We start from the raw sequence: 60,948 nt of genomic DNA on the forward strand, positions 1-60,948 counted from the left end.
TGTGCGTTGCCAGAGCAGACTTTCATGACCTGGGTCTGGTATTTGGTAGGAATGGATCATCTAGAACTTGAAAACGTCCACAGCCTCGTGGTGATGGAGAGAATGACATTGTGTGGTCCCTTAGGTTTGCCCCCTCTCAGCAGTGAGTGCAGTGGGCCAGGGCACAGGTATCACAGCAGAAGTTCTGTGGTTTTCCCATGAAGATGCCTGATCTCATCTGTCCTTTGAACTCCTTCACAAAGAAACGGAGGGGTCCTGGGGAGCTATACCAAACGGATCCAGGTTAACCTCTGACCTGTGGTCAGAAAAATCTCACGTATGTCCAAGAGAGCCAAGCACACGTTTCAGGAAATAGAACCTAAGTCTCTGCATGTTCTAGAAAGCTTTACCTTCCAGCAGAAGCCATTTGCTGAGTGCAGGATATAGTTATGAGGACACCAAGGGACCACAAGATGAAAAGGCACAGCATCCGATAAACAGTGTTAGTGAGACAGTGAAGACTTAACAATAATTATTTTTTCAAAGAGACAGGCATTTCTGAGTTTTAAGGTGGGATGCTAATGCATTGTAAGTGTTATTTATCATTCAAATGTAGACCCAAGCCCTTTAGAAATTATGACACCCCACATACCCATCAGCTAGCTTCCACAACAACTAATCATGGTTATACATTAATTGTTTAATAATGACAACAGCAATTATTAGCAACGTAAAGGCTCTGCTGGAGAAAATTACAAGTAGCAGACAGGGCATTGAGGAAAAAGGAAAAATTAGCTGGGGTATTGCTTGACAAGCTCCAATTCCTAAAACAATAGCCTATTGCCTATGGACAGAGAGGACCACTGCAGACGCACAGCGAGCCCAGGCAGCCAGCAGAGTCTTCCCAGGCGGAGGCTCTCACCCCCTTTCGCAGTGCTGACTTGGGCAGCGTCCCAGAGGCTGCTCTGTAAGAGTTAAGACTTGACATTTTGCCTAGCAAACCCTCCCACTGCAGCCGCTGGAAGGTCCAACGCTCTCAAACTTTTCAATTCGTGAAATCTTTTTAATGAGGCCAAGCCTTCCAGCCATGTGCCCTAGCTGTTTGCCCTGACCACGAGGGAGAGAGAGCTTGCCTCTGTTCCTGCTCTCTGTCCAGTGTTTCGTTGGATGACAAGTTTCCAGCAACCCAACTGCTCAGAAGAAAAGACCACGTCTTTCCTCTTCGTGCTGGTTGGGGAATATAAATGTGTTTCTCATTATTTGGCTTGTTTTACAGTGTGAGTTCCTGCTGGGGTTCATTGCTTTGGGGATCACTAGGTATTTCACCTCATACCAGACAGGCCCTTTCCTAACGTTTAACAATGGCAGTCTGTCCAAAGACAGGAAACCCGGACGTGCTTTGCTAAAGTGAAAGGCTCAACCAAATTAAGCTTCGGGAGATCTTTCCTGTTTTAAAAAATTCGTAATTCCCTTATGGCCTGTGTGTATATGTATGAGGGCGGGGGGGCGGGGGGTACCTGGAATAGGGTGGTGGATGAGAGGACAGACCCCAAGGTAATTCCCAGGTTCAAAGCCATCATGGTGCAATGGAAAGAGAACAGGCGTTGGAGCCAGAAGGTCTGGTTTGAATCTTGCATCTTTTTTACTGCTGTTGGAACAGCATGTGACTTCAAGAAAGTTAATTTATCTTGCTGTGCCTTCCTTTCATCATCTGCAAGGAGATGCTATAGCCTGCTCCTTGGGGTTGCTGTGAAGATTAAATGAGATGCTAAAGAAATCACCTGGCACATTCTGGGTGTTCAATAATTGGTGCCTCTTCTTGCTCTTCTTGCTATCTTCCTGTGTCATGGCCAGGAGTGTCAGCATTGCAAACACAAGGTCTGTGTTATCAAGGGATACCCATATCCATGGGTCGAGGTTTACAGGAAGGCTTTGCTGTATGTTTGAGGGTCATTGATAGGGGGCAGGGGAAAAACATTGATTAACCCAACTCTGAATACTCTGGGCAAGTCACTTAACCTTAGTGACCTCATTAGAGAAACATCTATTGAGCCCCTGCCTCCAGCTCCAGGGCACTGGGTCATCCATGATATGGAAATCATAATAATCCCCACTTTCATCTTACGGTTGCCCTGGGGATCAAGTGAGATAATGTCTACGAAAGTACTTGGCAAACTTCAAGCACTATCTAAATGTGCTGTGGACGTGAGGCAGAGAGTACATTTACTCTGTCCCATTCATGAGGTTCAAATACAAACCTTTCATTCCTGGGTATTCAGCAGAGAGCAAACACGTTCTATTTGACTTTAGCATTGAACGAAAAGCAAACAGTACCTTTTCAGATGCTTTGCTTCCTCTCTTCTCCCTTCAAAACAAAGCCAGCCCCTTTAAGTGCTTCCTGCTGAGTTTAGAAAGAGGTGCCTGGTTATAGCCCCCCTTCCTTCAAAGGGCCTAAGACGCTGGGGGGAAAGCAAGGCATTGGAACAGGGGTGTCTAAAGATGCCTACATTGGGTTCTTAATGAAGAGATTGACCTTTTTGCAAGCCCCAAACTAGGACCAAGCACCCCAAGGCAATTGCCTTCCTCTTCCATGGGGGCACTCCCAGGAGGAATACATATGAAAGCACTTGGACAATATCAATATCGCTGCTGGATAGTGTCAAGTGTTACTCTGAAAATGAAGGGGGGGGGAGACCCCCTTTTTTCTCTCTTTCTATTTATATTCTTACCGCCTTTGGACACTGTGCTTTACCTCCCATAAAGCCTCTATGGCCGTTAAATCCCACTGTTCCTTCTCTCTCCTCTGCCCTCTAGTATAGTATACATTTTCCATTCTACTCTTTGGCCTTAATGATTTTATATTTCTTATTTATTCATTAACAATTTGCCTTTATAGCAGGCACTCTGATGGGCATTGGGGATCCAATAGTGAACCAAACAAACATGGTCTCTCCCCAGAAGGAATTTGCCATTTAGTAAGAGGGGAGATTTCCAAAAAAGAAAGGAAGAGAAAGAAAATACAGGGAACATAATACATCATAAAGAGTGTAGCTTTGCCCGACTGGCGTGGCTTAGTGTTTGATCATCAACCTATGAATCAGGAGGTCACGGTTCGATTCTTGGTCAGGGCACATGCCCTGGTTGCGGACTCAATTCCCAGTGTGGGGTGTGTAGGAGGCAGCCAATCAATGATTCTCTCTCATCATTGATGTTTCTATCTCCCTCTCCCTCTCCCTTCCTCTCTGAAATCAATAAAAATTTTTTTAAAAAGTATAGTTTTTATTCTGAAAGCAATGAAAGCCATTGTAAAGAGTTTTTAAACAGCTTTATTCAGATATAAGTGACGCACAATAAGCTGCACATACATATTTAAAACACACAGTTGGATAAGTTTGACATGCGTGTAGACCCATAAGACCATCACCAAAATGTAGTGAGCATATTCATCACCCCCAACGTTTTCTTGTGACTTCCCCTTTGGTCTGCCTCAAGCAATAACTGATCGACAACACTACTGATTAGTTTGAATTTCCTAGAATTTTATATAAATAATCATACAGTATATGGTCTTTTTTTTGTATGGCTTCTTTCACTCAGCGTATTTATTTTGAGATTCATCCAAGTTGTAGTGTGTATCAAGAGTACATGCTTTCTGCTGTAGAATAGTATTCTGTTGTATGATATGCCAGCTTGTTTATCCACTGACCTGTTGATGGACCTTTGGGTTGTTTTCAATTTTTGGTTATTATAAATAATATTGCTATGACCCTTTGCATATTTATGTGGGCTATATGCTTTCTTTTTTTTGGCAGTAGATGACTTGGAGTGGGATTTCTTAATTATATGGTAAATTTATGTTTAATTTTCTAAGAAACGTCCAGTTCTATTTGACCTCCAGGTCATCATTCTGTTCATGTCAGCTCGCTGTAGAATTAGGGAGACGTAGACAATGATGGTGAAGAAGGAACATAATAGCCAACAATTATTATACATTTCTCACGTGCCAGGCATTTGTGCTAAGAATTTTAAGTGCATTAGTTCCTAATACTTCCAATAAACCCTCTGAGGTGAGCATTATGATTATTCTCATTTACAGATGAGGCCACTGAAAAGTTTTGGAAATTAAATAACTTGTCCAAGGTCTCTTGTTTGATAGTAAAGAAGTGAGAAGTTGTCAGGTCTTTCTGACCCCCAAATTTGTATTCTTAGCCACAGTGTGAGGGGGACTGAGCCAGTGGATGCTACTGATAAAGTCAAGACTCTTATCTTGTGCTTTGCTTTCTTCTCAGACCCAGGAAAAAGGGGAAACACAGCATTCTGTGCCCATGGGATGGGTTCTGTTTAGTTGAGATGTCGGTTTCATTGTGCTTTAACTGTTGGTCTAAGAATCTAAGCAAAATATAATGTGCAAATACATTTAGAAGTCAATTTATAGATTTCTCTAGAACTTGATAGAAATCATTTAAAGTTGTCTAATCCAAATGATGACTATATTTAAATATATATATATATATATATTTTTGCTAGGTTTAGATCATAGTTCTTTAGAGGACCTCATCTAGGAAAACACAATAAAAAGGAATTGATGGTGTGAGGAATCCCAAGACCCTCTAATATTTGGAGGCAGAATGATAGAGCAGGAAGAACAGGAGTTTGGGAGGAAAAGAGACTTGGATTAAATACTTGGTCTGATATTTTGCTAATAGTGAAAACGCTATTTAAATTGCATTTTCCTCACCTGTGGAATGTAGATGAGGATTAAAGAAGATTACAAGTCAAAGCCTTGGGTTCTTGGTGCATGTCAGTTCCTGGTTCCTTTTTCCACTTCACTTTTTTCTTAGAAGAACTCACTTTTTCATCCTGGCTTAAAATCTAGAGCCCTTTCTGCTAGAGAGTGGTGATCCTTCCCAGACTGTAGTCTCACTTTTGTATGTTTTGTACATCAGCATTTTATAGGAAGATGTCCCTGGCTTCCATTAAATTTCAAATAAATCCATGATTCAAAAACAATTCAGAACTACTGTGAGACTTTTAATTAATTAATTAATTCATTCATTCATTCAACAGTATGTGTTGACTACCCACTAAGGGTCAAGTATTTTGTAAAGATAAACTTTGTCCCTCGCTGTTCTTAAGGACCTTACAGCTTGGAGCAGTGAATAAAAAACTGCAGTGTTTTGCAAATCTGTGTGTTACCACACGAATTACACCCATTAGATCGAGAAAGCTTGGTATGTGAAGCAAAAAATGGAAGAGTTCTAGTGGGGAGAATGATAGCATGTAAGCAGGTTGAAAGGCTCAGGAATCAAGAGCGTAAACCTTACTGACTTGCACAGGTGACTTTCAGCCAGCTGCTCCATTGCTCTCTGGAAGACTGTGCAGGTTCCACCCTGGACAGAAGCGTCAGCCATGGGGTGCAGGGTGAGGTATGGGGTGAAGAAATGCAGTTGAGCTCCCCTCACCCCACTGAAGGCCCTCAGAACTCTGCCCCCAGAGGGAACAAGGGGAAAAGCCCCTCCGCAGTGGCCCATTTCTGTTGACCTTGACCTTGCCTCAGCAACCAGCTCCACCTACCCCATCGTATCTCCAGCCAGAGCCTGTGCATATTTATTCTTTGGAGTCTGCACTTTGCTCTTTTATTTTTACTGGCCCTGCACTCGTGTTTGTTCTTGGTGCTCTCTTCGTGCATGTTGCAGGTGGCCTGGTGTTTAACTTGAGCTCAGGACTAAATATAACCACCACTATCGCCAGAGGCATCCATGCATGTCAGCCCCTTTTCGGTGTTTGTAAGCTCCACCCCAGGTCACAGGCACCAAATCTGCTTTCCCGGGAGCTCACTTCTAAATGGAAACTATCCCTGAGACAGGGATGGCCGGTTCAGGAAGAAACCAGTTCTTATCGCAGGCTGCACTCACGCTTTATCTCTGTGTGCACAAAGCCTTGGTCTCCACATTGTAGGTGGGAGAGCCACGAGGGAGCACACTTGGGGCCCCTCTTGTCCATTTACCGGCAATGCAGGCCCCCCCCTCCTCCACCCCCGTGACCTCATTCTCATCCCAGGCCCTTTGAAGGGAAAAGAAGAGTGTCTGCAGCATTTTCACATCCTTCCCTCCATCGGGACCTTCTAAAGTGTCCCTGGAAGGGTCCTGCTGGTGGCTTTATATAGTGCCACAGACCTGAGACCCAGGCTTCTCCGGAAATTGCCACCACCCTCCCATTGCACAAAGACAAGCTTGACACCCCATTCCTCCAGGAAGGTCTCCCTAACAGTCCTTTCAACCAGGTTCCTTCCTGTCCATAGGAATTATTGTGCTGGTTAAAATGGCCTATGGGGCTCACAAATTACGTTGTGGTTTAATCTTACCAAACCAAGAGGGAAAGCTCATCAGAATCTGAGTCTGTCTTCTATTTACCTTTTCCCATTCACTCTACTCCAGGCTGAAAAAACATGAGCTATTTCCTTGCCAATGACTCACTTTTTGGAGGACATGGGAGAACATTCAAGCTAATATTTCACTTCTTCTCTGAATATGGTAGAATCTGCTGACCTGCATTACAGGCTGGTGAATTGCAGATAAAAAGAGGTGGCCTCGAGTGAGAGCAGGACCTCTTATACAAATATACTTAGTGAGAGGGGCAAGAGGGCACTCGCTCAGCCAGCTGACTCACCCCGGGAGCAATGAGGTCACAGAACTTGATTTCACATCGTCAAAGTGGGTCTGAAATCAGATCTTTTATAATTTCTCCAAGGTCCCTAAGGTCAGAGATTCACTCCTTTGAAAGAATACGATATGCATTGACATCATTTCCCTCTCACTGCCTCCCTTCCTTCTCGCAGTCATTGAACACTACGATGAACAAAGCTCTGGGTTAGCAAGGAAGACCAGCATGTGCTTTTACCCTCATGCAGCTGCCTCGAGAAAACACTTAGCCGCAGCTACCTCAAAGGGACTAAGAAAGGACCATTAGAGAAGGCGGTGCTGCTACTGGGGTCGATTCAGGGGAGCAGTGCTGATGTTTAGAAGTGGAGGTCATTTTCCCAGGGGTTGAGGGAGAGTAAGAAAGCAGAGAAAGAAGGTGGTGAAGAGAAGACTGAGAGGATTGTGTGTTTGTGTGATTTTGAGCTTGTGTCAATTCCAGGAAGGAAACAAGTGGAGAAACTGCTGGAGAAGGCACGCAAGGGGCATCAAATGTGATCCGTCCAAGATGGGAGGGAGAAAGAGAGAGGGAGTGGGGGCCATGCCTTGTGCGCTTCTCAATGGGGACATTTCTCATTGTCATATCCTTCCATAGGTGTATAGGGAATTTTCTGTGTGGCTGGACGGCTACTAAGCCTGCCCTCCAAAAGGTCTTTTCCATTTCTGTGTTGGCGGTAAGTGAGGAAGGGAAAGAATTCTTGCTCTTTGCCCTGAGGTCTGTGTTTACAGGGTTACCCTCATGCTAGCAGGACTTTGAATGAGGACACAGTGTCCAACACCATTCCTTAGAAAACCTGTTCTGGTCATTGTGCATCTAAAACTGGCCACAGGGTTGTTGTTGGGGGAGGGGTGAGAACTGGAGAGTCTCTCTGGCTCTAACAGTGGGCCCGAGGGGCCTCAGGAGGGTGCAGCTGAGAACATAGAGGGTGGGGAAGCCTTGTGACAAGGAGGTGGCGCTGGCTTCCAGTCAAGATGGGGCCTTCTCATTTTTAATGATTCATTGTTAGAACCGGAATTTCAGGGTTCCTGTGGTGTGGGGTCCATGTGGAAACTGGAATTACTAGATCACTAAGTGATGCCGAGTGTGGATATGTCCAGAGTGTGAAAGCGTTACCCAAGCACACAGAGCAGGATCTTATTCCCAATGACCAGTTGGATGTAGGACATGACACTGGATGGAAGATCACATCCTACATCTTCCTTAAAAACAGGCAGTGATGGGTATAAACACGGAATGCTCAGCTTGGATTCTACACCAGCTTGAAAGACCAGCTGATTTTGCTCACTAGCATGTGGTTTGTGTTATTCCATAGCCCATGTAAAATGAGATAGCGTGTGTCGTGTGCAGCCCAGGACCTGGTAGATGGTCATAAGTACTGGGTACGTCCCACCACATCCCACCTGTTCCCCTGGGAAGAAAGTCTAAACTCCACACCTTTGAAATCTCTCTGCACAACCGTGTTCCCTTTTTTTGTGTTCAATAATACGTGAGCACCCGTGTGTGCCAGGCCAGAGGAGACAATAGATCAAGTCCCTGCCCTCGGGGAATTTAGATTCTAGCAGGAAAGAGTCAAGAAACAAATAAAACAAAGTGTATAATGTCAGATAGAGAATGTCAGCAGAGGAAGGGGAGAGGGATCTGCCTCTATGTCTTTATTTCCCTCTTAGCCACCAAAGGAACCATCTGCTATGGCCAGGTACACCCCACTCTACTGTCTCAGCACAGAGTCCCTAGAAGGAGAATGTGGGTGCATTTCAACAATGTCTTTCACCAGAAATGCCCTGCAGGTCCTCTATCCTTTTCTTGCCCACCTATTGTTATGTTGTTATTGATTCTTCCATTTGGGTTCAATTTCCTTCTTCAAGCACACTCTTCCATGAGGCTGTCTGAGTAATATATTCCCACAGTCTTTGACTATATCTTTATTTCATCTCCACTTTTGTTTGATAGTTTGGCCCTGTAGAGATTCTAGATTAAGATGCTTTTCCCTCAGCACTCAGAAATATTACTCCAGTGTCTGTTGTAGCTGTTGAAAGTCTTTTGTCAGGCTGTTTTCCTTTGTATAATTTGTTTTTTTTCCCCTCTCTCCTCCCCTTGCCTTCCTTCCCCTTTTCTTTTGCTTAAAAATTTATTAGAGCCCTAACCAGTTTGGCTCAGTGGATAGAGCATCAGTCTGCAGACTGAAGGGTCCCAGGTTTGATTCCGGTCAAGGGCATGTACCTAGGTTGCGGGCACATCCCCAGTAGGAGGTGTGCAGGAGGCAGCTGAATCGATGTTCTCTCATCGATGTTTCTAACTCTCTATCCTTCTCCCTTCCTCTCTGTAAAAAATCAATAAAATATATTTTAAAAAATTTATTAGAAAGACAGATGTGAAAACAGACAATTTCAATATCGTGTGGTTGAGGTTAACACACTGTGTCGTGGAAACAGAGGCCAAGTACCCAGCCACCTCTAGGGGAGTCAGGGAATTCTTTCTGGGAGATACGACATTTCAGATGAGACACGCAAGACAAGTAGAAGGTTACTAGACAATGTGGGGAATGGTAAGATACTGTTTCAGATCATTATTTTCTTTGCCTTCCCTCTCCTTTACTTTTCTTCCCTGCCCCCTTCTCTGTTTTTCCTTTTTCTTATGGCTGTTTTTAAGGTGTGTGTGTGTGTGTGTGTGTGTGTGTGTGTGTGTGTGTTCTGTAGCTTCACCAAGGGTGTGGCAGTATAGATTTATTTAGTTCTGTCTGGGACTAATGCCTCCATATCTTCAAGTATAAATTCACACTCATTCTCCCCAAACTTTCAAACTCCAATTAAATGTTGGTCCTTTTCTATCTTCTGTTTTTCTTAACACCCTTTCATATTTTCTATCTCTTTATCTCTCTGGTTTCATAATGGGCAAACTGTGCATATCTATTTCACCATTACAAATCACAGTAACCTATTTGACAGTTCACATATTCTCTCTTCAGTTTAGCTAATTTGGTTAGAAATGCAGACGTTCAGTCCCGCCCAGACCTACAGAATTCCAATTTTTCTCTTAACGAGACCCCAGGTGATTCATGGGCATAGAAAGGTTTGAGCGGCTCTGCCCTAAATCACCATGTCATGTAATTCTCACTCTTCCACCCTCTCCCCTGGAGAAGGTACAACGTCAGCACATGGGTTTTCAGGAGGAAGGGGGGAGGGTTGTTGTGTTCTTTTAAACTTTCCTCTTCATTTTTGGGACCTGAGAATTTCACTTTCTTTCTTGGGAGCTCATCTATGCATTTAAAAACATTTCTGTTGAAACCGCATCGTGCACCAAGTCACCAGGCCTGAGAAGCCAAGCCTCCTCATCCTTCAAAGTCCAGCTCTAAGTATTTAGCAGCTTCCTATGCCGGCCCCTAGCTTAGTGTTTTGTGTCTGCAGACACTCAATAGCTACTTGTAGCTTCTGGATTCCACTGATAGATTAGAAATGCTTTTTTCAAAGTTGCACAGTTAAGTGTGGAGTTTATACTTAGTTCTTCTCTGGCACGATGGCTTCTTTCTTTCTCCCTTCTCTCCTCTTCCTTCCTTCCTTTTTTCATATACTAATGCTTTGACCCCTAACATCCTCTGGTCCTGCTATAGACTTTTTACAAAGCTGGGTCTGGCTCAAGCTGGGCTCCTCCCTCGCACCATGGAATTTCTGCAGCGAGATAGGAGAAATCAGTTGTGCTCTCAGAGTTACAGACGCTGAACAACGCAGCAGGGGCCAGTTTATCAGCGGACACCTCTTTCAGAGCCCCTGTTGATCAGCGGGTTATCGCAGCCCGTGCCCAGTGAGCCTACTCGTGGAGGCCTGGGCAGTAAAGACTGCAGTATCCTGAAAGGGATGAGGAAGTACCCCTGACTTGTGGGGCTTATAACCCAGTGGTAGAGACACCCTCTCTGAAAGCATTAGGGAAAAAAAAAAATCCCAAGTTGTTAGATAAGCAAGTGCCTCCTAGAGACTGGTAGAGACTGTGTAAAAATGTGGAAGGACCATCAAATAAAGAGCAGGATCCCCATAGGATGGGGCAGGGTGACATCATTCTTTCATTTCCTTAAATTGCCACTGAATCCTTATCCCCTGCCTGCTTCTTCTTGGGGGCAAACCATTCTCCTTGGTTTCATATGGAAGGAAAGAGCCCCGCTGCCCTCCCCTGTCTGGGAAATCCATCATGCCAACCACAGAAAGCTTGCCTTTTTGTATCATTTGGGAGCTCTGTTCGGCACAAAAAAACATAACTTCCCTGCATGAGGTGAGGGGGGAATTTCTGTTTTCTTCTTCCCACCTCCTGTAGGATACATCTGGCCCACAGAGTCTGATCATTGTTTGCTTAGCTTTAATCCAAATGTGTAGGTTGTTTTTTGAATGGTGAAAGACTGAGCCAACAATAACCTTGGGTCATGCTCTGCCCTGCTCGTCTGGTGGGCGGGGTTATTACATGAAGCTCCCTTCCAGCCAGTATGCTTGCTAAATATCTTCTTTGTTTCCTGGGAAGACAAGATCATTGCCTTTGAACTTTTCTCACAAGACACCCATCCCTGGAATCCCTTACCCCATTCCTTTCTGAATCCCACTCATTCTTCAATGACCTCTTTAGAATTTTTTTTTTCTTTTGGGGTGGTGGGGGGGGTGTCTTTCTGACTTATCTCCCAAATCTATTTTCAGCTCTTTGAAGTGAGAGAAATAGATCCAGGCTGAGGATCCCTATAACAGCTCTGCTAAAGTTTCTGTAAGACCCATGGAAACCACATCTCAGGACGCTGGCCTCCAGTGCACGTAAGAGGGTCCTCTTGGATATGGGCAGCCTTCAAGGCGACTTTGCATGCAGCTGATTGGCCGCGGCCAACTAACACACAGAAGCCAAAGTAATAATGGCAGCTCATACAGTCTTTGCAAGGCACAGTGCTAAATGTTCCACGCACAGGATCTCATTTAGCCCTCCCCAAACCCTTAAATTAGGTATAGTTATTACCCTCATGATGCAAATGAATTAGTGAGATAAAGTGATTTGTCTGCAGTCACACAGCTGAGTATGTGTGGAAGAAGGACTAAAGTCTGGATCTGTCGGACTTGAAGGCTCTTTTCTATCTATCATGGGCTAGATAGGGTTTTACTTCTCCTTCTCTGCAGACAAAACATGGCAGCATAGTTCATGGTCACGTAAATGCATACCCTGAATATTTACCTTCCTGATACCCTTGTCTGCTTCCTAGATAGGGAGAGTATCTGTTTGGGACCCAATGGCCCTTGCAAGTGCCAAGGAAGGAAATCGCTGCAGCTGAAGAAAACTTGCTTTCATCTAAGAGTCCAGGGATCTGACTGCGGACCTCATTGTTGCCAACTCCTGGGGTGATGTTGGGCAGGTCCCTGTGCCTTATTTTACTTCTCCTTGCTCATCAGGAAGTCTAGATGAACTCTGAGATCTTTTCCAAAACCACTGAACAGCCTAATTCTAAGGTTCATCTTTGGTGTCCAGGAACGAAAAAGAAGTCTCAGCACAATTTTGATCGTGGGCCATGAATTTAACGGTATCCATGGTAAGCGTTATTGATTATCATCAATCTCCAGATCGCTTCCAGTACGTAAACTCAAATAATAAAACCAGGATCTTTCCTTCTTAACATGGTGCTCTTCAATCTTTGATGCCATCTGGGTCCACTGTGTTCGAGTCAGTGTGGTTGACCTGTCAGTCCTTGGAGTGCCTTGGTTCTGGTTGGGGCACTTTTTGCCTCTAGGGCTCTAGTTCCTACAAAGGGAGCAGACTTAAGAGTATAATAGTCATCTCTCTTGGGCTGGCTGATTAACCTTTTTCACCTACAGAAAGAATCTACCCGTTTAACCTGTTCAGGGGTGGAGGAAGATGTGTTTACATTCCAAATTCTCTTTTGGAACTCAGTCTCCATGGCTGCACCTTAGTCACTATGCTCAATCCCAGACTCATAGCACAGTGGGTTGGATGAGGGACCTGTTCTCTGGGAATTCATCAATCCACAAGTTTTCATTAAGTAAATTAAAGAACGAAAGTTCTAAAATGCCTTCCTGGCACCAGAATCTTATTAGTTCTTGGAATCTTTAAGTCCACCTATCCCCTCCCCTACGACCCTTTGCCTTTTATTTATTTTTTAATATTATTAATCATGCTGAAAAAATTATCCTGTTTGAAAAAGAAAAAAAGTGGAGTAGAAGGAGGTATGGTGCAGACTCACTGTGCTAGGGCAATCTTTTGGAGCACAACAACTTGGGCCACAGCTGGCAGAGGCCTATACTGATCATTCCAGAAATGGCTTCCAGGTGATTAGCATACACTGTACTTTCCTTTTGACTCACTGTGTAACTGTGGGAAATGAATTGAACCTTCCAGTGATTCATGTGTGAATGATAGATGCCAAGATGTTGACTCTCATAATTTTGTGATGATGAAGACCCTTGAAATATTAGAAGAGTCTTGGAAACATCAAGTGACCTTGCAGGGTGACATTTCTGGTCACTGCTAACACTGTAACAGTATTTATATGGAGCTTTCTGGTTTGTCATATAATTATGTCCTCAATATACTCTGAGATTGAACTTCCCAGTTTTTTTTCCCCAGGGGATATCTCTATCAGATATTGACATTTATGTGCCAAAGATGGCAAGGGCCAGGTTTTCACTCCTGGGGGCCGGATGTCATCACTTTTGCTTAGGACTTCTGTTTGCCCCTCCCTCTTCATGCTTCGGCTGCTTCAAGAACAGATGCTTATTTACTAACCTAGACCTGCTGGGGGTTAGAGTCACCAAACAAGAAGAGAATCTTAATCTTATCTTGGCTCAAGGGAGGAAATATTCATGCCTTAGAATGAAGGTTTAGATTTTCCCAGGACTGCTGAAGTCATGACTGATGGATAATTAAATGCTGTCAAATTTTCACTGTAAGACTTTCTCAGAAGGGCAGTGGGTAACTGATACCATTTAACTTCTCTGTGCCTTAGTTTACTCATCTGTAAAATAAAGCAATAGGAGTCACAGGTAGTCCAAGGTTTTCTTGTGTCAAAAGTATGAGTGTATATTTTTATTATTATTGTGCTCCATCATCATTATCAAAACTAGCCAAAAATTATTCATTTTATTATTTCTTTCCCTAAACAAAATAATCTCCAAGTTCTCCCCTCCCCTTCTCTTACTTTATAAAGTACTAAGATTAGTAAAAGTCCATGACCTCTATCATGTCCTAGTTCAGAAAAGACAGGAGGATTTTATCCTCCTATAGAAGCATGTCAGGTCTCATCATTGACTTGTTTTCTTCAGTATATGTAGTATCTTGGGAGAATTTTTATACCTACCTAACACTATCTCCTCTATGCTGGTGACCCACCCAAATATTCTAGCCTTAACTTCTCAACAAAGTTCCCTTCTTAAATTACTAGCTACCCATGAGGAACTTTCATTTGGGAAGAACATCACCATGAGTCAATTAACAGGTATTTTTGAACAGCTATTATGTATTCAACGTTATGAGTAATCTAGAGGAAGCATTAGACATCATCCCTGCTTGTAAGGACTTTACATGGAAACTGGGCAGAAAACAGTAAAGTACATTCAGTCAGGAAACACTTGTTGAGGGTCTGTTTGTGTGGACACCATAAAGCCTGATGGGCAGTGTGGTGATATATCCCAAATTTCCAGGAATTGCCCTATTTATACATGTTGCATTGGGGTAATTATGTATATTAATCCTTCTGACCTTCAAACGTATTCTAGTTTGGATGAAGAATTATAAGGTTATCTTAATGATGAGGAATGACAGGGCCTTGAAATCCCCATTCATGATAATCAGGTCAACGGAGAAAATTACCATAGCTACCAAGAACCTTGATAAATACTGCTTTGTTAACCTGGGAATAGACATTGTCACACCTTGGGTATTTTTTAGTTTGGATGAGAAAATTCCTCTTATTACCTGAGGTATTTGTAGAGGTTATATCGTATTATTGGTTAATCTAATGCAAAGGTTATCTTCTCTAGGTTAAAATTCTGACCACCTTCTATGTCTCTGGTATGGTTTTACCACATCAGATCTTTCATTTATCGGAAACAAGCCAAGCAGCAGCCTTAAAGAACAACCAGCAAGTAAACTTTACAGCTTGTGTGGCCAACCAAAAAGGGGCCCGAGGTCTGAGTGGCTCAGTTCAACAACCATGCCTGAGTGTTTCCTCCAAGCCAAGCACTGGGCCTTTAGTCAACAGAGCAGAAGGAATTTTAGAACAAAGCCTGGAGATGGGAAATAGCGTGGAGTATGAGGGGACCACCAGGCAAATTGGCATTGGTGGAAGGTAGTCAGCGGGTGGCAGGAAATGTGGCTTTGGAGGTAGGCAGAGGCCACATTAAGAAGCATATTGATTTCCAAGTTTAGAAATGAAAAGGTATCTCAGATATAGCTCCATCCCCAGGGTTCTGAACTGCCCTGGAAGCCACCACATTGTGGCAACGTGATCTATTTTTCAGGGTTCCTGCTGATCTCTGAAAACCTTCTCTTTTTCCTCCAGGACTCTGCTCACGTGTATGCTGCTCACACATTCGAGCTTAACCGTGTTGATGAGAGTTTCTGGAGATCTGGGACAAACAGCACCTGTTCGAAGGGAGCAACCAGCCCTGGGCAGACATCCCCGTGTTTTGTGTCACCTGCAGGTGCTACCGAACTGGTGCAGCAAGGACAATCGATTCCCTGGGTCAAGGTAGTGGTGTTTATGTTCTTCCTGAACGTGCAGCAATTGCTGACAATGCTGGGCTGGCACCAAAGATACTGCTGGTTCTTTGTTCCTCCCACTGGTGGACTTGGATGGCCCAAGAGGCCACGTGACCCAGCTTGGTGTACAACTTCCAAGGTACGGGATCCTGAAGTTCCTGCCATTCTGAAAAACAATGTGCCAACCAGGTGATCTTATTTACCCTGGCAACGCATGTTCTTGGCAACAGAAGCAGAGCAGTATGGGTTGATGCATAAACACAGGAAGTTTAAAAAGAAAAAAGGTTTTCCTTGCCAGTTTGGCTCAGTTGGTTGGAGCATCCTCCCATGTACTGAAAGGCTTCAGGTTCGATTCTAGGTCAGGGCACATGCCTAGGTTGCAGGTTTGATTCCTGGGTTGGGGCACATATGGAAGGCAACCAATCGATGTTTTCTCTCACGTTGATGTTTTCTCTCTCTCCTCTTTTCTCTGTCTCTCTCTCTCTCTCCCTCTCTCTCTCTCTCCCTCCCCCCCTCTCTCTCCTCCCTTCTAAAATCAATAAGCATATCCCCAGGATAAAAAAAAACAAACCAACACACCACAAAAATGCTTATACCAGTTTAGAATTAGCAAATAGAATTTACCAAAAGGGCAAAATGTAAAACCAGCAGGAAGAACTGTCTCCAATCATGTGAGAAGAGCATGCCAACAAAGATTTTGTTCATATAAGAGAATTATTAATAGATGGCCAAGAACTTTTAAAATCAAGTACAGATGTTTGTTTTACAGTTTGCTAGACACAAGCACTAAGCATGGTATCTATAAGAAACATCTTTTTTAGGTACTAGGGAGGTCTTAAAGCTGCATGAAACTTTTTCTCTTCACTAATTTGTTTAGACATGTTTCTTTAATTAGTTTTGTTTTCCCATTGCAAGAGTCACTTGGTGAAGAATTAATGATAGACTAAGGGAGTGTGAAGGTATGTTCCCCTCCTTTGAGGACTGTAGAGATGTCAAGAGAAGGAAACATCTTGAACAGAAAAGTCCATGAGATTATTGGGCCTACCCTTGTAGTTTATGCTGGGTCATATCCGTGCTGATCGCTTTCATCCAAAACGCATCGAGGACTATGTTTTGAACTAGACGTTTGAGATCATATGATTATGACTATTTTCAACTGTGACTCTCACAGGAGAGTACTGTGATTTAACAACCTCCTTTATGAAGTTTCAATCCAGGTTCCATTGTCATTTACACCGGTGCTATTCTGAGCGTCCATCTCTGATAACACGGGAGGCTTGATCCAGAAAGGAATCAATGTACTACATCCTTCATGGGGAAAGCTGGGCCTTAAATAACCCCTCAGCTGCAGCGCGGTGTGCTTTGGGAGGCGGCTGGCACACAGTATGGCACATGCGCCTTCTCCTGAGGCAGGGGAAAGTTGCAGACCAACATCTGTCTGCCGACTGCACTGTGAGAAGCATTGGCATGCACATTACTGTCATTTATGTCATCTTTCCAATCTGTAGTTATTAATCTCTCTTAATTCTGAAAAAAATAAATTTTAAAACAATTTCAAAGTTACAGGAAAGTTGCGAGAATATGGGTGAAAGAACTGTATAGCTTTCACCCATACGCTTTTCAGGTGTTACCCATGGTGTACTGGCTAGCAAAGACGTCACTTCTCAATCACATGACCCAGTCTCTCCAGAATGAGTTTTATGCCCTTGACCTTTATGAAGATTTTGTAGAATGGCTCTCACCTTGGGTTTGTCCTGTGCTTCCTCGTGAGGAGCCTCAGGTTATGCACTTTGAGGGGCGAATGGCACAAAAGTGATTTTGTGTTCTCCCTGCAGCCTATCAAGCGGCCCCTGATGACACTTTGTCCTCATAACTTTGTGTCCCCATGGTAACTTTGATCACTTGATTAAGATAGTGTCTGCCCCATTTCTCTACTGCAAAGTTTTTTCATTTGAAATTAATAAGTATCATGGACATCCCATTGCTCATTCCACTTTCACCACTTATCTTAGCACCCATCGATGTGTCTTGCCTGAACGTATTATTACTATGATATTTGTCAAATGGTCATTTTCTAATTGGATCATTCTTTACACACTTGCTCGTTGGCATTCTACAGTAAAGAGAAAATTTATCACCTCCCATTTTTAGATTAATTTGTTTATAAACAAATGAGTTATTACTCATTATAATCTATTATTCAGTGTCTTATAGTCCATTATTATCATTAATTATTTTGATGTTCAAATTGACCCAGATTCTGACAGCAGGATCCCTGTGGAACTGGCTTCGGTGTCCTTTTGATTTGTGCCCATCATTCCTGAGCATTTCCTCCTCAGCAAGCTGTTCAGAAGGTTACAGCTTCCAGTCCTATCAAAAATGTGAGCCATGGGGGTGACTAGGACACTACAGAAAACAAGCTTATCTTGTACAGCTCTGCATCAGCCTGTTCTCTAGGGAGCCTTGTCTCCTTGTCGTGGAGAGTAATATTTTGACGTCAACATCCGGGTGCCAAGTGTGCCCTTTGCTACTGGAATGTTGCTTCTCCCAGGCCTTCTCAGTGGACAGAACTAGGAAATACATGCATTTCTTATACACGCATGTTCACATACACACTTATGTGTGTACACACGGATACTTTGACATCTATCGTCTGTCTCTATTTCTCTGGGTCCCATTATCCTTAGTGTGTTTACTTGCTCAGTCCCCTGTATGTAGCCATCCTCCCAACTACGCGAGGCTGCCTCTTTGCTCTGCTCTGACATTATCCTTGCAAAGGTCATCACCAGCTGCCCCTGCAACTGTGCTCCAATGTCATCCTTATTCGGGCCCTGTTACCCCCTGCTTGTGCCTTCCCAGTGACTGGTGGACTCAATTAGGGAGGTGAGAAAGGAAGTCAAATGTTTGTTTGTTAATTAGAAGAAAAGATAAGCAAAGGCTGAATTGGCATTATCTTTGTGCACCGGTACACCTTAGGATTTAAACTATAAGGCAGCCCATCTACCAGTGTGGTGTGCATGTTGACGTAAGAGGGTCTTAGGCATCCCTAAGTCTACATCAGGACTGGAATTAAGGCCAGGAGGGTGGAAGGACGGAGGTGCCTGTGCATTCTGTAGCGCACTTGGGCCTGGTTACTGCAGCAGGGATGGGGCTGTCAGCACAGACTTTACCATTGTTAAATCAGCAGAATACTCTTCAACTGGTCTAGATACCCATCATGCCTAACTAAAGAGGAAGAAAAGAACAATTAATTTTTCAGTGGTTCTCACCAAGAGATTATATTCTTCACCCTCTGTTACCTAATGATGAGCTCACATTTCCCGTCACTTGGGCAACAAGTATTTGCCAGCTCTTCTAAGTTGATGATAACTCCTTGAGGGCAAGGGGCAGGATGGGAGACTTACATAATCACCCACAGTGACTGGCTGATTAGTGACGATTAGTAGTTGATTCCTCCTTCCTGAGCATTAACCAAAGCACAAGGTCAGTGTCTCTTTTTCTGTATGTTCTCGTTACCTCCATTGTTCACATTGTGATAGGACTGGAAGCTGTAACCTGCTGAACTGGTTGAGAGGGGCAGAAGCAGAAGTAAAGCTGTTTTCCATTTCACCTTCTCTCCCCCCTTCCTCTTTGCCTTCTGCCTGCCTCTGATTTAAAGGCTGGCAGAAGTTGATGCAAGAATGACCTTGATCTAGGTTGGCCAATGGCCTTGCTGCTGAACTGTGCTACTTCAAGGTCAGGGCTGAGTGGCAGGACATCCAGCTCCAACTGTAGTCAGGGCCCTCGTTGTAGGTGCTTCTGGCATGAGTTCTCTGTTAAACTTTCTGCAAGTCTCCCAACCTCTCTGGGCCTCGTTGTCTGCATTTGTAAAAAGAAGCTTGGATCTCATGATTTCATATAGTTTTTGGCTCTACCGTTTTTTTTCCTCGGGTTTTATGAAATACTGTGATTCATGGCCACATGCCACAGGGATGATAAAGTGTCAGGGAAAACTGAGAGTGAAAGTGTAGCCTCTGATAACACTAGAAAGACCATCCTCTGGATGCTCATATCCAGATCTCTCTCTCTCTCTCTCTCTCTCTCTCTCTCTCTCTCTCTCTCTCTGTGTGTGTGTGTGTGTTTGCTTGCAATTACAGAAAGTGCAACAGAAAGCCACTTATAGTTACTAGTGAAGATTATTTAAAAATGTATATGAAAAGACAATCCCTGGGATAGCTGAAGTAATTGTGGAAAAGAAGAATGAAGTGGGAAGAATCACTCTACTTGCTATTAGATCTTACTATATGACTACAGTAATTAAGACTGTGTGATAGTGGCAGAGGTATAGACACATACATCCCTGGAACAGAACAGGGAACCCAGAAATACCCACACAAATATGCCCAACTGTTTGACAAGGATGCAAAAGCAGTTCAATGGAGGCAGGTCAGACTTGTCAGCCGAAACAGTGGATATACACAGGGAAAAAGGAATGAAACTTGGCCTAAGTATCTCACTTTCTACAAAAATTAACTCAAAATGAATCATGTATTTAAATTTAAAATATAAAACTTTTAGAGGAAAACACAGAAAAAAATCTCTGAGATCTAAGTCTGGGCAAAGAATTCTTAGATTTGACACCAAAAGCATAATCCCATAAAGGGAAAAGTTAATAAACTGATAAAAAGTAAAAACTTTTGTTCTGGGAAAGTCCATGTGAAGATGAAAAAAAGGCAAGCTATAGATTAAAAGAAAATATTTTCAAACTATGCATCTGACAAAGGACTAGTATCTAGAATACATAAAGAACTTGCATAACTCAACAGGTTAAAAAGTCCCCAAACAATTCAACTAATAAAATAGCAAAAGACATGAACAGATATTTCTCCATAGAATATACACAGCAGGCAAATTAGTATGTGAAAAGGTACTGATTAGCTGTTAGGGCAATGCAAATTAATACTACAATGAGATGTCACTGTATACCTCTCAGAATTGCTAAAATAAAAAATAGTGAAACTGCCAAAAGCTAACAAGGATGTGGAGAAATTGTATTCATCATCAGCGGTATAAAATGGTACAGCCACACTTAAAAACAGTTTGCAGTTTCTTATAAAACTCAATATGGTCCCCTGGCCGGCGTGGCTCAGGGGTTGAGCGTCGAACTATGAACCAGGAGGTCCCTGTTTGATTCCCAGTCAGAGCACATGCCAGGGTTGCAGGCTCGGTCCCCAGTAGGGGGCATGCAGGAGGCAGCCAATCAATGATTCTCTCTCATCATTGATGTTTCTATCTCTCTCTCCCTCTCCCTTTCTCTCTGAAATAAATAAGAATAGTATATATTTTTTAAAAACACCTCAACATGGGATGGGATTAGCATATGACCCAGCAATTACACTCTTGGGCATTTATCCCAGGTAAATGGAAACCTATTTTCACATAAAAGTCTATACACAAATATTTATGACAGTTTTATTTGTAGTAGCCCCAAACTAGAAACAACTCAAGTGCTCTTAAACATTACAGTAATTGTTAAACTGCAGAACATCTATACAATGGAATAATACTCAGCAATAAAAAGGTACAAATTTGATACATGGAACAAGTTGGATGAATGTCAGGGAATTATGCTGAGTGGAAAAAGCTACTCCCCAAAGATTACATATGATTTCATTCATATGACATTCTCAAAACGATAGAGATGGAGAGCAGATTAGTGGTTGCCCGAGGTCAAGGACTGGGGCTCAGGTGGTGGTAGGGAGTGGAGGGAGGAGAGGTGGAGGGTCAGTGTGCCTGTGAAAGGACAGTAGGAGAGGTCTTTGTGGTGGCAGAAATGTACTGTCTTGACTGCATCAATGTTGGCCACCTGACTATGACACTGTTTGGCCAGATGTTACCATTGGGGAATCCTGGTAAACAGTAAATGGGTAATCAATAAAGTAATTAAAAAACAAACAAACAGTAAATGGGTTCTCTCTATCATTTCTTAAAGTTGCGTGTGAATCTACATTTATCTCAAAATAAGTTTACCTTTTAAAAAATATTTTTTTTTATTGATTTCAGAGAGGAAGGGAGAGGGAGAGAGAGATAGAAACATCCGTGATGAGAGAGAATCATTGATCGGCTGATTTCTGCACTGCACATGGGAGGACTGATCCCGCAACCTGGGCATGTGCCCTGACTGGGAATCGAACCATGACCTCCTGGTTCATAGGTTGACATTCAACCACTGAGCCACGCCGGCCAGGCAAGAAATTTAATTTAAAAAAAAAGAAACATTAGGGCTGTCTGGGCTTAGTTTGATGCAAATAAACAGAGTAAAAAGTGCACAGTTTGGGAGAAGAAAGACTAAAATAACCATTGGGAGAGTATAAATAGCTTGGTGACAGTGATATGTCTTTTTCTTCTCTGTTTCCCAGAGTACTTGGTTCCAATTATAACCTTGCCCTTAGAGACACTCAGTGATTTTGTTTAATAATATGTTATTGTTAATATAGAATAGAAGTTGCCTTGTCAAAGAGTTTAAGTTTTGTATGAAGATATAAGATACATATGTATGATAATAAGCAATTCAAATATGGTTCTGTGTGAACAAGCTGATGATTTTTGTGTGAAAGGAGATAAGTATCCTTGATAACACAGCCAAGACATAACCAAAGTCCTTTTGCATACTATGGGGTTAAGTCGCTGTATTTTCCTCCCATAGAGGTTTTGTTCGTTAGCTGGCTTTTGTTTCCTTTTACACGATATCCTTGAACTACATTCACTAGCCTGGGAAGCAGGAGCCGGGTTCTGAGTTCTAAGGAAAGGTTCTCACTGAGGTTTCTGCAGCCTCAGGAGTCTGGAGAGGGGGGAACGGGTGTGCTTCCCGGTGGCCTGAAATTTCCATTTTGGGCAGCTTCTATCGATTTTGAAAATTGGGTTTATGTAAGATTTGATTTAAAAACAGATTCTGATGCTTCGTATAATATTTGAAAGCGGCCAGCTGTTCTTGTCTGTGTTTGCCGAGAAGCCGAAGTTGCAGTTAGGGACCCAGTATCTCGGGATCCCTGTCTCGGAGGGAGTGGAGAGGCTGAGCAGGTCAGGAGTGGGCCTTGCCATGTCAGGGAGAAGGGCCAGTGCCTGGTGTCCCTCTCTCCTGTTCCAGCCACTGCCGCAGACTGTCCCCATACAGTGCTGCCCTTTGCCCTGGGGACCGCAGAGAAGGCCTCCCCCAGAGAAGCTCTGAGCCAGAAACTTCCCATTTCAAAGCAGAAGAGTGAACCAATGTACGAGGGATTTTTGTAGAGAAAATAATTTTTCTTTGATTTTTCAAAGTCTGTGTGTGTGTGTGTGTGCAGTAACATATGACTAATACAAAGCATGAGGATCCAAGATGGCAAGGTGATTGATCAACTGATGAGAAAAGCAACTGGAGACTAGAGGAGTCAAATGAGCAAGTGCTTATTGAATGAGCAAATGGGCGATGCAGTGTGGGAAAAGAATTTATGAAAATATTTGGGGGCTATTTCAGTGTTGTTTCAACAGGTGATTGATTAATGGTGAATAACTAATGATACAATTAGTTTTTATTAAAATACGATAATAAGATCAGTGAGATGTCAGGGGGTTAGTCCACATTCAAATGGGACCAAGATGTCCACCAGAGGGGAATTAACTAGGTGGCCCTGGGAGTGAGCGCAGGAGAAGTGGTGACTAATTTCTCCTTCTCACCAGCTCTAGCAGTGCAGGAAGTGATGTGTGAAAGAGGGGTGAACCTGGAAAGCTTCCCCCCTGTGGTGATGGAGAGCTCCCCTTGGATATACTGGGGCTTCATGAAAACCTTTCCCAGTGCCCACAGCACTGACATTACAGTCCCGCCTCCAGCACTGGGCAGTGTAAATGCCAGAGGAGGAGATGACAAAACTAAAGGAAGAGCTGGTGCCTGTTACCCGTCCTTACCGAGTTATTGAAAGAAAAGAGCAAAGGTGGAGTCCGACATGGTTGAGCACAGTCAGCTGTTGGCCTCACTAGGCGGCTATCACTTCACAGCCCAGGGAATCTCTGCGAGGTCCCTTCAAGGGGATCAACACCCCTCCCTTCCCCTGTCAGGTACCAGATTGTGGAGGGGGCGGGGCAGGGGAGATAAGGACAGGAGCAGTAAAGTCAAAGTGTTGCAGGGGGAGGTGCTTGACCCTAGAGGCCTGGCAGTCTAACCTGGGGAAAAGATCCCAATGCAAGCCGGGAAAGTCTGGGAAGCTGATTAGTTATTTTGGATAATCTTCTGGTCCCTCCCAAGCCTGAAGAATACACAATTTCATGGAACAAAAGAAGCTCTCTCTCTTGCTCTGGACCTGCACTCTCGGGTTCATTCGTGTTCTCTCCCACCCATGCCAGTCCAGTGGCCACTTGGGGCCCGTGACAGACTGCACAAGCTCCCAAGAACTGTGAAGTAGAAACTCGGGGCGTGGCCTTTGCCTTGGCCTTGGACTTATTCCACGGCGGGACAGAGGGAGATGGGAGATTGGGAAGCCAGGAGGGGAACTCTTGCTATTATATCATAAATAAACCACCTTGCCATGTCACAGTCTCCTGTGCGTGAATCCTGGAAATGCTTTCCTCGCAGTCCCGGGAAAGAGCCCACAACATGTCCACGTCACAAAGATGGCCTTCAGGAGGGGAGAGGGGTTCTTCAAGGTCAAGGCCCAGAGCACTTCGGAGATGAATTTCCACCTCCTGTGGTGCTTCACGCATCTTGAACTTGCTGGGTCAGGGAAAGATGAGCTGAGACCCTCTAGTTGGCAGGATTCCTGGGAGCACTTCAGTCTGGGGACTGGGGCTTGGAATCATGCTAGATTCAGCCTGTGTCTGTGCCTATAACGAACAGCTTTCTTGGGGAGCTTTGCCATGCCCTCTTTGTTGGGGACAGAGGTTTTGGGGGTGAGGATGGGAGAGAGGGGAGAAGTAGTAGGCTGTAAACCCAAACCATTAATAACCCATTTCCTTCTAAACTTTCTACCCTTAAGAGTGAATTGGCTGGAGTTTCCAGAGGGCTTTAGGTCATCAGCACTACAGTTAGGAAACAGAAAAGCTAGCCAACAAAAACACATCTAAACCACAGACAAAATTACTACTCCGCGATAACCCATCAAAAAAAGGCACCATCCAGCCAGAACTGCTCTAGCCCAGGGCTTTCTGAGCTCCCTAAAGGCCTAAGAAAAAGCCCAAGGCCCAGAGGAGAAGAGCGCTGCCAGGGCTCACACAGTAGGGTTTGCCGGGCTGCTCCTGTAATCCATAGCACCCCATTCATTCTCAAAGCATCCCAGTTGGGGCCATCAATTATATGGTCCTTAAACAAACAAACAGATTGAAAAGTTGACTCCAGGCTTAGCTGAGGGTCCGCAAGTTGGCTCTGCAGTCTCACTCTTCCTATTGGACTCTTCAGCCAGAGTCAGCCAACTCCAGGCCGCAGGTCAAGTCCAGCCCTAGCCTGTTTTGTATGGCCCACAGCTAAGAATGGTGTTTGCATTAAAAACAAACAAAAATTTTTTTTAACAGGAATATGTGACAGAGACCCTATGTAGCCCCACTATGTAGCCCCAAACACCTAAAATATGTATTGTCTGACCCTTTACAGGTAAAGGTTGCCGACTCCTGATCTAGCCAGCTGATCTTGCATTTTGGGGTAAAGGGCCAGGATCCTGGGTCATTATGAATGTCTTTGGCCCCCAAAGTGTGTTGTGTATCCTCATCCTTCCTTTGCCTAATTTATCCAGCAGAAGGCCTGATGCTGGGAGGTGCATCGCATTTGTGGGGACCTGTCACCTGCCAGAGAACCCCTGTGGCCACAAAGTTGTCGGTTGAGATTCCCTCTCTATCTCCTCTCCAAGGGTCAGCAATGGCGGAGGGAGAGGAATGAGGGCTAACGCCTTCCTGTGCTCCATCGGGGTTCTGTTCTGGGGCGAGGACATGCCGAGGCCTCCAATCCTGCATCCTGTCTCTTAGATGCCTCCGCAGCCAAGGCCCCATGGGTGATTCCCTACCATCAGTTACATCCTGCCGTCCGATCGGGCCCTTGGATACCCAATTATGTAATGTTCACTTTTATGCTGCCGTACATGCGCTCGGGTGTATGTGCAGGTGTGTGTGCATACGTGTCCTACACCACGTTTTTAAAATGTTTGTTTTCATTCGTTGTCAACTGTCTCAGAGATTTACATGGTTAGAATGTCTCCAGCTTTCCCTTCCATGGGCTGAGGAAGCCCCTGGGAGAGATGTGCCCGTTGTACATACAGATGGGCATGTTTGACCACCCCCGGGGATTGCATCTCCGACGTGAGGGTCTTCTCTTCAGACTCACCATTTCAGTCTCAGCTCCGGGAGAGTGACTCCAGTTTGGGGGGACGATTCTTGGAAAAAAACCAACAGACCCGCTGGTCCTTTCCCATCAGAAGGGCCCTGCTGCCCTCCCAGTGGGAACGCTGACACTTTCTGAAGCCCACGCTGTTGTCTGGGCTGCTGCTCCTGCCTGGGACCTCAGGAAGAACGCAGAGCGTGTGCCTGGTACTTCTTGCAAGTGTATATTTAGAAGCATTAGAAAAAGGGACACTTTGGCCAACTCTCAAGAGGACTCAGGACACTGCGAGAGCACGTGGTGTCCTGTTCCTGCTAGAACCTCTGACAGCCCCTGCAGCACAGTTGACAGGAGGTGGCAGGGTCGAGGCCAGACCCAAGCTTCCCAACTCCAGACATCGCTGGACACCAGAGCACACTGCTTTCCGTGGATTCACCGAAAACGTGAACATCTCTTCCAGGGGTGGGTCGAGAAGGCACCCAGCACTGCCTTGCACATGGCAGGTCAGCAGTCATGTTCAACTGAATTATTCAGAGAGCTGGATGTTGGCTATTCTGGGAACATCGCTCGAGGAAAGTGTTTTTTCTTTCTTTCTTTTTTTTTTTTTACTCCAGATGGTCTGAGATGTCTGTCTCATAAATCAGAATTATGATTATTAAAATCATTCTTAATCTCAAATAGATATTCATAAAAGAGTGTTCTTTTTGTCCCCTTCCCACTTCTACAGTGGGAAATTGTGGACACTGTGTATATTCTTGGGGAAGGCGGTTATGTATGAGCTGTTTGTCCCTATTCACCCGTGCCCCCTCTCCCCTGCAGACCCGCTGCTGCCTTCCCCGGGTGGCGGACACCGACGGGCAGGAAACACCTGGCTGCGATTTGCCTCTGCCTCCATCCCCACTTCTGAACTCTGAAATGAGGCATCTCTGGAGATCTTGTTTAGGGTGAACGTCGATGACCAGTGGAGAGGGGGTGCCATCAGGAGCTGGCTTTGCTGGTTACAATGGGATCAAGCCGTTAAAAGCTCTGAGAGTCACTTACAGTTTTCCCACCTCTGAATATACTAAACCAAGAGCCAGTGAGAGGGTCAGAAGTGACTGGTCCTTGGATCATTAAAAATAAATTCAGGCCCGGCCGGCATGGTTCAGTCGGCTTATGAACCAGGAGGTCACGGTTCGATTGCCAGTCAGGGCACGTGCCCGGTTGCAGGCTTGATCCCCAGTATGGGACATGCAGGAGGCAGCCAATCAATGATTCTCCATCATCACTGATGTTTCTATCTCTCTCTTGCCCTCTCTGAAATCAATAAAAATATATTTAAAAATGAATTCAGAACAACATGCTAAGCGAAATAGGCCAGACAGGGAAAGTTAAGAAGCGTATGGTTTCACTCAAATGTGGGATGTAAAACTAAAAGCAACAAATGAACGAACAAAACTCATAGACACAGACAACAGTATGGTGGTTCCAAAGGGTAGGCGAGTGGGGGTAGCAAAAGATAACGGGGGTCAGTAGATGGTGACGGAAAGTGATTTGACTTTGGGTGGTGGGCACCCAATGCAACATGCAGATGATGTAGCATAGAAATGTACACTTGAAACCTACATAATCTTATTAACCAATGTCACCCCAGTCAGTTTAATTAAAGAATAAAATATACATTAGAAAACGGTTCAGAACAATGCTGGCCCCTGTGCTTCTTGCAGCACTTATTCTCGGAGCTCTAATCAGCTGCTGGGACAGTTAATAACTCGGTTCCCCACCCCTTCCTTGTGCCTCAGCTTCGCTGGCTCAGCCCGGGTCGGGATCCATCCCTTTGCAAACCGTGCTCTGTATGTGGAGACACATGGTTTGAAACGCTTTCTCCCCAGCCCGACTCCCCGAAGAGAGGCAGTTTGAAAACAGGACAGTTTCCGTTGTGTTTTTTTCTACCTTTATTACGTTTTTGCATTTGATACAAACCACTCTCTTATACCACACAAAATACATCCATTCTTGTGATTTTAAAGTGCATTTCCCCTTTAACATTGTGTACAAAAATATTTATATATTTTTTAAAAACGTGGAAATTTCTTGACAAGGCACTTTTAGGCGTCAAATGAAGCTGAGTCACTTCAGCTGGACATTCACATTGACATCAAAGTGAAACATCGTCCTCACAGCTGCATTCTTGGAGTCCCCCGCCCCCTCCCGCCCCAGCAATCTCTAGGAACCGAGAACAAAACCGTAAAAACATTCACAGCTTTACAACCCGGGCTGCAATGCTTTCCGACCACAGTGGGGGAAAGCCGCCCAGAACCACAGCTACCCTTCCCCGCCCCAGATGTGTCCCACTTCAGGAAGGGAAGTAGCTGCCAAACTGTCTTTGGATGACCCTGTGAGATCCCATTGTCAGTTTCACTCTCCCCATTCAGTGATCACATCTGAAGGGAGAAGGAGATCGGGACCTCCCAGAGCAGAGCCACGAGGCCTGTTCCGGCAAACCACATCCAGTCGAGGAATTTCAAAAGAGGAAACAAATGAAAAAACAACCAAGGTTTCCATTCACTGTCCATTAAGAGCCAGAAACAGGCATTTCTAAAAAGTGAGCAAACACACTTTTTGGGCATATATATGTGTATATATATATATATATATATATATATATATATATACACACACACCCAAGTGCCTACAAAGTGACGCTTGTTTTTATAAAGCAAATTATATGCAAAGATCAAAACCACAAATTCGTTTAGCAGTTCAAACTTTACATCTTTAAAAAACATTGAAAGGGTCATGTTTTGCCACCATTAAAATTACATCTCAGAGAAAAAAAATAAATTCTACCTTGATTCTGAAATTTAATTTCTAGAGAACTACATAACTCTATTTCTCACCAGCTCCCATATAACAAGAATATTAAACAAGAGAGAGAAAGAAACCCACTCAAATGCTTCATCTCTTCCAAGAAACATGGAAAGCTTGTTTATTATATCTTTATATAGTCCAGCTTATTTATTGCACCTAATTTGCAAGTGCTCCCCAGGGCACAGGGGGAATAAATATGAAACCAAAATGGAGCTGCTTGCCCATTCCTGGAGCACCACACCAGCAGCAGGAGGCTGGGCTTTCTGGGGCGACTCGGGAAGGACCCCGGACTGGAGGCCATTTGTCATCACAACCAAGAGCTGCCTGAGGGCCAAACCTACAGGTCAGGCTGCAGGGAAGTCTACAACTGAGAAACATGCCCCTCTCTCAAGCGTGTAGACCTGTGGGCTGAGGGTGAGCCATGCAGAGGCTCCTCCTGTTCTGGGACAGAGCCGGACAGGAGGAGGACTGCTTGGGGAGGAGGAGACAGTATTCTTCAGATCCTGCCACCTCACTGAATGGCAATGCTGACAGGGAAGTCGGGCAACCAGATTCCTCAGTGAGAGCAGGGTCTTTGCAAGCGGGTGCGGACTTGCCCTGTGGGGTGAGTGTCCCAGGTGCACTGGCTGGGGGGCGTGCAAGCAGAGCCGCCAGCAAAAATATCTGGGGAGAGCTGGGAGCAAAGCAGGGGAGGGGGAGGGTTTACGGCTGTTTCAGAAGAGATACTTATCACTGAATTACCCTATTTCAAATTTTGACACAGGAATGCCTTAGGATCACTATTATTGACAGCCATACACAAGTCACTTGAGGCGTTTTTTCTCATGAACACAGGATGATCTCATCCCCTGTAGTCGGGTAACATGTCAATGACAGTGCGCCTTGTACCTTTCCTGAAATGGGGGAGGAGGAGAGGGGGAGACTTCTTAAAGCAAAATAAAATTTTTGCTCCTATTCAATTTAGATTTACACTCTTAATAGCTCTGACCACCAGATTTGTAACACAAAGTGCTCTCTGTGTACCTGATGTAAGATATGCTTGGATCAAACACAGTTCTGCCCCATTTCAGCGTAGGTAAATGTGATTTTCCCATAAATTACATTATCATGGCATCCCTCAGTGCTGCCCACCTGGGAGAGGCATAGACAATAAGGCACGCAATTGCAGACTAGTAACAGCCAGTTTTCGGCATAAGAATTACATCAAACACAACTTAAAGAGCGTTTAAAAAGTTAAAACATTTTAAAGTCCAAAGGAAAAAAAAACACACCCACCAAACTCCAGGAGCCAAGACACTCCGTACCTGCCCGACACCCGACAGGATCTACGAAGGAGCTGGGAGGTGTTTCCCGATGGATTTGGAAAATGCAAACGGAAGGAGACTCTCTGCCTGCAGAGTCCAGTAGCTGTGCACCCCACTTCCTGCCTCCCTCAGGAAAACCTCACTTTAGTGAATCAGGCAAAAGGAAAACGAGACAGTCATTTAATCTCCAAAAACAAAAACAAACACAAAAACAGAAAAACCCCAAACCTTCTACAAATACACATGTAAAAATATTTTAAACACCCCCCAAGTCCAAACCAGGCTTGCCCCCAAATAATCACAGGATCTGGGGATCCATCTGACAGTGAAAGTTCCAGGAGTCTCTCAACCACATGGCCCACCAGATTTTTAATTCTTTTGTCCGACATGGTGGGGAACAATTGATGTCTGCTATTTCAGAGCTGGCAAACATAGGAGAACTTAGGTCTTCCTCCTCTGCCCCTTTCGCATACTCACACACCATAAATAAGGACACCCAGATCAAAGTCCCTGGGTGCTTGTAACATGTCCCGGGTCCTGAAAATCACAGTCAAAATAAAAGCAAACATTTTCGGAAGGCTCTGAGGATATATTGGATCTGCCAATCCCAATGTCCTGAACACAGTGTAAAAGATGAGTCTCCAGAAAGGGCGATCTAAAATCCTTGTATAAAGAACGAGACGCCTGCCAACCAGCCGAGCAAGTTGAAACACCCCTTGGAAGTGAGCCTCCTGGTGACTCCGGGTAAGTCTGAGTGCTTAGAAAGCTCCCCCAAAAGCCAAGAGGAGAAGCGAAACGTGTCCCACTCGCGGCTGTCCTGCCGGTCCTGAGCCGGCAATCCGCACCGCTGCTCGGACGCCAGTTCCTCTGGATCACCGGCAGGCTGCTCTCCGCTGGAAATACACACGGGGCCCAGCAAGAGGAAATGCCTGTCTCCCAGGCCGATCTGCCTTTATTATCGTTTCCTGAACATCAGATGAACTGTCGAAGAAAAACACCAAAAAAAAAAAAAGGCACGGAGACACAATGTGAAGAACGCGTAGATGTGAGACAGCAGCAAGAGGTAGGAAGGCCTGGCTGGGTGGAGAGAAGCCAGAGAGCGGCAAGGGGCCAGAAGGTGGCTGGGGATGGAGTGACATCCAAGTGGCTGACTTTCCTCAGCCGCTCCTCCACACAGCACAGCCCGGGCACCCTCCGCGTCGCATCGTTAGGAAGCCACCATCCTCTAGCCTCGCCAGCACTGCCTGCAGGCCCGGCTCCAGTGCAGACCCTCTCTGGCACCATCCTGCCCGTCCCGTGTGGCTGCCACGGGTGCCAAGCAGACCGGCACGCCGCGGCCACTCTGAGTGTGAAACTGGTTCTGTGGTCTGAGCCGGGCTGGACTTGCTGGTTGGAGGAAGCAGTGAATAGGATCCTTTCTTTTCGGAAAGTGTGCCTGATGGCAGTTCAGCTATTCTCTTGGCTTTCCATCTCCGTCCCGCGGCGACTGCAGCTGGGCTCATCTGCACCCACTCCGCGGGGCTCCGTCACACGTGGTCACTAATAGTAGGGCCCCAGCTTTTCGTACCCTAGGTAACTGGGCCACTCCGGGAACAGACCGTAGGAGCACCGAGGGCTTCCAAACTGGTCAAAGGAGATGCCCAGATCGGGTCCATTTCGTGACTCGGCCGGGCCCTGAGTGGACTTTAATTCCGCCCGGGTGATGCGATAGTTTTTGCCTTTGTTGCTGTCCCAGTACGTCTGCCCGTTGCACTCATAACACACAGCGAACTCCATTCTTTCATAAGACTGGATTTTCTCAGGCAAGCGGATGTCAAAGGAGAACGTGTCCCTGTCTGAACTGGAGTAAGTGTCCTTCACATACCAGCAGGGGAAGTCTGTGAAGCTTTTCCAGGTGTCGAAGGTCATCCTGATCTTCACCGTCTTCTCAAACGCCAGGTTCTGCACCTTCACGGTGCCGGCGACCGCTTTGTCCTTCAGCACGCAGTTCTCCAGGCAGACGTGGTCGGTCTGCAGCCGGTTTCTAAAGTCTAAGTAATCTGCCGAAGGCTGAGAAAAATCCAACACAAAGCTCTCGCTCTCTGCTGTCGTCAGACTCACGATGTTGTCTAGGAGCTCAGTGATGTTGAACGGAATATCTAACGGGTCATCAAATTCTGAGAACACTTTGACCATTGTCAGGGCCAGCCCCTGGTTGTCTGCGAAGGACACTCGCTTTTTCACCTTTTTCTCCTGGACGGTTGGGGCCACCACTCCGCTGGCTTCATTCTTGCTGCTCAGCTGAATACAAGGCCTCAGAGGTTTGCTTGGCTTTGGTGAGATCTTGAAGGCGAACCGCTCTCGGCGCAAGGAAGGGGCCATGCAGCTGTATCTGCACTCTATGTCCACCGCCATCATGGGATTAGAGGAACAGGCTAGAACGCTGGCAGAGGGGGAAAGAAAGAAACAGCAATGAGATCAGACGGACATTGCTTTTCTTCATCTCTGTCCACACGGCTGCCGTTCAGTATTAACTCAAGTGTGGTCCAGATTAATCAAAGAGAGTGACAGAAAATGAGGAAGCCAGAGACATAATGGGTTCGATCCCATTTTCCAAAAGAATGACAGACCTCCCTAGGATGCAGCAGGCACTTGGCGATGACCAACTGGAGGAACACACACGTTCAGAGAAAAATAAAACAATCATTAATAGCCATAATGTAGCTATCTAAACATTTATTTTATTATTTTTAATCTTTATTCTTGAAAGTATTACATATGTCCCCTTTTTCCCACCACTGACCCCTTCTAGCCCATCCCTGCCCCCACCCCAGGCCTCCACCACCCTATTGTCTGTGTTCATGGGTCATGCATATATGCATACAAGTTCTTTGGTTGATCACTTCCCACCCACCCACTAAACATTCATTTTTAAAGGGTATTTGTCTTACTGTTTCCTCGCTTACAAGGTCAAAGGAGTGAAAATTATAGGGGCCATTTGCTTTCTATTATCTGTTCTTATGGCCATGTAATTGTTCTGGAATGGAGAATTCTGACTTAATTGGGCAAGATGACTTTTAAGAGTGCTGACCAATGGGTTCAATGAAAACAAACAGGAAAACTTGCAAAGTACTTGCATTTTAGTTTTCCCCTGGCCCATTGCAAAACTGTTAGCGTGTACTGGAATTACACCTTCAGCTTTAACTTCAACACAGATAGTTGGTTTAAAAAAAAAAAAAAGAGAGAGAGAGAATAAAAACCTGAACGGGGCAAAGCCCCTCCTACTCTGTCCACCGTTGACAACCTGGGCATGAGCGGGGGCGGGGGGAGAAAGAGTTCCTCCTGGGCCACAGCCGCTTCCTCCTTGTCCGAGTCAGCGCAAGGTCAGCTGCAAGTCCTCTCTGCCCAGCCAGCTAGCCTGCAAACCAACCTCGTACGTGCTTTCCTGCACAACGTTAAGACAGTCCATCAGTTCATTAGAGAAAGGTTGGGAAACTCTCAGGATATTGTGTAAACTGAATTCTAAAATAAGGGGATCCGTTAGAGAATGAAGATTTGGTAGTTACACTGTTTGGGCCCAGTCGTGTAAATGAAATTTGCCCGAGATCCCTTTTACCACTAAGCTTTAAGAACAAGGACAGCCGGGGATCGGGAGGTGAGGTTACAGCCAGAGCCAGAGCTAATTAAACAATTCCCCTGGCACCTTCTAGAGCCTAATCGGTTTTGCAACATTTTTCCACGAAAAGCAAAAGTGAGGTTAACGACCTTTGACCCAAGGGTCACTGCCCCAGAAGCATTGCACAAGCAACCCCTGACCAGAACCCCTTCAGTCTCTCCGTCTGACCGTCACTGGAGGTGAGGCCTCAATCTCGGATACGATGTGACTCTCGGCCACTTTGCCTGTCCTCACACGCAGATTCCAATTTTTATTAACTGGAACATTCTCCAAGGATCAATCACCCAAGTGCTGATTTAGTGTAGGCCTTCCTGACCGTCTGCTCAGGAATTCTCCAATGGACGGTGACGGGAATGACCATCACCCAGAAGTAGTCCTAGCACCAGAGACATGCGAGGTAATAGTTTCCTACGCCCCTGAAAGGAAGGCACCTGGAGAGGCATTTTTATCTTCAAGTGGCATGGAAATGACCGGTGCCAACGCAGGATGCACCCGGCTGTACCTCAGGCCCCTGTCCTGCTGCTCCAGCCCCTTACCTGCCCCAGACCAGGGAATGTGGGCAACCAAGGCTGGCCAGGGGGAAAACAGACCGAGAAGACACACATTTGACCCAGCAGGGCGCATAGGGCCTGGAGACCAGTTCATTGCAGGACAGGGTCGCGAGAGCATCCGCAGTTGTTACTCTGACCAGTATGGATGCTCAAAAACTTTGCTTCCAAAAGATGCCTGACTGGGCCATGCCCAAGGGTGGATTCCAGTGTTCCTGGTCAAACGGGGCAAACCCTAAGCCTCCACGATAACTAGAGAACACGGACAGTTTTGCATCAAGACTTTCCCTGTCCCACCAGGGGGAAATTACACACCACCAGCCAAGCTGCCTAGGGCTGGACGTCATGGTGATTTCTCTTGCGCAAACTATAGGCTTGTACAGAAAATAACCCCATGACCTTCAGAGTTCCAGGAAGCTGACCTACTGACTTTCTGGTTATGCCTTTTATAGTAAGTAATTTTATTTTATTTTATTTTTTGGTATTGAGGCCAAGACATTTCCCTTTCCATTCTCTTGTACTTTTATAAGTAAAGACAGAAAAATAGGATGCCCCACTAATCCCCCCTTCCCTTCGCCCCAGGAACACCAAAACATTAGGTAAGCAGTCGCAACAGGTTGTAATTTTTAAAAGACACAGTCATTGACCCCTTCAGCATTCCTTTACCCCCTCCCAAAAGGTTCGGTTGACACAGTATGAATAAAGTTGACATCGTTCTCTTTGTGCTCCGATCACGGGGCCCTTATTCACAGCCATAAACGCCACTTGTATTCATTCTATCCTGTCACTATCACCCAAAGCATCTTTGAGATGAGTATCGGTGGGTGAGGCAGCATCTTACAGAAAAGAGGTAAGTTAAAATGGCACAGTCCCTGCCATCTAAATGTCCCACGTGAAGCACAGAGCCCCGGCCTCGGCATGCGTCCACCTCGCTGTGCCACGTGCTGCAGGTCACTCAACCTCTCTGGGCTCCCGCTTTCTCCTCGGAGGCCCCTTCTGGCTCTGACACTCACGGCTACCAACAGTGCCTGATGGTTCTTCTCTTCCCACTAACTTTCCCCAAATACCTCAACTTCAAGTTTGTGGGAAGGCCTCCAGCTGTCTTCCTCCATTCCTGGCTCCTGGGCAGCGCTGCCAAATGAACCATTTCTTTCCTCTCTCCTCTGCACCCCAGCTCAGAGCCCTCCCGCTCTCTTCTCTGCACCTCGGGTCTCCCAGGGAGGCCTGGCCACACAAACCACAGGCTCCGACACCTTCTAGCAACTCTGCACGTTCCCAAGTCCAGTCTTTCCCTCAGTTTTCTTCCCTTCTGCAGGGAACAACGCCACGACGGGCCCCCAAATCTTCCAGTATGTCCTTCTGGGCCCTCTGTCTCCTCTTTTGCAGAGTCTCGTCCACACCCCTTTTTCTGTGTTCAAAAGAGTGGAGCGTCCAGGCTGGAAGATTCTACAGGTCACTATGACCTGGATCCCTCTCGGACCCACCTCCACCCCCACCCCCTCGAAGATCTCCCTTTGCCTGTCGGGGTACCTACCTTTGAGGCCGCGGGGCAGCCCCCTCCCCAGCTCGCTCGGAGCTGCATCGGAGAGCCCTGAGGGAGGTGGCAGGGGCGGCCGCCACCACCGGTCTACGCTCAGTTCCTGGAGAAGGAGGAGGAGCCCAAACTATTGTCCCAGGGCGGGGTGGAGGGGTAACCCCGGCCCGAGCCGCGCCGCGCGAGCGCCCCCACGCGGCCGCCTTGCCCAGCCGGGTCAGGACAGCGCCAGTCTGGGGACCCGAGGCCGGGGACAGGGTTGACGCGGCGCTCTTTGCGCTCTACGTCTCCTCTCTCTCGGCGGCCTGAGCGACTACAAAGTGTGTTTCCTAGAGTTTGACGGGGAGGCGAGGCCCTGGGAGAGAAGAATCGACATTTCTTTGGGCTCCAGACCCCATCGCCCAGCTCCGCAGACACTCTGCAGGGGCAATAGAGGGCGAGGGCACCCTAAGTCCCAGCCCCAGCCCCGGGGACCGCACCTCGGGGGCGCACGGAGGTCCGGGCAGGTTCCATCCCACCTCTGGCCCCTGGATTGCCCGCTCCACGTGGAAGCAACAGCTTCCTGGAGCCCGTCTAGGGTGCTCCACCCCGGAGCGCAGCTGCACGTTGGACGGCAAAAGTGCAGATGGCAGGGGCGAAAGAGGGTCTCCCCGGCGCGCCCCTCGCCGCCAGGACCCCGCGCTCGGACGCCAGGACGTGGAAGGACGTACCTGGTGCAGCTCATAAGCCCCGAGGCGCAGAGGCTCCAGCCCGCGGCCGCATTGGTGCCAGGGTGGCTGGGGCAGCCGGAGCGACAGCAGGAGCGGGGGCCAAGACTCAGGTCCGTGCCCTCCACCGGCAGCCGCATCCGTCCGCGCGCGAGGAGCCCGCTCGCCTCCCTGCGGCCCGCCACCCGGGACTCCGGCTCCCGGCCGCCGCGCCGCGCTCTTTAACTTTCGGGCCACCTCTCCCCTCTCGGGGTGCCATCCCAGACCCCCTTTCACGTGAACGCCCCCCGCAGCCAATGGGCGTGCCGGGACGCGAGCGGCGGCCAATGGCCGGGGAGCCGCGCGCCGGGGAGAGCACCGCTGCGCCACGTGATCCCCGGCGCGCCCGGAGGGACGGGGCTGCGGGCAAGGCGGCGGGTCGCTGTTCCACCAGAAGCCGGGGGACAGGCGCCAGGGGGCAGAGGCACTTTCCTACAGAAGAGCGTCCCAGGACCGCGGGAGGCCTGGGCACGGGAGGTTTGCGAAGTTTCCTCTTTCAGGCACAGTCCTAGCGGGGCAGACCTTTCTATCCTTTCCCGCGGGCCCGCCTCCATCTGCACTTCAGCTGCGGGGTTCAGGGGACCGTGACTTCCCCTACCGCCTGCGGAGACCGGGGGAGCCCCGAGAAAAGACTTGTGTTTCCCGGCTATTTAGGTGGCATTTCTTTGGGTTAGTTGTTCCCAGATCCTGAGATAGGGTCTAAACAGTTCTTGAGCCCAGCTGGTGTTCAGTGGTTGAGCTTCGGCCTGTGAACCAGGAGGTCATGGTTTGATTCCTGGTCCGGGCACAGGCCAACTCGATCCGCAGTGTGGGGGAGTGCAGGAGGCGGCCGATCCATGATTCTCTCTCACCATTGATGTTTCTCTCTCTCCCTTTTTCTCTGAGATCAATAAAAATATATTCAAAACACACACACACACACACACACACACACACACACACACACACCCCACAAAACAAAAACACAATTCTTGGATGCTTGCTTTGTGCCTGTCATGGTCCAGGTATTACTGTGAAAGGAATATAGTACATTTTTTTTAAATAATGTTGATATTGGGGCAAAGGACTAAACCCATCTCATAGAGTGCTGCATGTATATAGTTGAGGGTTTCTCAGGTAGGTACATTTTAGAGGAAATTACCTGACTTGAATCTGTTATAAAAATGACATGGAGGAAGGAGGAGGAGGGTGGGTGGGAAAAGTTCAATCAAAGAACTTGTATGCATATATGCATAACTCATGGGCACAGACATTAGGGTGTGAAGGTCGGGGCAGGGGACAGGGACAGGCTAGAAGAGGTCAATGGGGTGAAAAATGGGGACATATGTAATACTTTCAACAATAAAGATTTAAAAAAATGACCTGGACCTACAGGGCTCCCATGATCTATCTCTATGATATAGAGAATGAAGAGATTCTAAGAGACCAAAAGCCCCTCCTCTCCTATGAGAATAACAAATTTACATTTATATAGTCATTTATATAATCTCCTTTATCATCAGTCAGCTTTGAGCTGGTCACTTTAGGGCTGAGAATCCTAGTTTTCTAATGTTAATGACTTTTGGAAGCTGAAAGAGGCGTGCCAGCTTTTTAAAGTGCCAAGTAAAGACACTGAATTAAAAAAACAAAAAAAAAAACAACTTACCATCTTCTGTTACTATCCTTTTATTTATTTATTTTAAGTTCTTTTTAACAGCAATAACAACAGAATGCAGGAAGGATGTAATCCCAGAGTAAGGTCCTTTACATGGGATATATTTAGCTTTATGAAAATTCATTATGTCGAATGTGGTATTTGGGAAATTCTGCTTTCAGGGATAGAAGAGCACATCCTAATTTTACTAGGGATCTAAGACTAAAACGCTAGTCGGTTATAGTAATCCAATACAGGCCCTCAGCTTACAGAGTTTCCCCAGACATCGTCTCCCTGTCTGAAGGGCGATCGTTAGTCCTCTTTCTTCTCTTTCAATGGGCAAATCTGATAAAGGACCACCTGCGAAATCAGCTGTTGGTAGGCGGTTGGCAAATAAAGCTTCTGTGCAATACTCCCTTTCCCAATTCTAAACCCCATTTACTAGCTGATGAGTGGGTTGAAGATTTATTAAGCCAAGGGTTGGCTGCGTTTCTCGAGCGTAGTGAGCATGTTAACGGAGTGGGCAAAGATAAAGAGCCAACAGGTATTGCAAAATGTACGCAGGCAAAGGGTGATCTGCACCAAACTGGGAAGAAGTTGGAACAAGTAAATACAATTTTACGGCATTAGGGTTTGGAAGCGTCCTCCTTACATAGATCTAGGAAACCATGGGTAATAATTTCCCCTGTGGTTTCGATGACTATTTCAGACCAGGAGAGTGGGGCTAAACTTAGTTGTGGCACACCACAGTCTTGGTAGGTAGGAGTGTGGCATCTATGAGTTTGAAAAGAGCACAGTTTCATTTGCGATCAGAATGGATCTGGGGTACAAGGTCTGGAGGACTGTTCTAGCAGAATGCAGTGCAGTCCCAGAGCCCAGAACCTGACAGCTGGGCTGGCCCTTACACATGGAGATCTTGCCTCGCCTTCTCATTTTATAGCAGAAAGAAAATGAAAATGGATAATGTCAACCCTTTAGCCAATGCATACCAAATTCCTTTTATAATACCTGGCACTTTAGTTTTAATTTCATTTAATAAGGCAACCATCCCCTCCTCAAATAAATAAAAAAGACTATCATTGTCTAATCATTATTATTTTCCCATAAATTGATCTTTTTCGGGTCTATTAGTGGTAGCACTGTCTTTCTTCCTTCAATGTGGGCTTATTGGTGACTCCTTCAGTCCCTTCTTTTGTTTGAATGAACATTTGTTCATTCATTCAACAACACATTATTGAATAACTACTGTAAATCTGGTTGCTAGAGATGGAAAAAATGAAAAATATCTTACTCTCAAGAAGCTCTGTGATTAAATAACGATGTAGGAAGGTAAATCTCTGTGTGTTGGGAGCTAGCAAGAAGGCTGTGCATGTGTAGCCCTGGAGGTGGGGGTGGGAGTGGGGAAGGTCAGAGAAGGCTCCTGAAGAAGTGACCATTGAGCAGCATCCTGAAGGGGGAGTTAGAGTTTAGGGGTAATGGAGAGAGCATGGCGGCAATTGGCAAAGGCCTGAGCTCTCTACCTTCCCCTAAAGAATTTCCACTCTGCTGATTAAAACAACGTTTCTGTAGGCATGTGTTAACATCAGCTTTGTACTCATCCAGAACGTTTTTTAAAAATATTGTTCATGTCTTATCTCCTTTTCAACTTAACACATTTCAAAGACAGCCCAAACCAAGGTCCTACCGTCAGCCAAGATTTTGGAAGAAAAATAGTTTTGTTTTTTCCATTCTTAGAATTATAACATCGCTTCTCATTGAATAAAAAGTATTGCAGAGCAAATCTAAATAAAAATAACCAAGGATCAGAACTAAAAAAGAGAACATTCTTGTGCCCGATGAGAATAGAAAGAGGGAAAGGCTTTCCAAACTGCCCGAGTCGGTTTATATTTAGACGAGCGGAGTTGTTTGCACCTGTCAGAGCCGCAGACATGTTCTGGGCGCATCGTGTTACCTGGGGCCCGCTGCCCCTCTTTCAGATTTGACTGGAAGTGACTTGCTAGGTCATGTCTTATGGGTTAGGCAGATGCATACTTTAACGGAGGTTATTCTGTAAGCCTCTAACTATGGAGGATGCGTCCTTAGCCTGGGAGAAGACCTAGACTGGTTTACATGTCCAGGGCTCATCAGGGCATTTTCCTCACCCTTGAGGGCTTTTGAGAGCCTGGGTGAGTTTAATATGGGGACCACTCTTTTAAGAGCTATGCATACAGAGCAGCTTCTATTCCGTAGCTTCTTACCTTGTACAGAGCTTTGTACAAACATGACATGATAACTTTCATTGGTATTATTATTTTTATGATTATAAAACTAATACAAGATCATTGTAGAAATTATGGAAAATACAGAAAAATGTGGAGAAGAAAATAGAATCAGCACCACCTAGCAATCACTACCAATATAATTCACTGTCTTTTCGTTCAGTATTTATTCTATGCATAAACATTAGATTATCACAATCATAGAATATGTGAAGTTTGATATCTTAATTTTTTACTAATGACTGCTTCTCAGTTTAGTATTATTATAATTTAGTATTAGTATAATTTTTCAGACATGCTTTTTAAAAATATGTTTTTATTGATTTTAGAGAGAGAGAAAGGAAGAGGGGACATAGAAACATCAAAGATGAGAATCATCGATCAGCTGCCTCCTGTACGCCCCCTACTGGGGATCAAGCCTGAAACCAGGGCATGTGCCCTGATAGGGAATCAAATCAGTAACCTCCTGGTTCATGGGTCAACACTCAACCACTGAGTCACACTAGCAGGGCCAGGCATGCTTTTTAAAAAATATATATATATATATTTATTGATTTCAGAGAGGAAGGGAGAGGAAGAGAGAGATAGAAACATCAATGATGAGAGGGAATAATTGATTGGCTGCCTCCTGCATGCCCCCTGCTGGGGATCAAGCCTGCAACCTGGACATGTGCCCTTGGCGGGAATCAAACCCCAGACCCTTCAGTCCGCAGGCTGACTCTCTATCCACTGAGTCAAACCAGCTAGGGCTAGACATGCTTTTTAATGGCTGTGTAATATTTCTTCATATAAAGAGACCATACTTTATTTTCTTATTGTGGGGCACTTAGATCTTTTTTCATTATTTTCTCTAGTGTAAATACACTTGGATAAACATCTTTATATTGAATCTATGTCCACACCCCTGATTATTTTTTATAACCATTTCCCACAGAATACAGACAGACATTCTTCAAACTCTTGATTTATATTGCCAAATTGTTTTTAGAAAGATCAGTATTGCTTTTTCATTCCCACTATGGGAGAAAGTTAAGAGTTAAATAATCTTAATAAGGTCTTGGCCTGTGGACTTTGGGAAAATTATATATCTCCTCTGACAAAAAAGCTATATGAGAATTTTGATTAATGAGTCATATATCTATACCTGGGTGAAAATAGCTGCTTTCCTCATCGTTTGCTTTAGCGTTGAACCTCAAAGTACACAGCCAGCTTGTGTTATAAATGAGGACTTCATAACCCACATTATTGACTAAAATGGTATTAAGTGGTGGCTGGTCAGAGAGAAGGTGGAGAGGCTGGGAATGAGGCGGTATCACTTTGCCACAGGCTTAACAGGAATTAGGCAGAATCCAGGGTATATATTTATATTCTTTGCTCATTTATTCCCTGTTCGTGACTGGTGTGGTCATACATTACATTTAAATGTGTAACTAAATACATATGATGCAATGGAGAGCTTCCAGGTATTCACAAGTGGCATACGTTTCTGTGTGAGAACATGTCCCTCTGCTTTTAGGATTGGGACAGCCCATTTGGCCGCTGGGGGCCTGGGACCGGGGTCTGGGCTGTTTCTGCTGCACGCCTGGGTCAGATCCCTCAGCTACAGCAAGCGCTGCGGGGTTTTGTGTAAGCAATTGTTCTTCAGCCCGTTCCATCCTGTCTTTGCAATACTGCCTGGATCATCCTCTCAGAAACAGGCGATGATATAATTCGTATTAAGAAAACAATGACTCACTTGAGAGATGAGGTAAAAAAACGAAGTATTGACGTACCGTGATTTTAAAATGTGCACCAACGCTGTTTTCCAACCACTTTAATTTTCGATCGCGCCTTGCTTTCTTTGAAATGTCGAGTCAGAAGCTGGACTGACTTCATGCTTTTCCCTATGATCACCTGATAGCCCCTGGAGAATTACGACTTAAAGACTGCATTCTTCCTTCTCCGAACTCATGGTAACCAGTTCTCCACACAGAGCCACGGGCTGTTCGGGAGCTAGAAATGGATCAGTGAAGGCTGGGAAGTCACCGCATGTTGAGAATGTTCCTTCTCAGCCCCTTGCCTTGCTCGCGTTTCCAAGGAGGCACCACGCTCAGGGGGCAGGGAGGGAGCCATCGTCCCACGTGGTCATTTCATCTCCTGCGTAATAAAACGCCCAGGACAATAGCGCATTTGTTGTGAAGGCTGCTCAAGTTTGTTATAAAATTACACTTCACCAAAAACAACAACCTGAAAACTAACTATTCGTATGAGTCTTCCTTGGTAGGTAGCCAGGACTATAAAAGATGGAAAGCCAAATGTTGACGTTGTTTTCATCTAAGCCTTGGAAATAGACATAATCATATCTTAAGCCTTAGCAACAATATTTGTTATCCTTCCTGTTTTCCTCTATTAATTCTTTGGTCATTTCAAAGAATAGTAAATAAGCATTCCTTTTTCTTATAAATCAGCGTAAGTCATCAACTGGAAGGGACAATCTAAAGTCATAGGTTGGGACCGTGGTCGGCAAACTGCAGCTCGCGAGACACATGCGGCTCTTTGACCCCTTGAGTGTGGCTCTTCCACAAAATACCACGGCCTGGGCGAGTCTATTTCGAAGAAGTGGCGTTAGAAGAAGTTTAAGTTTAAAAAATTTGGCTCTCAAAGGAAATTTCAATCGTTGTACTGTTGATATTTGGCTCTGTTGACTAATGAGTTTGCCGACCACTGGGTTAGGAGAGGAAGAAACATTGCAAAGTGGAGATTTCTGGTTGAACTTGCTGCTAAAATTCCTAGAAAGACACATGGAAAGATGAAGGCTCACATAACTCTCAAGACCTAGAGATGTAGTGGTTAAGAGCTTGGTCATCTGCTGGTCCTGGATTTGAATACTGACTCTGCCACAATGAGCTGTGGACCTTGAGAAAATCACTTCCCAGTCTTGTGCCTCTGTTTCCTTATCTGTAGAATGGGAATGCTAATGGCGGCCTGGTAGGTACTCTGAAGGTTTCCTGGAACATTTTATGTGTAACCAGGATGACTTGTTCCATAAAACCCAAGTGCAGTGAAAGTTACATGTCTGGATTATTCTAAATACAGTAAGCTCTGGATCCTAACCCTCCACTTCCCAAGGGCAGCAAGAAGCTAAGTATCAGTTGGCTTACACAGCTCCTCAAAATTGGGAGCAGGCCCTTTGTACTTGGACTCTGTGGTCCCTGCTCTTAATGCTGCTATTCCTACAGCCCATCCTCTGTGGAGGTCAGGTCCTCACCACACACCGCAGCTGCTGCTCAAGAAAGGTTCCAGGTGATGTCTCCTTGGCAGGCCTGTTGTGAAGGTCAGGCAGTCCCAGATCTAAGCCCCTCCCACCTGTAGAAACCTCAGATGCCACAGCTCACAGGCTCTGGGAATTCAGCCACTCTCTGGGGTGTATCTTTCTGCAAACCTATAGAAACCCCTTTTTCTATCCGCTTCCAATCTTGGACAGTTCTGGACCGGTTCTGGAAGGACCCAGGATTCCCAAGGCTTACATGGGGCAATTTCTTCAGATACGTTTGTAACAGGAAGGAGCTGTTAGCACCTCGTTAGGGCAAAAGAGCCAATACTTAGGAAAAAAGATCTACCTTTCTCTCTGGTGTAAGGTGCTGGGGTGTGTGAGAATAAAGCACACATTTAAATGCTGACATATTTGTAAACTATCAAGCACATGGTAAATATTCCAGGGGCATCACTCCTGTGCCAAATACCCCGTCATTTGAGGGTAGGTGAACAGACACAACAACTAAGATTTAACTTATAAAAAAAGGGGAAAGGCTATGTCTAAAGACTGAAAAAGAGCTGACCTCTGAAACACATTTACTACAGGAAACAAAAAAAAAAATTAAGATATCTTCAATTAAAAGAAGATGTGCTATTTATGAATTACAGAAAACCACACACAGAGAAGAGACTTAGATGAAATGTTAGCAAGGTTATTTCTTTTTTATTTAGAAAACTAGAGGCCCAGCGCACAAAATTTGTGCATGGGTATGGTCCCTAGGCCTGGCCTGCGATCAGGGCCATCTTCCCCAGCTGCTGGCAGCTGGCCCCACCCCCTGCTGCCATCCACTCCTCGTTCCTTGGTTGTCATTGGGCAATTGGAGCCTGCCGGCGGGCAATGGGGAGTTGGAGGGGGAAGGGACCAAGGTGATGGCTGGCAGGCCCGGATAGGGCCTATGGGCAGCTACTGTGTTGAGCACCTGCCCTCTGGTGGTCAATGTGCATCATAGTGACTGGTTATTCTGCCAACTGGTCGATTTGCATATTACCCTTTTATTATATAGGATTTTATTTAGAAATATGTGCATTTATTCTACACAGTTTATTGCTTTCTTCGGTAGTTCTTCCATATAATATTTTTTTGTAGTAAACTCTAGCATGCATTTTGAAAAGTAAACAAAATTTAAGTGTATAGATTATTAAATTGTCATAATATCTATCCACTTGCACCACAGAAGTCCCTTTTATTCCCAATTTCTGTCACTCTTCCCCAGAGAACTAAGAATCCTACTGATTTCTACCACCACAAAAAGATGGTTTCTTACAAAAGTAAACGTAGTTTCCTCATACAATCCACCTATCACGCTTCTTAGTATTTACCTAAAGGAGTTGAAAACATGTCCACACACACACACAAAAAAACCCCTGCATTTGGATGTTTATAGCAGCTTTATTCATAATTGCCCAAACTTGGAAGCAACCAAGACATCCTTCAGTTGGTAAATGGATAAACTGGTACAGCCAAACGATGGAATATTACTTAGTGCTAAAGAGAAATGAGCTATCAAGCCATGAAAAGACATAGTGGAACCTTAAATGCATATTGCTAAGTGGAAGGAGAGAATCTGAAAAGGCTACATACTACCTGATTCCAACTAGATGGCATTCTAGAAAAGGCAACACTATGGAGATAGTATAAAGGTCAGTGGTTTCCAGGGGTGGGTCAGGGAGAGATGAATAGGTGGAGCACAAGGATTTTTAAGGCAGTGAAAATACTGTGTAAAGTATTATAATGGTGAAAATATGTCATTATACATTTGTCTAAACCCATACGATATACAACACCAAGAGTTAACTCTAAGGTGAACACCTATTGACTTTGGGTGATTACGATGTTTCAATGTAGATTCATCCTGGGTTAAAAAGTGCACCATTCTGGTGAGTGATGTTGATAATGGGTAAAGCTATGTATGTGTGGGGGCAGGGGTTATGTGAGAGATCTCTGTACCTTCCTCTCAATTTTGTGGTGAACCTAAAACTACTCTTTAAAAAAAAAAGTCTTAAAAATGTAGGAAGATGGTATATGAAGAGAGATGAGAAAAGAATGGATATCAAAAACATGCAATTGTGCAACCCAGGCATGTCCCCTGAGCAGAAATGGAACCATGATCTCCTGGTTCATAGGTGGGCACTCAACCACTGAGTCACACTGGCAGGGCAACAAGTTATTAATGTAAGAGCAAGTACCAGATGACTTCTGACCTCTTTGTAGTACTAGCTGTCAGAAAACCATGTGGAAGCATCGAAAACAATTTTATATTTGACCAAGTTGACTTTTTGTGTGCATATGACCTCTCTCTATATAACGTCCTATTCCCCCTTCCCCGCCACACACACACACACACACACACACACTACAAACTGCAGCAATGAGACAGAGTTGTACTAAAAAAAAAAAAAAAAAAAAGTAGGTCTATCTTATCCACCATGCTAATTTTGTTCCATGATCACACTTAGAAGGCTATTGTATGCTGCCCAGACCATCTCGCCTGGCAGCGGTAGTGCTCTTTGCTGCTGAGAAAGCGGTCTCCCTCCCAATGACGTCTTGAATCTCACCTCTCCCACTCCAAGGGTGGTCCTGTTGTTTTCCTTGCCAGTGGGAATTTACACTGTGGGTGTAGTGTTTGCTCAGGTGGAAGAGCTCAACATACCAAGTCGTCTCCTTAATTTCACTCCAAATGCCAAGACTTGAGTTTATAAATCCCATTGAAAAGCCATAAAAGGACTTTGTGTCATCTGGTCTAGCACCCCCCATTTACAGGTGAAGAAACAGAGACCCCGAAAGGTGCCATCACTTGTTTATCCATAGCAGGTTTCATATAATGTTACCGCCACCTCGTATTTCCAAGAAGAAGAAACGAATAGTTCCTCTCCTTTGCCTTCCCCTTCACCACCGTTGCCAGCTCCACTTCTGGAGGGGAATAGGATGCTGTCTCTCGGTCAGGACGGACAGCCGAAGAGACCAAGTACCTAGCACCCTACAGTGGTGACCAGAAGTCCACTGTGCTCTGAGGAGGATTTCCACTCTCAGAGATCCTCCCAGGGTCCTGGTAGTGCTCTCTCTCCTCCTCTACACATGAAGGTCACCAGCAGGAAGGGCCGGAGGACAGGGGTACTTGGTACCAGGCAAGACACAAACAGCCGAGGAGGAGACATCCAAGTTGCTGCTGCCTCATGCTCCATCAGGCGGGGAGTAGGAATATGGGCAAGCCTTAGGAGACACAGCTCTGGGCGGTATCGGTGATCAGGTTGGCCTCGGTTCCATCATTGTCCAGCCATCTGGTAAAAGTCGAGTGAAGCAAAAGCTGCAACCTCCTCAGGGGAAAGCCCTCTCACCAGCTCCTCACCTTCATTCCTGCTTTTATACAGCACAGGCCGAATCTAAACAGTAAGGACTATCATTTAGTGAGCATTCACTTAGGACCAGGCACTTTATGTACTTTATACCAATATCCTGAAAGGTAGGTATTTCTCTCCCCCTCCTTTTTTATTGCATTCATTGGGGTGACACTGGTTAACAAAATTATACAGGTTTCAGGTGCACAATTCCACAGCACATCATCTGTATCGTGTGTCAAGTCTCCATCCATCACCATAAAGGTAGGTACTTCTATGAGCCCCCTTTTATAGGTAAGAGAACCGAGGCTCAGAGAAGTTAAGTAACTTGCCTAACCTCACACAGCAGCAAATGGCTGAGTCTTGATTCAAAGTCAAATCTGTCTAACCCCCAAGTCCAGGCTATTTCTACCACATCGGGCTGCAGCTCCCAGCAACTAGATGGAAAAGGCTGCGAGGCCCACCTCAAGGACTGCTTGTCTTGCTTCCCCGTCTGCGAAATTAAATTTTAAGGCTTTAACTGGGGCCCCAGCAGAATAAGTTTTGGATTTTGCAAGCACAGCCCTTAATTCAATTTCACTGCTGGGCCTGGGACAACCACCTCGTTCACAGGCAGGCCGTAAGGAGGGGGTGATTGGGTTACTCGTTGCTGCGGCTCTGGCTGGAGGAGGAGAGGTTTGCAGGTTCCCCGGGCGGCTGCTACACAGTGGGCAGGAAGGAAATGGGGTGGGGGGGGGGATACTGGAGGGCTGAAGGGAGGAAGGCAGGGGGCACGTGGGGAGGAGGTTTCTGAGGCTTGCACGGGGTGAAAGGGAAAGGCCACACAATAGATGAACGGGTGCCAAATATCTGTGTTTTCAGGAGGAAGCCAGACGTGGAAAAAAGTCTTCCTACCCCAAACAATTAAATACACCCCACATCCCGAGAGAGCAGAAAAAAAAATAAATAAATAAAGCAACCTGCAGTGAAGGTAGGGCATTCCACAGGGAACCTGGGAGGAACCCATTTATTCAGAAGCAACTTGTGAAAGTTGTTTAGATGGTCAATACCTTGGGGCCAGGGCAGTTAGACATCTTCTGTGGTCTCTGGCTTTGTCACATCAGGGGGTGTGGGTTACAGAGCTACGGTGTGCAAAAGGGTGGTCACACTTGGGTCTGTACTTTGTGGCGGGGAGAGGAGGCTCCTGGGTGGCTGACCCCCATCCTCTCATCTCCGGGCCTTTCCACGGCCCTCGGCAGGGCTGACATTTGTCACACGTGTGAAGCAAATGCCTCTTGTAAGACCTCAGGGGAGGGGTGGTGAAGAGGAGGGAAACAGGTTGGCCTGGGTCCTCTTGGACATTTCAAGTTCCCCTCGACTTGTGCCTCAAGGACTCCTGGGATCTCAAACCAGACAGTTTTCTCAGGGAGTCACACAGCCTCAAAGCTATCCTACCAAAACAGAAAACAAAATTAACTTTAATTCAAATTCACTCCATTTTAAAACATGAACATGCACCCTCTGGCATTCTTATGAATAAATGAAATGTTACAGAAAAAAGTAATTAATATTTCAAGGCTCCCAAAGATGTTGGGATGTCACAACTTCAGGGGTCTAAGGATTCTGGGGAACCTTTACTGGCTGTTTCTAGTGCTTTCCGGTCGCTGCCGCTGTAGGACAATGACGCAGAAGCACGTCCAGGCATCACCGCACCCCGGCTGCCAGGCCCCCCTCGCCCTCTCCCGGGGAGGCAGACCAGGGGCTGTGCTTATCACGGCTCTCAGGGCCTGAGATTTCCTAAGCCTCTCTCTATTTGCCAAACACTTAAAGGTATTTAATTTGATTTTAATTTCAAATGTATTTAATACCTATTCGGTTGAGTCAGACCTTTTGACTGAGGGAAAGCCAAAACGGGGTAAAGGAAAACCCTGCAAAATCATTTCATATTTAGAGAAACGTTCGAGAAAAGATTGGATAAAGACAAAAGGGAAAAACAATAAGGAAGCTGTACCCTGCTGTTCCCCGAAAGGGCCTTGGATGAAATACCAGTCTCTTGGGAAGTTCGTCACTAAAATGTTTTTTTGGATCAAATAAATCTGGGGACGGTGACCGACTAGAGCCCCATTTGGAGATGCCCAGAGCAGGAGAGCGTCCTGAAGGCTCGGACAGGCCTGCAGTGAGGAAAGCTGGCTCTGAGGATAGAACCAGGCCTTTCCCAGGCTGCCCTGAGAACTCATGCTTCCTGCAATGGTCATATACCACACGGGAAGGAGTAAAGGAGAAAAAGAAAGGAACACAGGTGACCACGACTGCAATTTTAGAGAAGAAATTCTAACAGAATTAGGACATGCATGATGCGTGATGCAATTCTGTGCAATGTTATTCCTTCATAGAGAGCTAGGACAGAAATAGGTCCAACAGATATGCACGGGCCACCTTTTCCTAAAACAGGGCAATCAGAAGGATGCTTTTTTCCACCCAAGCACAGAACCAAGTTACATGGGAAAAAGAGAACCAAGTGGGAGATTAAACCAGCCAGCTCAAGGCTTACACATAAGGATCGAGGGCAAACGGAAGCAGCCAGCCTCGATCAGCACGGACACTTCGGACAGGACACCAGTGCTTCACCTGCTGCCAGGCTGGGGATTGGACATTAACTGCCCGCAGCAACATCCTGTGCAGGTCTGAAAGGGAAAACTCTTAATAGAGGAGTTTTGACAGAAACACACAGAAGGCCATGTAAAGATGGAGGCAAATACTTGGCTGAAGCAGCCACAGGTTAAGGGATACCTAGAGCCACCAAAAGCTGGACGAGGCAAGGAGAGGTCTTCTCCTAGAACTTTTGGAGGGAGTGTGTCCCTCCTGGCATCTCGATTTTGAACTTCTGGCTTCCAGAACTGTGAGAGAATGAACTTCTAATGTTTTAAGCCAAAATAAGAGAAGTTTTTAATCTTTGTAGCATCAAAATTCATTCATTCATCCATCCATCCATCCATTCAATACAATGTATTGATTATCTACCTGTGCTTCTGGGCTGAGGGTACAGAGAGAGCAAGCCAGGATCCCTGCTGTGTCTGTTCTCCCCATTGGGCAGAGGAGATGGAACCGAATAACTACCAGCCACAGTGTTGAGCCCAGAACGCAATCGTCAGTCCCAGTGTAGCTTATCTATTTCGATGCCGATAGCAATTAAACAGTGCTTTCTCAGTCACTGAAGCAAACTAACAGATGGTGGTTTAATTGTGTACAAAACCAAACATTAACTACTGGGCTTGGCAATAAATCTCTTCTCCTGAAGGCTCATATCAGACAATGCCCTGGAAGATGCTAAAAAACACCAAGAAAATAAAACGTGGAAACTTGGAATTCAACCCAAGCACCTCCCTGCTTTCTAACTTCTATCAAATTGCATTATGGGCAATGTGTGCTTCATAGGAGCATTGGGCCGAATGAAGAATGGCTTCTTATAGAAATGGTAGAATAGAAAGCTACTCACAAAGCCTCTTTCCAGACATAAAGAGTTTTTAATCAAGTTACATATGATAGCCCAAGAAGCATGTGGGGAATTTGGCCCTTATAGTTTCCTTGCTTCTGGCCACATTTTCATGTTGCCTGTGTTTTAAGCCTATGAAGCTTCTGACTCTGTGCAAATGCTGTTTTAATAAGGCACTAATTGCAGTAATGGGCAGGGCACTTATGTCTCTAGGAATCACATCAACACCACTTGGCCTAATCTTCAAAAACGGACCACAAGCTATTACTAGGCTATAAAACTCTCTTAACTGTGCACGCTTTACCCACCGACACCTGAACACAACGAGAGGCAGCCTGAGGTCACCAGCATTCCCAAAGAGCCCAGTTTCAAAGTCACCATTTCCATCCAGCTGCCTCTCTGTGGTGCTGCCATTTACACACTGTGGCAGCTGGACACCAGCCTGTTTCTGAAGGACCCGGCTGAAGTTTCCACTCCAGGTTTAGTAAGGATGCACTGACAGACACTGTGCACAGAGCCCTGGCAGACTCCTCCTTGTCTTCCTGGGTATCCTCCTGAAATGTCACATGCCCAGAGAGGTCTCCTGCCCACCCTCCACCCTAGCTACCTTAGCTCCTTCTTGTTTGTTTCCTTCAGAGTTGCCACCCTCTGTAATCATTTCTAGTTCTGTTTATTTTCTTTTTTGTGGTCTGTGCTCGCTAAGTGGAGAGCAAGCCCTGTGAGAGAAAGAACAATGCCTTCCAAACTCACCTCTGTATGTCCTAGAGCACAGAGAGGACGTGTTGACTGAATGAAAAAGAATACGGTGACAACAATATCTGAGACAACTTTGAAAAGAAAAGAGGAAAAGGAAGATCACCTGCTAGTTTTGTTGATGGAAGTTCATTTCTTTTTGTTCCCTCTTATTGTTCACACAACTGACATCTCCTGTAGCTAATTGGGCCAAAATGTTGGGGCAGTCACCAGAAAACGCATCCATCTGGGTTCCTGAGTGTTAACCAGAGCCCGGTGGGCACATCCATTCCAGGTAGTGCCCTTCACCCTGTCCTGCTGAGCCAGGTGTCAACAGAGATCAAGAGTCAGGGCTGACAGTAGTGACCACAGAATCAAAAGTGACCCAGAGCTGAGAGTAGACTGTCCGCAAGGCAAGCAGGTAGAGGGCAGGAAATCCATAGGAATTTGAGGGCAGATAGCAGTAAGCAGAATGCCATACTGTGTTAAAGATCCCTGGCCTTTGGAATAGAACTCCATCCTGCCTCCAGGCATTTTCGGGGGGGCTCAAGTGGCAGGAACCCACTCCAACAGAAATGGTTAAAATCCTCTAGCTGAGAACTTTCATTTTGCCACATTTAGCTGAAGGTAGGGAAGAAATGGGAGCATGTCAGTGGAGGACAGAAAATCAGCAGCTACTGGTAAGCAAATATTTTTATACCTTCAGAAAACCAGCAGGCTGAGCAACTAGAGTAACATCCATCCATCCATCCATTATCCATCCATTCATCATTCTATTATCCATCCATCCATTATCCAGTTGGCATATTGTAATGGACCCAGAGCACTATGCTAGACCCTGTGAATAAAGAGGAAAAAGACTCAACACTGCCTTTGATGGGTTCATGGTTAGTGGGGAGATAGGCATCTAAACAGATAAATACAACATAGCCATCTGTGCTATAACAGAATCTGTACTGAGAACTGGGAGCAAGGAGGAGGGTGCCCCATCCCCACAACTATGCCAAGGAGGTGAAATTTGAGCTGATCCTTGAAGGAGGACAAGGAGTTTTCTAGGTGGAGAAAATGGGGTGGACCTGACTCAGAATTCTTCCCATCACTGTGCTCCAGGAAGCAACACTGACCAAACAGATCTGGCCCATGAGAGAAAAACTCTTTGCTACCCTTGGTGCCATGGAAGCCAAGAAAAGAAAGGCTTATACAAAAGAGAGGGAGAGCAGAAGCCATTTTAAATACTAGAGAGGCAGAAGAGAACAAAGCCTGAAAGAAGCCAGCTGGGCTAAGGGGATAGGGGGTCTTGTGGACCATGGAGAGCCGTTTGAGCGCAGCAGGACAGTAGTCAGTGTGCAGGATTCCAGCAGATTGCAGGCACCCCGGGTGCTGCCTGCCCACGGTGGCACTGTGCTGGGAGCCGGGAAGTTTAAGCTGTTATTGCCGGGTTCCTAGTGACACACTGTGATGCCATCAACCTTATCAAGAAATAAAAATAATCTGATTTTTGAGAAGCAGTTAACATTTATAATTACATTAACAGTTACATTTTCTCTCTGTGGATAATTTTCCAAAACTGTTTTAAGGATCAGTAAACATCTTATTTCTAAGATACATTAGATGAACCCATAGGCAGTATGCATTTTGTTTGCATATCCCACAATTGCATTTGGAGGACATTGAAAGATTTAAAAAAAAAAAATCACCAAATGCAAATGGCTGCCAATGTTGGAAAAGCATTTGTCAACAATATTTTCTGCTTTCTATATTTGTAACACTTGCCTTAAAACACATAAGACAATCCAGAGGTGGCCTGTAAATGGCTTGCAGAAGGAAACGGACACTGCAAGGTATTCAGCCCCAGGAGTCATCCAGCTCTGGCTCCAGCCTGGGTTTGACCTTGGACGAATTGCTTAACTTCTGCAATCCTTTGTTTCTTCATCTGGAAAGTGACAGGCCTGGCCCAGGGCACTCCAGTTGAGAGAAAGTCTATGATTCATCTCTGGCCAACCCACCTTTACCCCCAAATTCATCAGGAGGCATCCACATCAATAATTCATACACACCTGCAGGTCAGCTCTGCAATAGAATCAAGTTTCCCCTACTTCTCTGCTTCCAATTGAATTCAAACTCCCTGTCCCCTGCCATCCAATGACACCACCCAAAGTCTGTACAGGTCAGAGTTGATGACATCTAAGGTGCTTTCAAAGCCCAACATTTCTAGGAAGGGACCATCAATATTAATTGACTGCTGGCAGATCTCAGGATTCCTTAGTATTCTCGAAAATGTGCAAGCTCACCCGTCCTGTGTGCCCACGAGGAATTTGAGTCTACCTGCAGATCTGGTTACTGTATCAATTGGGCCACATCCAAAGGCCACAACACTCTGCTTCCTGAATTTCAAATGTGTTCATACTGAAAATTCTGATGAATACCTAAAGAATTAAGCGAACTCCTGGCCAAAACCATTAAAGTCATTGGGTATTGTTATCATTACCCCTGACGATAAATTAGAAATCAGGGCCTTGTGCTGGCACATGCTTTTCTTCAAATATTATGCAATGAATGAACAGCTGTGGAAGGACCCAGAGCAAGGAGAAGGGGGGCAGCGCCTAAACCCATCCAGAGACAAGAGTCCTCCCGAGCTGATACCTTAGCCCAAGGATAGGTAAGCTCTCAGCTCTTTGGCTCCTGGACTTGTCTTTGCTTCTCTGCTCTTTCTCTTCATTCTCATTTCCAGGGTCTGCTCCCTCTGTCCAGCCATCAAAGGCTGGTTTTCCTCAGGATTCTGTCATCTCCCTCTTCTTCATCATCATACGTAATCTTCCCAGGCTCACACATTTTCTGGACTTAAAAATGTGTCTGTTGCATAATAGCATCAACAATAGAGTTAAAAAAAATGTGCATTTTTCTGATGAGACCTGGACCCTGAGCATCCCCACTGGGAGCGCAGAGACAGGGGGAAAGAGCATGAGTCCCCCTGCCCTTCACATAACGTGCGATCTAAAGCTCAGTGAACAGCACCACCAGCCACCCTGCTTTCTGAGCTAGAAACCTGGATCCACCTCAGACTTCTTCTCTTCCCCCTAACTAACAGGTCACAGAGTCCTTTCCGAGACACTACTCTTCTCCTTGCTGCCACCTTCTCTCCACTCCTCTCAACTGCTACTGCCTTAATCTGGACTTCCATCATCTCGCTCCCGAACCATTTCTATAGCATGATCTGGTCTTGCTACCCCCACTTATCCTTCACTGCAGTCAGAATGATCTTTCTCAAATGAAAATCAGGTTATGGTCTCCTTCTATTGTGTCCTTCCATGGCTCTGGAGTCCTTCATTTCCATCCCCAGGAACTTCTTGCATCTTCCTGTGGCTGTTTCACACCTCCAGGCCTTGTCATCTGCCTGGACAGCCAATTCATTTGTCTGTCTGGTGGGTTCTTATTCATTCCTTGAGATGCGATTCAAGTTGTACCTCCTCTGTGAAGACAACCTACACCCTGTCCCACCCTCTTCGCCACACGACGCACTATGCCTTATTCTTGCCTCCATCACCTACTGGGGTTCTTCCAATTGCAAGTGGACCATGGCTGGGCCTGGAATCATCTGAGGACTTGCTCACTCACATGTCTGGAACCTGGGCTGGGAAGACTCTAATAACTGGGGCTCCTCAGGAGACATCTCTCTTTCACTTTGTCTATGTCAGAGTAGCCTGACATGGCACCTCAAAGCTCAGAAGGTACATGGAGAGAGAGAGAGAGAGGGAGGGAGGGAGAGAGAGAGAGAGAGAGAGAGAGAGAGAGAGAGAGAACCAGGCAGAAGCCATTTAGCCTTTATAACCCACCCTCACAAGTCTTGCAGTGCCACTTCTACAACATTCCATTGATCCAGGCTGTCACAAAGGCCTGCCCAAGTAATGGGGAGAAGACATGGACTCTACCTCTTGATAGGTGAACATCAAGGTTCTGGAAGAGTATGTAGGGCTGGAAATATTGTTGTGAGCATTTTTGGAAAATACCATCTGCCACACTGTTAACAAGGCTTCATCCTACTCTGAGTTCTTGGTTACCAGCATTCCATTGAACAAGCACCCTAGCAAACAGTACTTCTCCATATCTGTGAAAGATGGACTTTGATGCTGGAAAAGTCCACCCAGAGTCCCTGTGAGATCCCTGAGTAACGGCTGAGCCGCCAGAAAGCCTTAGACTTCTCAGAGTCACCCCTGGATGATATCCAGTCGGTCATTACTTGGAACTGAAGGAATCAGGGAGGCATGTGGGCTCCCAATCAATTCTGCCACAAACTAGCTCCCTGGTCTTGGGCAACCTGTGAGTTTATAAAAACCGGGGGCTGACCTAAATCCTGCCTGGGCCCTTCTGTGGTTCGACTGGTATAAACCTGGCTTTGTCAAGTCCCAACAGTTACCATAGAGATATTTTCCACTGTGGGGCGCTCCACCTGGGTTGTTTGTGGCCATCTCCTCTTGGTGGGAACCAAAGGACCTACTCACCTGGCCTAGTTAGGAGCAGGGAGAAATCAACTCAAGATAGAGAAGCCAGTGGAGGGAGAAAAGTGCAAGGCAGAGTTAAAACGGAGAACAGGCAGACTGGTTATAATGCTGTTGAAGTTGGCATTGGCTCAGAACCATTAGGGTGGGTGAACTAGGCTGGTCTCCTCAGCGAGATAAGGAAACTGTAATAAACCTTGCTTCAGCTTGTCTCTCTTTCTCCCCGCCCCCCCCCTCCCCCCCACACCCCCAGACAGGTGCTTTCCCCCTTCTAGGGTACAGTATTTAACATAAATACACAAGGTTTGCTAAGCCAACTTATCCCATGGAGGGGACCCTCGGGTGGTCAGAATTAAATCAGAATTTTTATTACTGCCTTGGCTCGAGTTGAAACTTGTCCCATCTGGTTGAAATGAGGGACATATTTTTCTGTTGTGCAAATGAAAAAAAAATAATAAAGGAAAGCTGAAGAATTACAAATGGACTTTGCAAAAGAACTTAGGTGGTTCAAAATTCCCTAGGGATTTTAGGGGGGGGATTTAATTTCTCTGTTGTCACTTAAAGCAGCATCATGGTGTGTGTTTTTCGGGTTTTTCCTCTTTGCTGAATGTACACAAATGGCCAGGAAAATAATGATAGAGAGAAAGTGTCCAATGAAAACAGTTTTAGGAGGGTAGCAGTGGTCTTCTACTGGGCTGACCTTGATCCTTCGGCAGCTTCCAACAAGGGCTGTTGACAAGCCTGGCATCCTCATCTCTTCCTATGGATTATTCATTTCAGATAACATATATTGGATGCTTTCCAGTAGATCAAGTACTGGGGACATAACCACTAATAAAATGTTCTTTCCTCCCAAGCTTATATTATCCCTTTTATGTTATAATATATTGAAGAAGATTTGGGGGGGAGGGGGTGGGGATGACCACTATTTTACTATAACTGCTATTGATATTTTGATGTATTTTCTTCCTGGGTACATAAAATATGTATGTGGCTGTAATAATACTAAATATAAAAAAAAAATTATTCCTGCTTTTTCTGAAGAAGACCATTAACTAACGCTATTAGCTAAGGCGCTAAAAGGCAGGGGGAGAGATTTCCCGGAACAAAGTCAGGAGCGTGTGGATAAATCAGTGCAACCAGAGGCCTCGGCTGCTCTGAGACATCCCCTTCGGGGTCTTGTTTGTTTGTTATCCTCAGACATTTTCGGCACCCTCCTCCCTCATTCTCCACCGCACAAACCCACAGCAGTGCTGCCCAGGGCAGAAGGACTAAGGATGTGCTAATAATTCAGTCTCACACAGCCCACTCAGACAGTTTCTACTGAGTCCACTGCCACACTAAACTCCCACCTTCTTCTGAGGACACAGGGTCTTGCTCGGCTAAAGCAAAGAGCACCCAGCAGTTGGGGGCACTGCCTTTGAAAGCCTCCGTTAGTGCTGGCCTGGGAGAGGTTATTGTTTGAACCTTCGGTCCTGCTCCGTTATATCTTTCAACTCCAAACCCTGAAACAACACCAAACCCTTGCAGCAGAGACGGCAGCCTGAGGAAGACAGGCCCCAGGGCCTCCGTGCAGAGTTTGTCTGCATTGCTCATCTTGCCCAGTCACGGTGGTGGATACAGGAGTGTGAGTGTGGGGCTTGTACAGTCCGGGAGCCCTGCATACAGGAAAGCAAATAAGACACAGTTTGGTCCAGGGTTTAGGGAGGGTCCCAGGCAAGTGAGAGGCCCCTTCACTGCGTTAGGTTCACAGGAAACCCACCCTGGCTGTCACCGTCACAGCCCTGCCCCGGGGGAGGAGGCCTCCCCTTCGCTAATTTGCCCAGGTGAGAGGGGGTCAGGGTGGTGTGGGAGAACAGCCCTGGCCCTGGCCCTGAGCACGGAACTCTTGTCCCCAGAGAGGCTGGTATATGCAAAATGAACGTAAGCAAAAGTGACAGGAAGAGTTAGAGAAACAAAGATGATGGGAAAATGGGCCTCCTAATCCCCCACGTGAAGTGTATGCCCGCATTCCTGGAAGGGAGGAGTTGGCCTGATGTCTTGTTCTCTCCTGGCATCTCTGCAAATTCCTTTCCTGATAAGAACTTAAAACATGTATGGATTAAACTGCACGGAGATTCTATCGGTCTGGTGAGTTTCCTGGGGAGGTCTTCACGTAATAAATGGCTGGTTAAGTAAGGTGCTTATAGCAGTGCCCAGCACCTAGTAAGAGCTGTGTGTTTGTTATATTTATTATCAGTTATTAATAAAAAAGACTTTCAATGGAAGTTGAGGTTTTCCCATCAGCCCTGAGTCTTCTTTTCTACATAGCAAGAGCAGTGCTTTTATTTATTTTTATTATTATTTTTTTAAAATATATTTTATTGATTTTTTACAGAGAGGAAGGGAGAGGGATAGAGAGTTAGAAACATCAATGAGAGAGAAACATCAATCAGCTGCCTCCTGCACACCCCCTACTGGGGATGTGCCCACAACCAAGGTACATGCCCTTGACGGGAATCGAACCTGGGACCCTTGAGTTCGCAGGCCGACGCTCTATCCACTGAGCCAAACCGGTCAGGGCAAGAGCAGTGCTTTTAAACGTGTACCCACAGAGGGTGCAGAGCCCCGGGCCGAGCATCATATGTTAACACTCATAACAAGCTGTCCAAGCACATGGAGGGAGTAGAGGTGGTGAACGTTCAGAGAGCTCTGTGCTTGCTAACACAGCCTAGGGGCTGTTGCCATAGGGCTTACTCAGCCATGTAACAGTTGAAATTTCCCTTTCTAGGACTATCAGGCTTCTAAATCAAATGTGTTGCATTGATGGTAGCATTTATTGAGCTCCTACTATGTGCCAGGCCATAGGCTAGGGGACAAGTGAGGGATATGAGATTATGGCTACCAAGACTTAAATTATTGTGCACCTATTAAGTACTAGGCACCATAGTATGTGCTTTGGGGCCCATGAACTTGTTTTATGCTCAGAGCAGTCTTTAAGGGAGACATGGTTAACCTCATCATATAAAAAGAGAAACAGAATCTAAGAGGTTAAATAAAAATGTTCAAGGTCACATGCTAATGGCTACTGGAGTTAGAATTCAAACCCACACCCTCTGCTTTAAGCTGTACTTCCTTTCCTTTTTATTCCTCTCCTGTCCTTAAGGGGATCACATCCTTCGAGAAGCAATCAATTTCTGTTTTATTGCTTCAGCATCCTCATGTGTCCTTAATTGGAAAGATTTTGAATCAAAATAAGTTACTAGATGGTATTATTTCCTGGATTGAAAATCAGGTTGGATTATAGATATTTCTTTGTTATTTAGAATTCATTTTTTATTATAGAAGTAATTCATGCTCGTTGAAGAAAATGTTTCAAAGGCAGATATTTATTGATACAAGAATAATTAATTAGCCACAATTGTATTATCTGGAGGTAATAATTATTAACATTTTGGGGTTCACCTTCTCATCTTATTTCCATGTGATAGTTTATTGTTATAAAGTTGTTGACCAGATCGCCAATATAGTAAAAGACTACTTTTAATATTTAAACATTCTTTAAAATACAGTTTTGATGACTTCCTAACCTCCCAGCATATGGACAGCCCATAATTTATTCATCTGTTCCTTAATTCCTTTGCCTCTACAGACAGGGCCTCCATCCATCAAGGAGTGCGTGTGTCCTTATTGCACAAGGGCTCCTGTCTGCGGGGGGTGATGAGGGGGAGGCTGAAGTCTGGGGCATCACATTCACAGGCTGCAGGGTGGAGGGGAAAACAAGCAAGAGAATGTCTTTTTCTAATTAGCACTAAGACTCCGAGAGGCCAGCAGCAGCCTTGATGATAGATGATACTCTGCTGAATTGAATATAGAAAGTTCTAGAGTATTATCTGTTATTGGCAACTTCTACTAAAAGAGCCCGCTACCCCCTGCATTAACTTCTGTGTCTCATTTTTCAAATGAAAAAAAAAAAATTAAAAGTTTATATCACTGCAATTTATTTCTTTTACCATTAATTCCATTGCACCACTTTTTTTTTTTTTTTTGAGCTACAGTTACACAGAATCATGGTTCCATGGGTAATGGGAGATTTTTCCATTTGTTTTTATTTCCACAATGTCATGAGTATTTTAAATGTGGCAAAATATACAACCATTAAAGATCATTCATAGCAAATGCAATTATGATTGATTGAAAGTATACTCATACAGTCTACGCAATAATGCCAAGTCCTCGGGTTTATATATTTCCAGGAAATGAGTGGGACTTCTGTACATTTGAGAGATGTGGTCATAACGCTGAGCGGCGCTGAGTTTCCCCCCAACTGGTTTCGGCAGGAGCAGAAGGTCGCCATGGATGTATTGTGTCCGGCTCCATTATAGATGATCATGCAGAACTGTAAAGGGGATATTAGTGGTGGTTATGATGATTCTTTTTCTATTAAGAATTAATGACATTTATTATGGACATGGTTCTCTAGCTGCCTTCGCCACAGGAAATGCGTTGGCCTGTAAATTACCTAATACATTTCACATGTCCCTGAGTTGTGGCTAATGTACCAGTCCGTGTATTCAAACACCCATTTACATGCTGTAGCTCTGCTCTGAGCACGGCTTGGACCAGACAGCCTGGGCTGGAGTTTCCGCTGCTGCTCTCCCGGCCCACGTCTGTCCGGGAGCAGGCCTCGCAGGGCTGCAGCTGACAGCTTTAATCCTCTGCGTGGAGCGGAGAGGCTGCGAACGTGCAGGCCAGAGCTTGGGGCTGGCCTGGGGTTAGGCTTTCATTTTCAACCAAGAAACGCTGGGGGAATCCAGAGGAACCATGACTTAATAGGAAGGCTTACGTATGGATGCTTGCCAGCGAACTGTAATAAAAACAGCAACTTCATCTCAATTTTCCTTTGAGGAGTGTGGGTTTTAGACATTCCTAAAAGTTAAGAAACACATGGCAATAACAATAGTCTGTGAATCAGGGCAGAATCATGTAGTTCTTTGAAGAACCTCTCTTCAATTGGAATTCAATGTATACAGCAAAAATAAATGTTCACCTTCACATGGAAAATGGATATAAGACAAGCATGCTAAGTACTAAACAGGTATATGGAACTTTCTATTTGTTTTTCCTTCCTCTCTTCCATTTCTCTTCTATTTTTAAAATATATTTTTATTGATTTCAGAGAGGAAGGGAGAGGGAGAGAGACATAGAAACATCAATGATGAGAGAGAATCATGGATTGGCTGCCTCCTGCACACCCCACCCTGGGGTTTGAGCCCACAACCCGGACACGTGCCCTGTCCAGGAATCAAACCGTGACCTCCTGGTTAATAATAGGTTGACACTCAACCACTGAGCAACACCGGCGGGCCCCTTCCCTTCTTTTTTTATCTT

General features: G+C 45.5%; 1 protein-coding gene across 2 annotated transcripts; it reads right to left on the bottom strand.

Annotated features, from left to right (window-relative positions):
* Positions 1 to 30,040: 30,040 nt before the first annotated feature.
* Positions 30,041 to 36,611, bottom strand: PPP1R3B (protein phosphatase 1 regulatory subunit 3B). 2 transcript variants are annotated; one of them, XM_079779049.1, is made up of 3 exons: positions 36,322 to 36,415; positions 35,612 to 35,717; positions 30,041 to 32,296 (listed from the first exon to the last, which is right to left on the bottom strand). In XM_079779049.1, exon 3 carries the CDS (start codon positions 32,269 to 32,271, stop codon positions 31,414 to 31,416), a length of 858 nt encoding a protein of 285 aa, XP_079635175.1. In that variant the 5' UTR covers positions 32,272 to 32,296; positions 35,612 to 35,717; positions 36,322 to 36,415; the 3' UTR covers positions 30,041 to 31,413. The 2 variants fall into 2 exon arrangements, with proteins under 2 accessions (XP_079635175.1, XP_079635174.1); XM_079779048.1 differs by lacking the exon at positions 35,612 to 35,717 and having other exon boundaries at positions 36,322 to 36,611.
* Between the last annotated feature and the right edge of the window lie 24,337 nt (positions 36,612 to 60,948).

Source organism: Cnephaeus nilssonii (assembly GCF_951640355.1).
Source record: "Cnephaeus nilssonii genome assembly, chromosome: 8".
Taxonomy (NCBI): domain Eukaryota; kingdom Metazoa; phylum Chordata; class Mammalia; order Chiroptera; family Vespertilionidae; genus Cnephaeus; species Cnephaeus nilssonii.

Coding starts and splice junctions, on each gene's coding strand:
- PPP1R3B (XM_079779048.1), bottom strand. CDS start 36,458: ATGCGGCTGCCGGTGGAGGGCACGGACCTGAGTCTTGGCCCCCGCTCC. Junction 32,297..36,321: donor GGGCTTATGAGCTGCACCAG/GTACGTCCTTCC, acceptor CCCCTCTGCCAG/CGTTCTAGCCTGTTCCTCTA.